The sequence below is a fragment of the Arachis stenosperma genome, chromosome 6 (assembly GCF_014773155.1).
Source record: "Arachis stenosperma cultivar V10309 chromosome 6, arast.V10309.gnm1.PFL2, whole genome shotgun sequence".
Taxonomy (NCBI): Eukaryota; Viridiplantae; Streptophyta; class Magnoliopsida; order Fabales; family Fabaceae; genus Arachis; species Arachis stenosperma.
In genome coordinates this window covers 138917496-138989584 of record NC_080382.1, presented here as the reverse complement: position 1 = coordinate 138989584, position 72089 = coordinate 138917496, and the positions used below count along the sequence as shown (strand labels likewise).

The 72089-nt window shown below is 34.4% G+C and overlaps 5 protein-coding genes, 3 long non-coding RNA genes and 1 pseudogene across 16 annotated transcripts; 5 read left to right on the top strand and 4 right to left on the bottom strand.

Moving 5' to 3' along the window:
- The first annotated feature begins 4083 nt into the window (after window positions 1-4083).
- LOC130934794 (putative F-box protein At1g67623) lies at window positions 4084-4806 on the top strand. Its single transcript, XM_057864328.1, has one exon. The coding sequence runs from the start codon at window positions 4084-4086 to the stop codon at window positions 4804-4806; it is 723 nt and encodes a 240-aa protein (XP_057720311.1).
- A 20520-nt stretch (window positions 4807-25326) lies between these two features.
- LOC130936246 (uncharacterized) lies at window positions 25327-27604 on the top strand. 2 transcript variants are annotated; one of them, XR_009068084.1, is made up of 3 exons: window positions 25327-25693; window positions 25840-26247; window positions 26800-27604. It is a non-coding gene; the product is annotated as an uncharacterized LOC130936246 (long non-coding RNA). The 2 variants fall into 2 exon arrangements; XR_009068083.1 differs by having other exon boundaries at window positions 25333-25693; window positions 25840-26159; window positions 26800-27598.
- Window positions 27605-28087: 483 nt separating this feature from the next.
- LOC130934793 (chloroplastic import inner membrane translocase subunit TIM22-2-like) lies at window positions 28088-29786 on the bottom strand (annotated as a pseudogene).
- A 151-nt stretch (window positions 29787-29937) lies between these two features.
- LOC130934792 (wall-associated receptor kinase 2-like) lies at window positions 29938-32080 on the top strand. Its single transcript, XM_057864326.1, has 3 exons — window positions 29938-30388; window positions 30485-30655; window positions 30927-32080. Exons 1-3 carry the CDS (start codon window positions 29938-29940, stop codon window positions 32078-32080), a joined length of 1776 nt encoding a protein of 591 aa, XP_057720309.1.
- Window positions 32081-33112: 1032 nt separating this feature from the next.
- Window positions 33113-36731, bottom strand: LOC130935235 (uncharacterized). 6 transcript variants are annotated; one of them, XR_009067843.1, is made up of 5 exons: window positions 36446-36731; window positions 36088-36142; window positions 35469-35820; window positions 33688-33820; window positions 33113-33350 (listed from the first exon to the last, which is right to left on the bottom strand). It is a non-coding gene; the product is annotated as an uncharacterized LOC130935235 (long non-coding RNA). The 6 variants fall into 6 exon arrangements; XR_009067842.1 differs by having other exon boundaries at window positions 33688-35820; XR_009067841.1 differs by having other exon boundaries at window positions 33113-33820.
- Window positions 36732-43617: 6886 nt separating this feature from the next.
- Window positions 43618-44391, top strand: LOC130934790 (uncharacterized). Its single transcript, XM_057864325.1, has one exon. It carries the CDS (start codon window positions 43618-43620, stop codon window positions 44389-44391), a length of 774 nt encoding a protein of 257 aa, XP_057720308.1.
- Window positions 44392-52284: 7893 nt separating this feature from the next.
- On the top strand, window positions 52285-55196 carry LOC130935234 (uncharacterized). 3 transcript variants are annotated; one of them, XR_009067836.1, is made up of 6 exons: window positions 52285-52507; window positions 52750-52828; window positions 52914-53473; window positions 53612-53725; window positions 54111-54520; window positions 54820-55196. It is a non-coding gene; the product is annotated as an uncharacterized LOC130935234 (long non-coding RNA). The 3 variants fall into 3 exon arrangements; XR_009067835.1 differs by having other exon boundaries at window positions 52729-52828; XR_009067837.1 differs by having other exon boundaries at window positions 52296-52507; window positions 52742-52828.
- Window positions 55197-56855: 1659 nt separating this feature from the next.
- LOC130934789 (uncharacterized) lies at window positions 56856-57461 on the bottom strand. The gene has a single exon (XM_057864324.1). The coding sequence runs from the start codon at window positions 57459-57461 to the stop codon at window positions 56856-56858; it is 606 nt and encodes a 201-aa protein (XP_057720307.1).
- A 6675-nt stretch (window positions 57462-64136) lies between these two features.
- LOC130934788 (uncharacterized) lies at window positions 64137-64745 on the bottom strand. The gene has a single exon (XM_057864323.1). The coding sequence runs from the start codon at window positions 64743-64745 to the stop codon at window positions 64137-64139; it is 609 nt and encodes a 202-aa protein (XP_057720306.1).
- Window positions 64746-72089: the final 7344 nt, after the last annotated feature.

Here is a 72089-nt window from a genome sequence, read left to right as displayed (position 1 = left end):
TTCAAAATCAACAAATTGGACCAACAGCTCCACCTCAGGTTGGGTACGGGAGATCTCAAAGACGGCCAGCTTAGGGACAGTTATGTTGCACTTCCTCAAGAAATCCCCCCACCCTTGACTAATGCTGCCACAATTGCGCCTTCTTTTGCCCACGTATCTTCTGTACACTGCCTGGACGGATATCTCCCCCGCTCTCAGATTTACAATGGCATCATCGTTGATGTCGTCTCCAAAGTGCGGCACATTTGGCTGACCAAACCATAATGGAGAATCATATGTAATTAAGGGGAATAAAACAGATAATGTGGTCCCCATACTTAAAGAAAGAAATAGGTGTATATAGAGTGTAGAGACAAAGCCATTACCAGGAAGTGGATGCCCAATAGCCTTTTTGTGATGTGCATGATGAAAAAGGGGTGCTCGGACTGAAATGTCTGCTCCACCTCAGCTGCAGTCGAGCTCCTGGGGACATTGATACATCCCATGCGACGCCGGGGCGCTTCAGTAGGGGTTGTGCGTTTCCTGGGCGCTTCAGTAGGGGTTGTGCGTTTCCTGGGCGCCTGGGGGGTTGTTTCGTCGCCGGAGTCATCACCGGACGTATCATACGTCCTTTCCACACCCGGCGACTGAAAGATGCGAACGCTGAAGTCGTCTCTGCCCTTGTGCTTGAACAGCAGAATGTTAGATGGATGTAGCTTGTATTCATGATAGAACCTCTGCCATCCCCTGCCGAGAGTGATCTCTTTCCACCCATTGGGGGTGCATGCAATCTTGTAAGAATGGTTTGACCCATCGGCGACCGTAATGTACAGATGGTTGCTATCTTTGGGGAGGAGCCCATTCGGTATAGGCAGACGCTGCATAAAAGGGAACATGAGGAGTGCGAGTAAGAGATAAAACAAAATCCGGCGATCAGAGTAACCAAAAATGGAAAATAAAAAAGAAGCGGAGTCGATAACCTACCATCGGCCGCGACATCTCTCCTGCCGCTTTGATAACCCTAAGGGCGTCGCCTTTGGCGTAAGCTTCGGCCATTTCTTCGTCGGGGAACCAACACAGTGGATGAAGGGGAAATCCTGAGTTAGAAGAACTTGATCAGAGTCGATGGCATATGAATCAGGCGGACATCAGGTCCAGATCTTATCTAAATCATTAGGGAGGTAATGTGTTGAGAATTGTAGTGCCTAGAAGAATGTGCCGTCAGCATATGATGAAGTCTTCCGCTAGAAGCCAATTGGTTGCGTGCCTCATGGGACAGAAGAAGTAATTAAGGTGTTGCGAGTTGCCACTAAAATTTATTAAAACCAAATATTTTAAATGGAAAATATTTATTTTCGGATATATGAAAAATTTGAATTTGAAATTACGATTTATTAGGTTATTAGGTTTAAAAATTAGTAATATGATTGATTTAAAAAAAATAATAATAAATTAAATCATTATGTTGGTAATTTGCAGTATTTATAAATTAGAATTTCGTTTTAGTCTTATTATGTTATAAATCATCATTTATTTAAACACGGGAGAAATTAACTAGAGTTATCTACGAAACAAAGTTCACATTATAACTACTATAGATTTAAACAAACGTAGCGATATGTATGTATTTTTTTTATCATTAACTACCCTATAATATATATTTAACTCTTTCAGTTTTCACAATCTCGATAATCACGGATTCGTTTACATTTTTTTTATTGCATCCATTTTTTTTTAACCACCTTATAGACAACAACATGTTAAAATTTATTTGCGTTAGTGGCTTAGGTTGTAACTGTTTTAAATTTTAAGTTACTTACAACTTATTGTTTTAATTTATAGACATTTTTTATTTAGGTTGGTATTTTTAAATTTTAGGTTTTATTCTTAGGTTGTTATTTTTGAAAATTGAGGTAATCTACATAAATCGTAACAGTTTAAATTTTAAAAATCAAAATATGCAACCCGATTTCGATATTTAATATTTAAGGTTCTTTAGGTTATTTTTTGCGTGTTATTTTTAATTATTTATTTCCATTGTTCTTTACCCGTTTTGCATCATAGTTATATTGTATTCTTACCACAATAAGAATCCTATTTCTGACTTTATTTATTTTATGGATAAAAAAATTCAACAATCGTTACTATCCATAATAAATACAGTAATTGTCAATAAACCGTTATCACAAACTTCCAGCAAACACTTTCTACCGTCTCGGCTTCCACATTTATGATAATAAGTTGCATGCTCTTCAATTTACTCCGTAATAAATGGAATACTTCGTTCCAAAACAACCTTTCAACCATGACTGGAATGACTTTAAATTTAACTTCATTTGAAAGCAATGCACTGTGATCTATAACAAAAGGAAATAACGCCTAGCTTCATGAGTATATATGGATTGAAAAAAATATATCACATAGATCGTAAGTATTACATAATATTGTAACAAGGAGATAAATGTTAGAGTCACGAACCAAAAACATGGATAATAAACCCTTGACGACAAACCCTAAATCCCTCACACACGAACCGTAACCAACAAACCCGAAACCCCAGAAACAGTTAAGGGTATGCGCAACACAAAACCAACGTTATCCACGGCCGTGCAAGGTCTCCCAATAAGCCAGGCGCTCCCTTAAGCGAGCGTTCTCAGCCTCCAGTTCAGCGACACGGGAGTCGACGGACAGACTACATATCCGCTCCAACTCCATAACACGTTCCCTGCAACTCTGAGCCACGTAGTAATGGTAGTCGAGGATCTCCTTCCCAGACTCTCCAACAACGGCTTGCAGGGATGACAAAGCGACATCTTGCCTGGCCATGCGTTCATCGCGGGAGAACCTGTCGTAGGCCACAAAGTTGACTCCGTCCGGTGGGTCCACCACATGAACCACAAACCCATAGTAGCGTACGCCCTGGACTGATACGCAATCGCAGGGCTGAAACACTGGAGGCTCTGTCTTAAGGGCATGGCATGCCATCCGCAGCATCTGCTCAAGGTCCTCCATGATGACAAACTGGTCAGGACTAACGGTGGGGACAACTTCTAGACTTCGAAATGACAAAAAACAATAACAATGAGTACACGTAAAGGAAAAGCGGGAAAGAAGATAATGTGAAAGCGCCTACCGTCGTCGCGGAGAGGGGCGCTAGGGCCAGTTCCTCCGGAAGAACAACCTGCATCACCAACGCTGGGGCTCCACATTGTTCCAACCCAATGAACACCTGCTCACTCACAGAAGGATGTATAACAACCTGCGATCTTATTAAGACGAAATTCCTCAACAACGAAGTAATCTCAAACATCAAACTTATTTATATTTATATATGACATGCCCCATCACATTCTCCAATCCAATTATGTATACACTCTTATCTCATTCGACAGTCACACCGCTTCCCCAGGGCTTTAAATTCGATAATAAATGCATTAACCTCACCCAACCGTTTTTCCCACCCTCCACCATATGTTGAACGCTTTTTTATCTCTCATTAAACGCGTCTCATCATCTCCTCTGTATGTGATACACAAAACAAATTTCACAGACACGAACTCCACCATACGTGATACTAAACTAACGTTAACTATGGAGATTACATAAATAATTAACTATTAACTATTCATATGTTAAACGGCTAAGTATCTGACCGAAACTTTAACATTCTACTAGTTGCACGTGGAATAATGTATACAATAACAGGTTAACAAAAATATACCCATATTTACAACTTTTGTTTAAGAACGACTTCCAATGTATTATAATAACATTAATAGAGTAAATTTAATTACGATAGTGCTACGGGAACATTGTTAAAAAATTTTCTGCTTCATCTATTCTTTTCCAATAATTAATACCATTCCCCATTCCCCATACAGTTTTCAGTTTTCACCAAACTACACTTACTATTACTCTAACGTTTAATATTACGAATGCGATACTCACAACGTATCTGCTACACTCAAGTTCAGGTTTCCAACAGGATAGGTGGACTTATAAATATGGAGCCTATCTACACTCCTATGCAACACTCCAAACACTATGCTCTAAAGACGCATCCCCATCCACATCGAAAAAGGAACCAACAGGAACAAACTGAAAATGACAAGCCAATGTTGTTCAAATATAGCTTTCATTCCGAACGACATCTGGGAAGCAATAACCATTAAAGTTGCGGCAGATTCCATCCAATCCCTGTGCAGTCTCAGAATGACTTGTAAGGCTGCACACGATGCGGGAGAGGCTGATATTGTTCACTGGAGTGTTTCCATTCCACCCCCGCATGCTACGCCCTGGTGGTGGTGCCTCAACCTGGAGGCAAAGAGATTCTTTGATCGCTGCATGGCAGCTGGCAACCCAGAGCTTCTGTTTCGGGAGGCACTTCGGGAACTCTTCATCAGACGCAACGAAAACGTTGGCATCCAGTTGCTGAACAGTGCAACAAGTACAGGCCATACAGCAGCCAAATACGCACTGAGCATGATGTTGATGCTTCGCACGTACGACACCGTAGAGACACAAAAAGGCCTGGAACTGTATCGGGAGCTTGATGCGGCTGGTTCACTGGCTGGCTGTAACGCGAGGTGCTTCTCAATTCTGACAGTATCGTGGCCAGGTGAGGTCCAAATGCCCCGTATAGAAGAACAACACACTGTCTGTGCCTCACCTAGGTGCTCCACCAGGGGCCACATGCCTCTTCTGTATGATTATCGCAGACGTGCGGCAGAGCGAAACTCCGTTCATGCTTTCGGCAGGGCCGCTCATATCCCCTGCATCCAGTGTCGCGCAGACTACGACCTGCAAGCCTTCGTCAATCTCCCATGACTTAATACAAATTAATTACAACCTGCATATTAAACATTAAATAAATGAGTTGCTACAATTGAATTTCCCACTTGTTTTATATTTAGTTTTGATAATTAAGTTTCGACGTTTATAGATTAGGTTTCCTATAGATTATTTCATAACATTTTATTTCAACCGAAACCCTGCCCATCATCGAACCAAAATTAGGCTACTTTATGCTCCTATCAGAACGACACATGTGAGCCCCACATTCGCTAACTTTCCTACCGTTGGAAATATTACAGTTGCAAATTGTTAATTTCTAGTTCAAATCACAGCCACAATCCTCGTTGCCTATAAAAACCACCAAAACCAACCTCCGATCTTAAACATAGTCCACCTCTTAAACCTCCCATCTATACTCTCCCTTGGAATCTCGACATGGTCCGTCCCGAGAAGAAATACTATGTTGTTTTCATAGGGAGGGTCCCTGGTATCTATAGTTCCTGGCCGGCCTGTCATAGGTAAGTTAACGAATTTAGCGGCAACCTCCATAAGTCGTACGAAACCTTCGATGAAGCTCGTTTGGCGTTCGAACAATTCGTATCTGGCAAACAATTACAGACTCAGCTCGCCAACAATGGTTCTCTAGTGCATCCAATGCATGCAACATCCATTCGCCACAACCCATCACAGATCCCTGACCAACTACTCCCTTTCGACGAAGGTATACAGGAGCAAGGTCAAATTGAAGGAGGGGACAGCCACTCAACTGTCCGTCAAAGCAACCGATCCGACCAGAGCCGCCGCCAACAAAATCCCTACCGCTTTATCCTGTTTATCTTCGTAACTATCCTCGTCCTATGCTTAACTCTGGTTAGCTGGTAGGCTCCTCTTAACCTTAGTTACAACAGCACCTAGAAGCATGTGTTACCCGATTTGTAGCAGTCTTAATTTCCACTGTCTTCCCTTGTTAACTTTTTAACGTATATTCTATTGTATTTATTAATTAGTCTAATGCTCACTTCACGCATAACATCAGCTTATTATTCGAGGTGAACTGTTATTAACTCAGCGAAGTCTAGTTTTTCATACGTGATTTTACCAAATTAAGCCATTAATCCATTTGCCCTCCTCCTCTGTTCAGGACATCTGAACACATACGGTATATGCAGGCTAAGATTTATAGAAATCGACAAATTTAAATTGAAAAGCGATGATTTTTTGTTCATTCTGATATTTTAAATTCCTAGTATGATATAACGTAACGTTATTGAGGTTAACTAAAACTTCTATTTTTTTACAATATGAAAAGACAAAACGTCGTTATTGAACAATTAAACATTGCTTCTAATTAAGAAAAGCGACTACGTCATACGCGTTTTGTTAAAAAGACTAATTTGTTATACCGAAAACAAAATAACTTACCCAATGTAAGTAACGACAAAAAGCCACAAGAATCATACCATCTGGTGCAATTGGGGATTGAGAATGACACACGTTTAATTAATGATAATAATTTGACGAATCACACAACTCTACAAAAAATCTTTATAAACTGAAAACTGCTATAGGAAATGCAAACTGCATAAAAGATTATTTCGTAGTACAACGCAACGATGCAAGTAAGTGAAAAAAATGACTACATTCTTTACCCACTCTCTGCCACCTACAACTGATACGCAGAGATTATTAGCTGCATAAAAACATGAAGACGGGAAAAATATAAGAAACTTCCATGACAAACACAACTCCTTCACTTGCTAGAAGCTGCGTGAAAATGTATAGCACAAAGTAGAGGTGTAATTCATCTTTCAACCCGACTGGGAAGTAGAAAACGAGACTTGATGAAATGGACGTGAGGAAAAGGAATGGCATGACATGAATTTTCCTAGTTAAAACAGAAGTCTAAGTACACTTAAATTCCGTACAACCCGGTTGAACCATGTATAGGAAACACACATTTCTTTTATATTTTCACCGTTCTGTAATGTATTGGAGAAGATCTTTCACCAACCCCCTGTCATGAAAGTGACACACTTGAGTTAAAAGTGTTGAAAATTTAAGGCATGTTTGGAAATCTAGAAAAATATCGACCGAAAAGAACAATACAGAACATAAAGTTGGCGAAAACTAATTCCAAAACAGCTAAAGTGGTTCATCATCTTTTCTATTTTCTTCATCAAATGAGAACAAAAGTATTTAAAGGGACAATAGAAATTAAAGCTAGCCTCTTTAAACGATTAAAAGAAAAAAATTAAAATTTGAATACAAGGGAAGAAGAAACAGTGAGAACAATGGGAAAAACAACAAACAAAAACACGAACAAAACAGAAGCATACCTGAACCGGATAAATAGAGAAGACAAACATGGGTTCCAGCCAAGAGAGCAAAGCGTGTCTTTTCCATCCACTAAACAAAACACAAATCCCATGATTTGTTTTCCATAGCAAAACGGAGAGAACCGAACTTGCACCTTCCAACAATGTAAAAGCACAGAACCCACCGAACATATCTTACATACTAAAACTGAAGAACCAAGACAAAACAATGGAGAAAGATGCAACATTACTCTTATGCTAATAAAGCTTTCAGTGCAAATAACACGGAAGAACAGAACAAAAAATCGCGCCAAAACAAGATACACAATCTAAAAAATGTAGAGTAACGTTAAATTCAATAAGTTTCTTTCCAACAAGGGAAAAATGCTGAATATATGCAGCCTCATGTGGCCAGCGAAGTCAAAAAACACAATCACGTCTTCCCCATGTCATGCTTCGAAATTTATAAGGTAGCAAAACTGAAACAACCTGTCAACAACATATATGTACCTCTCCAACAAAAGCCCCTTTTCATGTTGCGCAGAATGCGTCTCCCGTTTGTGAGATTTTGTCACTTTAAATTGCTTCACGTGCCCCTCCCTCCTGACAAAAACATGATTTCTAGCCAAGGACCAAGGTACATGTCGGCAATGTGCGCACGCAGCCTTTTCTTATCCCCCCTTCTGTGCCTCGACCTCAGGAAGTCAGCAACAAAGAAGTACACATTAAAAAAAAGTTACTGCATTTTTTATTTCTATTGCGTAATAATTCGACGCCAAAAGAGATCATAAATCATATCAGTTTCAATTTCATGCATTCCTATTGGTTATCGTGCTAACAACAATCATTATAGACCGTGTTACCACCTTCACGAGGTAGCATCGAATTGCTTAAAACAGAAATTTTCGAATAGCATGCGGAAACAAATATTGTTGGAGCTACCAACCGGGATAAAATAGAAGTAAAATGGAGCAAGAAAAAAAATGATAGTGTTTGAATGAACGAAGGCTGAGACAGAGTTGTAGAGTTATCGGAACTAAAGCAAGAGTTTCTCGTGGCATTTAAGTACAAAGGAGAATCTAAATTTAAATCCGCGGCGATTCATTTGACTGCTTCCGAAATTGATTACTCAAGTTTCAGAGGTTTCCATATTGATCACCATCGAATGAATAGGAAAATTGTTTCCCATACGGCGGTCATCTTCATGGAAACTTATCAAACTTGAATAATCAATATCGGAGTCACTCAAATAAATCAACGGGAATTTAAATTTAAATTCCCCGTTATACTCAAAAACAACGAAATAATCTTGCTTTAACGCCGATAAGTATACAACTCCGTAACAACCTTCATTCAAACAAACGCTAAAATCTTCTCTCTACCTCCATTTTACTTCTATTCCATCCCCAGCTGGTAGGTCCAACAATATTCAAGTTTTCAAATTACATTACAATGATTCTTTGATCTCTAACTGGCAGAATAAACCATAACCAAAAAACCAGCACCTTCTGATGCAACATGAAACACACCGAATCATCAACTTATTCACCATTTTCGGGCACCAAACATCTATTTTTTAAAACTTTTTTCTTTAAAAAAAATGGAAATTAATCACATATACTCCACATACATTTATTTCTCCACAAACTATAGCAGCAAATGCAGTGACCCATGGAACAACTGAAGAGGTCATGGAAAGGGAATCCTTATGCTCATGCCCACCAACAGTTTCCCCATCAAGCTTCCAAAATCTGTAAATTTATAATACGTTTGCATAAGCTTAACATGCAAAATATTAGACATAAAGAATGGCAGGACCAATTAAATTATGCATGTGTGTTAAAGGAAACCCTTTCTACCAATATGATGCATGCAGGCGGAACTTCTACATCTGCCAGGTATTATTAAGTTTCAATTGCAAATACTGTTAACCATAAATAATCAGCAATTTCAAACAGAAATAGACTCAATTACACAACAAAGAAAAGAAATTGGTCAAATTAATACCTAAGATTGAGGCTCCATACTTGGTGTCGGAGGGGTTGGGTCCACCGGTTTGACACTTTTCAAAGGGGATGGTCCGCGCTGCTTCGTCGCTGTCCGGTCAAACAAAAGATTTTCGCAAATTCAAACAAACGCAAGAAATCAAACAGAATGAAATCAATAACAATTACCAACAACTTCAAACAAAAATAGACTCAATTACACAACAAAGAAAAGAAATTGGTCAAATTAATACCTGCGATTGAGGCTCCATACTTGGTGTCGGAGGGGTTGGGTTCGCCGGTTTGACGCTCTTCAGAGGGGATGGTCCGCGCTGCTTCCTCACTGTCCGGCGCTACTGGGAGGCGCTCCTTCTGCGAGACCCGAAGGGGGTTAGGACGTGTAGGTTCGTCGCACTGCGAGTGGCTAGGAGGAGCTTGTTCGGCGCGACTGTGAGGGGCTGGGAGGCGCGGGATGGGCTGCCTGGGGTTGAGTTTCGCGTTGCGATACTGAGGCTTCTCCCCTCTTTTACAGTGGCTGCGCTAGGTTACGACTTAGGAGAATTAGGTTTTCTAATGGGGTGGGGTAACGGTGTTTTAAGCTGACCGGATCCAATAACAAAACCCGGCCCATAATATTTACATCCTGGCCCATTTACTTTCCAGCTAGCCGTTCCACACTTTAGCTGGCTATCTCTTTCTGGGTCAGCGCCATATATGGGCATGAATGACCCCTACTTCCCTATAACGGCAGACAACCGCATCATCAGGTCACCTCATACGCTACACTCACTTTTCCATGAATCACATTACATAAATCTACATCAATCATGACCCTACCTTTATTTAATTGTTAAATCTAATGGCTACTAGAACTGGATCATCAGAGATCCAGAAAAGTGGTCTGGAGCATTTGAAAAGTTTCCTAACTTTTAATTAAATCATCGATGCTACTATAAACATAATGATGGAATAAATTTAATTTCAATACTTATGAATATTTTAATCTTACATATATAATACATACAAAGTTATATCTTTATTATTTATGTTAAAGGTTGAAATTTAAAACTAATGATATTACCACTTTTTCATAGAATAAAATTACAGTCAAACACAAAAATAAGAAAATTATATGTCAATGAACATTGCAAAAATAAAAAATTTAATACCAAAAATTCTCTACGTTGATATTATGATGATATTTTGCTTCGTGGCAAATAAAGAAAAGTAAAAGAACGTGACAGCTAGCAGGAAATTGTTGGAATGTATTTTGTTATACTCTATATATTAAGATTTCATTACTTAGAAATGTGTGGGTAGTTGAAGTAACGATACCATGAAATTTTATTTATTTATTCAGTGTACTTGAATGTAAATGATAAAAAGAACTCCATCTTATAACTTCTCCTTGATGATTGATTATTCCTTCTAGGATGATGCCAGAAAGAATAAAGAATCGGTAAACCAAAACAACTATATATGCAGAACTAATTAATGCCATATCAACTCTTTGATTTTGTGGTTGCAGAGATTCGTCGAATTCATTCTATGACAATAGAAACATTTTTTTAAAGTAGAAAAATAAAATAAATTCTAATAATATTTAATAAATAAAAAATTTTAAAATTTATTATTTTTAAATTTGTAAATTATAATTTTTTTACAAAAACTATAAAAATAAAAAATTTTAAAAAATTTAATAAACAAAAAATTTAAAAATTTAAATTATTAAAATTAATTTATTTTTAATTTTTGAAAAAATTTATCAGGAGTATCATTATCTGGTGAATTAAAAAATAAAAAAATATTTTTTAAAAAATTAAATTTTTTATTTTTGAATCTATAAATTTTAAAATTATTTTTTTATTTAAAGTAATAAAATAAAATAAAATACAACAATATTTAGTAAACAAAAAAGTTAAAAATTTATTTTTTTATGTTTTTAAACTAATTAATAATTTTTTTATTAAAAGTAGAAAAATAAAAAATTTTAAAAATATAATAAACAAAAAATTTTAAAATTAATTTATTCTAAATTTGTGAAAATGTTCTGCAGGAGTATCGTTATCCGGTGAATTAAAAAAACAAAAAATATTTTAAAAAAAATTTAAAATTAAAAAAAATTAAATTTTTTATTTTTAAATTTAAAAATTAATTTTTTATTTAAAGTAGAAAAATAAAATAAAATACAGCAATATCTAACAAACAAAAAGGTTAAAATTTAGAATTTTTAAATTTTTTAACTAAAAAATAATTTTTTACTAAAACTAGAAAAATAAAAAATTCTAAAAAATCCATTGTTTAAGAAGTTTAAATTTTTAAAATTAATTTATTCTAAATTTGTGAAAAATTCAGCAGGAATATCATTATCCGATAAATTGAAACATGTTTTTCAGACAATTCAATGAAACATACAATATGCTGTAAGAATATTATGTAATGATTTACCCAAATTATTTTATGGAGTAGTTAAGCTTACAACAACAAAAGTGTTGGGTTTTTTGGGATCCCTTCTTATGTGGAGAAAAAGTTCAAATGTTAGTATCTAAACCCATGAATAGTTTAAGTGGTTGAGGTGAGTTAGGGTTGAGTGAGAGAGGTTTCAATTGCAAGGAGAACACCAAACACTAGATAGAAGAGAAGAGAGAAAGTTATTTTCGCACATACACAAAGTTGTCTCTGTAAATTGGTCGTTGCAGATTTTTTAACCGTTTGATCGAGCTCAAATTTGGACAGTGTGTTCTACACACCTGGTTTTTTGTTTTCACCGTTCGGATCTTCAATTTGATATTTTTAGTTGGAGATATTGACCACGCACAGTAGCTCTGTTTTTGTGGTATTTTCATCTTCTTGTTCTTGTTTTGTAAGCTTTGAAGCTTGTGTTGTTTGGTTTATTGTATGCATGTTTTGTGCAGTAATTTGTGACTCTCTTGTACCCTATTTTTCATCATAGTGAAGTATTTCCTGGTCTTGGTGACTCGTGATTTTTACTTCTCTTATTGAGGAGGTTTTCCACGCTAAAAATCTTGGTATGTTAGCTTGTCTCTAATTTCTGGTTTATATGATTTTTTTGCTGCTATTGGATATTATTGTGCTGGTGTTAATACTTGTTGTGAGTGGATATTGTTACTCCTCTAATTCTTGCAAGTAGGGAATTGTGTTTTATTTCTATCAATTGGTATCAGAGCTCAATTTTAGGTATTTGGTTATAACTTGTCTGAAAGATGGAGGAAAATAATTCCACTAGGATGATAAGTTTGAATAGCACTAATTACCATCTATGGAAGGAAAAAATGAAAGATTTGTTGTTTGTCAAAAATCTACATTTACCCGTATTTTCTACACAAAAACCATAATCTAAAACAGATGAAGAATGGGAGTTTGAACACCAACAAGTTTGTGGTTTTATTAGGCAATGGGTGGATGATAATATTTACAATCACATTACTAACGAGACTCATGCTAGAGTTTTGTAGAATCAAATTGAATCCTTGTATGCTTCCAAGTCTGGCAATAATAAATTGTACTTGTTGAATATGTTGATGAATTTGAGATACAAGGAGGGGTCATAAGTATTAGATCACTTGAATGAATTTCAAGGGGTTCTGGATCAGTTGTCAAGCATGGGAATTAAGTTTGAAGATGAGGTTCAAGGATTGTGGTTGCTAAATACTCTACCAGATTCTTGGGAGACATTTCGTATTGATGAGTTTGGAAAACTCCAAAGTAATTTTTGTGATGAACAAACATTATTAAAAATTGTTTAATTGCAAAATTATTAGTTCAATCTTCATAAATTATATGCTAACTAATAATTTTGTAATGCAGGTTATTAATTGGGCCGAAAATAAAAATATGCAGCAAGCCCTGTTTGATTAAAGAATATTCAGCATTAATACAAATGGTTTTTATTAAAGCTGATTTGATTTGGGCCAGTCTTATACTTGCAAGCCCAAAAAGATATTGTTGGTGTATAACCAACTTGTATGATCCGAATCCAATATGCATCAGGAAAGCAAATGCTTTTATTTGGGCCAAATTGAAACCTATAGCTACCAGGCCCAATGTTAATGAATGTTTCCATGTCTTATTTGAATCCATGAAGAAAAGGAAATAACAAAATGCTTCCAACGGATTCCACTTCATTATTTTGAAGGATTTCAAACTTAATTAATGCATTGGAAACATAAGAAAGAGAGAGAAGATTGATTTGATGGCTGCTATGATGATACACGCCACTCTAAGCTAGGGAAGTGGGACTTTTAATTTCATTTCATTATTACCCACTAGTTTGAGTTCAAACTTCTCTCTTCTCTCTCATCTCTTTCCTTCTTTCTTCGGTTATTACACAAGAAGCCATGGAAGCTACTTGGTGCTACCTAAAGGAAAGAGAAGCAAAACTGAAGACCATCGAGTTGATGGCACGAAAAAGAAAAAGAAAAGTATGCTGTGGCTGAGATTATCACCAAATGTGGTTAGATTTGGTGAGGTAATCTCGGATCCTCCATACCCAAAAAGAAAGAAGTAGATTCGTCCAGTAGAGAAGATCCTTGGAGGCATGGCTTGTCTTTGATTCTGCTCAACCACCACAGGGAGTAGCTAGAGTGGCGAAGTGATGGTTGAAGGCAGAGATCGAAGCAGATGAAGTCATCGTCATCATGAAGCATCAAGGGCCAGAAATCCATCTTGAAGAGGAAGTCAAGGATGGAGCGCTCGGATTGATGAAGAGTGATGAACAAGGAAGGACTAGAGGTATTTGCATGTTAGTTTTTGCATGAGTTTCCTCTTCTCTCTATGTGGCCGAACCGGTTTTTGTTGAAGGAAAAGAAGCTGAGCTCGGGTTTGTGTTTCAACTGTGAAGGCTTCACTTCTCTATAAAAGAGGTGAACAGTCATGGTTTGATTCAAGGAGTAAGATTTGAGAGTGCAAGGCACAGAGTTCTCAGAGCTACCTAAGCTAGCAGTTCTCTTCTCCTTCAATGTTTTCTGTTTTGTATTTTTCTGTTTAATTTTGTCATGTCTTGAGTCTCATGGAAAAAGGCAAACAGTGAGGTTTGTAAGAAAAAGCCATAGAGCGGAAAAAGGCAGAGAGTGCAAAATTAAAAGAAAAAGCCATAGATGTCTTAGAGTTCCTTTGTACATCTGTGTTGTGTTTCATGATTCTGTGGGAATCCCCTTGTAAGTTGGGTTAGCACTTTACAAGTTGTAATTTGGTTGATTATAGTGAAATTCCATCATTGTTGTGATGGAGACTGGATGTAGGCTGCACTGCACTTAGCAGCTGAACCAGGATATATCTGGGTGTTATCCTCTCTCTCTCTCTCCTACTTTACTTCTGTTTTTATTGTTCAAGATGCAACATCAAAAATATCTCATGCCAAGTGACGAGACAAAATGAAAATGTCTTGTGACTAGGGACGAGATAAAACAGAAAAGTCTCATCTAAAGTCCAGCGAGTGTCATCAAGCAAAAAGCGGGCTAAGATTCAACCCCCCCTTCTCTTAGCCACTGAAACCATCACGTATCTCTCTTACTAATTCTACTCCGAATGGTAAAGTGATCATGCAACTTGTTAAAGGTGGCATTTTAAATGAAGAGATGAGAAGAAAGACGCAAAATTCTTCGTCACACTCTGAAATGTTAGTCACTGAAACCAGAGGGAGAAATCAAAATAGAGGTCAAAAGTATAGAGGTAAAAGTAGGAGCAAATTCAAGTCAAGATACAAGAATGTTGAATGTCATTACTGTCACAAAATAGGCCACGTTAAAAAATATTGCTATCTTTGGAAAATGGAAAACAAATGTAAGCAAGAAAAGAAGGATGATAGTGGTAATGATCGTGTATCTTCTATTTTAGATGATCTTCTTACTGTTGATATTGTTGATTATGAGTACAAGGTCAATCTTGTTTCTGATGATGAGTTCAGCTGGATAATTGATAGTGGTGCCTCAATACATGTTACACCGAAGAAGGAGTTCTTCACTTTTTATACTCTAGGTAATTTTGGAGTGCTTAAGATGGGTAATGATGGCTTAGCCAAGGTTATTGGTGTAGGAGATGTTTGTCTTGAGACTAATATGGGAATGAAGCTGCTACTCAAAGATGTTAGACATGCTCCAGATGTTCGCTTGAATTTGGTTTCAGTTAAAAGGTTTGATAACGAAGGCTTTGTAAACACTTTCGGCTTTGGACAATGGAATCTTACTAAAGGTAACTTAGTGGTGGCTTGAGAAAAAGGTACTTCAAGTTTGTATGTGATGCATGCCATGATTGCAAAAGGAAGTGTGAATGCGATTGAAAGTAAAGAAGTGTGTAGCTTGGGGCACAGACGACTTGGTCATATTAGTGAAAAAGGACTTAATTATTTGGCTCGAAAGGATGCTCTTTCAGGTTTGAAGAATGCAGAGTTGGAGAAATGTTCTCATTGCATGGCTGGCAAACAAAGAAGATTATCCTTCAAGAAGCATCAACCTTCAAGAAAATCAGACTTCTTGGAATTAGTGCACTCCGATATTTGTGGTCCTTTGAAGGTACGGTCATTTAGTGGAGCTATTTACTTTATTACTTTTATTGATGATCATTCAAGAAAGCTTTGGACTTATGCTTTGAAAACAAAGAACCAAGCTTTGGAAAAGTTCAAACAATTCCAAGCTTTGGTTGAGAGGCAAACAGGTAAAAAGCTTAAATGTATTAGCACTGATAATGGTGGTGAGTATTGTGGACCATTTGATGAGTATTACAAGCAGCAAGGCATTAGGCATGAAAAGACACCTCCTAAAATACCTCAGTTGAATGGTTTGGCAGAAAAGATGAATAGAACGTTGATTGAAAGAGTTAGGTGTATGCTTACTGAAGTTAAGCTACCTAAAGTCTTTTGGGGTGAAGCGCTACTTACAGCGGCTCATGTGATTAATCTGAGTCCTACAATTGCTTTGGACAATGATGTTCAAGATCATGTTTGGTCGGGTAAAGATGTATCGTATGTCACTTGAGAGTCTTTGGATGCAAAGCATTTGTTCATGTTCCAAAGGATGAGAGGTCCAAGTTGGATGTGAAGACAAGGCAGTGCATTTTTATTTGGTATGGTCAAGATGGGTTTGGTTACAGGCTTTATGACCCAATTGAAAAGAAGCTTGTAAGAAGCCGTGATGTAGAGTTTATTGAAAACCAAACCATTGAAGACATTGATAAGACAGAGAAGAGTCAATCACAAGAGAGCAGTGACTTGACTGATGTAGATCCAGTTCAGCCTCTTCCTTTATCAGAACTAGCAGAGAATCAAGATCAGGAGCATATACAGCAAAATGAGCCTTTGGTTCTTAATGACCAAGAGATGGGAGATCAGATTGATGCTCCAGTTGATGATGATGCTGATAATCAACCTGAACTACCTGAAGATCTACCAGGTTTCCATCATAGAAGGTCTACTAGAAAGCGACAGCCTTCAACGAGGTATCCTTCTAGTGAGTATGTAACATTTACTGATGGATATGTGACCTTGACTGATGGGGAAGAACCTGAATGCTATGCGGAAGCTATGGAAAGAGGCTACAATAAGAAATGGTTTGATGCAATGCAAGATGAAATGAAATCCTTGTATGATAATCAAACATTTGAACTTGTGAAGTTGCCAAAAGGAAAGAAAGCTTTGCAAAATAGGTGGGTTTATAGGTTGAAGCATGAAGACAATTCTCAGTATCCAAGGTAGAAAGCTAGATTGGTGGTCAAGGGCTACAGGGAAAAAAAGGGAGTTGACTATAATGAAATCTTTTCACTGGTTGTGAGAAGATCTTCTATTAGAACTGTTTTGAGTTTGGCTTTAAGTCTTGATTTAGAGATAGAGCAGATGGATGTGAAAACTGCTTTTCTTCAGGGCGATCTTAAGGATGAAATTTACATGGAACAACCTGAAGGTTTCATGATAAAAGGTAAAGAGGATCATGTTTGAAAACTGAAGAAAAGCTTGTATGGCTTGAAGCAAGCTCCAAGACAATGGTACAAGAAGTTCGAGTCTGTTATGGCAGAACAATGCTACAAGAAGACTACTTCTGATCATTGTGTATTTGTTAAACAGTTTGCTAGTAATGATTTTATTATCCTTTTGATATATGTTGATGGCATGCTTATTGTTGGTCAGAATGCTTCTAGAATTGATATGTTGAAGAAGCAACTTGCAATGAAAGACCTTGGGCCGGCAAAGGAGATTCTTGGTATAAGAATCGAGCGTGATAGAAAGGAGAAGAAACTTTGGTTGTCACAGGAGAAATACATAGAAACAATGTTGCACAGGTTTCAAATGGAGAAAGTAAAGGCCGTTACTACTCCTCTTGCGACACACTTTAAATTGAGTTGCAAGCAAAGTCCATCAAGTGATGAAGAGAAGAAAGACATGGAAAAAGTTCCATATGCATCAACTGTGGGTAGTTTAATGTATGCTATGGTGTGCACAAGACCGGATATAGTTCATGCTGTTGGTTATTGATGGTTATTAGTGGTTAAGAGAAGGGAGGGGGGTTGAATCTTAGCCCTTTTTTGCTGAGTAAATCTTACTGCTCTTTTAAAACGCTTAAGGAGATATTTCTGCTTTTTGTCTCGTCACTAGTCAAGAGACTTTTTCTTTTTGCCTCGTAACCAATGAGGAGATATTTTTCAATTTTGTCTCCTACGAACAGAATCAGAATTTGAGTAGAGTAGAGAGAGAGAATCACACCCAGAAGTATCCTGGTTCAGCTGCTAAGTGCAGTGCAGCCTACATCCAGTTTCCATCACAATAATGATGAAATTTCACTATAATCAAGCAGATTATAGACACCAATTCTCCCTAGGAACTACCCTTCCTATCCGAGACAAGTCCAGAATCTATCCCCAATCCTGAACTTGACTTGGTCACCTACCAAGCTTTCAACTGCTAAGTGCTAACCCAACTTGCAAGGGGATTCCCACAGAATCATGAAACACAACACAGATGTACAAAGGACCTCTAGGACATCTATGGCTTTTTCTTTTAATTTTGTATACTCTGCCTTTTTTGGCTCTATGGATTTTTCATATAAACCTCACTGTTTGCCTTTTTCATGAGACTCAAGACAGACAAAACTAAACAGAAAAATACAACATGAAAAATATTGAAGGAGAAGAACTTCTGTTAGCTTGGGTAGCTATGAGAACTCTATGCTTTCCACTCTTTTCTCCTTGCCTCAAGCCTTGGCTGTTCACCCTTATTATAGAAGGAGAAGCCTCCAAGGTTGAAACGGTTGAACCGAGCTAATCTTCTTCTTCAACACTAAAATCGGTTTGGCCAGAGAGAGTAGAGAGAGAACCGAATGCAAAACCCAACATGCAATTACCTCACTCGTCATCCCAACTCACCAAAGTTCATCAATCTGGGCTTCCATCTTGACTTGCACCCCAAGAAGGACTTTTGACCCTTGATGAGTCCTTGATGCTTGACAACTCCATCTACTCTATCTTCTGCTTCTTCCCCATGTAGCTATAGTAGCTACCTCCTGTGATGGATGAACAAAAGTAGAGACGAGCCATACCCCAGGGATCTTCTTCTCTGACCGAGTTGGATCTCTTCCATTTTCGGGTATAGAGAGCTTGAGACTTCCTCACCACTTCTTACCATAAGTGGCAAAGATCTCAGCTACACCCTACTGTGGATCTTCTTTTTGCCAACGCCATCATCACAATGGCTTCTTGCTTGCACATAGCTTCTCTGCTTCTACCTCTGATGACTTGCTTCTTCATCCTTCTTCCTGACAAAGAAGTGACCGAAACTAGAGAGAGAAGAGAGAGAAAATTGAAAAGCTTTTAATGTAATTGAAGAAAGGAATTAAAATGAGTTAATTCTCCACTCCCCATGCCTAGTAACGTGTAATCAATTAATGCCATCATTTCACTTGCACTTTCTCTTTCATGTTACCTAGGCAATTAAAGCTAGTTAATAAAATTTGAATTCCATCAAAGAGGGGAGTGGGTAACTGAAACAAATATGCACTACCCTTCCTTCTTTTAATTCAATTCGGACCAAGCCTTGTTGGTCTAGTAATAAGGATTTTAATTGGGCTTATTCAATAATTTCCTGGCCCAACTAACACAGCAATGATTCAGCCACATATCATATAACAAATTTGGACAAAGTTGAATCTCTTTCAACATATTGGGCTTGTTTAATTTTCAACCCAAACACAAAATCTGCACACAAAAATAGAAATTATTAATCAAATAATTTGAAGCTGAAATCAAATTAGTAATTTCTTAAATAATAAATTTAATAATGTTTGATCATCATCATATTAAATTAGAGTTTTCCAAACTCATCAGTTATGTTAGCCGTTTTGTTTCAAACCCAGGAAGATAGCATTGGAATGCTGTAAAATGGATAATGAGATATCTTCGTGGTACTTCTAACATGAAGTTGTGTTATGGAAGTGATAAGCCTATTCTAGTTGGTTACACTGACTCAGACATGGCAGGAGATATTGATTCTAGAAGGTTCATTTCAGGCTTCTTGATCAACTTTGTGGGTGGAGCTATGTCTTGGCAGTCTAGATTACAAAAATGTGTTGCTTTGTCTACTACCGAGACCGAGTTTATTGCCATTACCGAAGCATGCAAGGAGATGCTTTGGATGAAAAAATTCTTGAAAGAACTCGGGTTTACTCAAGAGAGGTATGTGTTATTTTGTGATAGTCAAAGTGCTATACATCTTGGTAAAAACTCTACTTTTCATTCTTGATCCAAACATATTGATGTGAGGTATCATTGGATACGTGATGTTTTGGATGATGAGTTGTTGGAACTTGAAAAGGTTCATACTGATGAGAATGGTTCTGATATGATGACCAAAGCATTACCAAGATGGAAGTTTGAAGTTTGTTGCTTAATCGCCGGATTGGTGGTTACCTCCACATAGTCGTGAGGGGGAGATTTGTTGGGTTTTTTGGGCTCCCTTCCTATGTGGAGAAAAAGCCCAAATGTTAGTATCCAAGCTCATGAATAGTTGAAGTGGCTGAGGTGAGTTAGGGTTGAGTGAAAGAGGTCTCAATTGCAAGGAGAACACCAAACACTAGTGAGAAGAGAAGAGAGAGTTATTTTCGCACATACACAAAGCTGTCTCTGTAAATTGATCGCTGCAGATTCGTTAACCGTTGGATCAAGCTCAAATTTGGACAGTGTGTTCTACACACTTGGTTCTTTGGTTTTACCATTTGGATCTTTAATTCAATATCTGTAGTTGGAGATATTGACTACGCACAGCAGCTCTATTTTTGTGGTATTTTCATCTTCTTGTTCTTGTTTTGTAAGCTTTGAAACTTGTGTTGTTTGGCTTGTTGTATGCATATTTTGTGCAGTAATTTGTGACTCTCTTGTACTCTATTTTTCATCATAGTGAAGCTATTTTCTGGTCTTGGTGACTCGTGATTTTTACTTCTCTTATTGAGGAGGTTTTCCACGTTAAAAATCTTGGTGTGTTAGCTTGTCTCTAATTTCAGGTTTATGTGATTTTTCCGATGCTATTGGATATTATTGTGCTGGTGTTAATACTTGTTGTGAGTGAATATTGTTGCTCCTCTAATTCTTACAAGTAGGAAATTGTATTTTATTCCTATCAAAAAGCCACAGAAATAACTATGCTAACAAAGTTGGGCATCCTAATAAAAGCATGGCAAAACTGCTTAGATATTTTTTATTGTGCTTCTCAAAGATGAAAACTAGTGTTATCCCAAAAAAAAAAGTCTACGAATTCAGATATCAATTTTTTAAAAATAAAAATTATTGTTCAAAAGCTAAAGGCTAAATTGCCCTCATTATACTCATCAAATTTAACTGAAATAAATGACCATTAATTTGTTACCTTGATGGTTCTATTATTCCACTAATATCTTTGAGAATTTGAATTTTTTTCTTGGAAAATGTAAGGAGAAACAATCTCAGAGTGCTTTATAGTTCAAATGAAATGAATGAAAAGTGAAATATTCCAGAATCAGTCTTCTGCAATAATTGAAAAAAAAAACTAAAGCATTAAAAATTCACATAGACAACAAAATACCTTTTTAAATTTAGTTTCAAGCTCTTTCTCTTTGCTGGAGTCCTGTCAGTTGTTAATTTCGTAACAAAGAAAGGGGGCAGTGAATGGCTAACCAAAAATTATAATGATACCGTGTATGAAATTATAAATAAATACACAAAAATTCTCTGAAACTCGTATAAATAAAAATGTTAAATACAAAAAGACAACGCTCGGAAGGAAGAAGTGAATGGCAAATTTGCGGTAATTAGAGAAGATAAATCAAAGTGATGGTGAGAATGAGTGTGGTGGCTAACCAAAGAAGAGAGACAGTGAATGAGAGAATGGGACTCAAATTAGGGATCCGTTCTGGGGATTGCAGAAGGATTTTTCCCCTTCAAAACACTGTTATTTTAGCATATTTTCGAAAATCCAAAGGTATTGATTCGAATCAGCCAATCGATTCTTAACCGGTTTTACAGTTCAACTCTGGTATTTAAAATTTATACTTTTTACATATAGACCGAACCGTGTTAATCATCGGTTTTCGATCCAACCACTTCAACCGTGTTAGTACCAATATCTTTATCATAACTTCATAAATCGCTACAACTCATAGAGAATTACATACGGCCATAGCTCATCGGAATTTATTCTTTTGTTTCTCTTCTTTAGAAACTGCTGTGACTTGTAGCTGTTTCTACTTTGTTGTTTCTCTTCCTAGAGAACATGCATAATGCATACGATCAAAATCTTTGGATTAAAGTCGTGTAAATTCTCATAATAGTTTCTTAGATTCACGCAATTATTCGAAATGGTCATCGAGATTCAAATTTTCTTATAGTGGTCCTCCACATGGAGCTCCGGATATCATATTGGTCCCTTTGTAATTTTCGATGCTGAATCAGCTGTCGGAGTGATGATGTGGCCATATTTTGCCATGCTAGACAATCCTAACGGCTAGGTGACGTGGATTCATTCTAATTTGGACTTAATTTAGTCCCTCCCCCAATTTATAACCCTAGTCCCAAAATGTGCTGTTATGCAGATTTTTAGAAAATCTTCGTTGGTTCGATATCTAAATTCTGGGAGCGAAACCTACTCCTCTTTGAGAGTACCAATTTTAAAATGTGTACCAAAAATCTTATTCCTTGAATGAATAGAAAAAGAAATCTTGAAATATAAAGTGAGATTAAATAACTTGGAATTAAAAAATACAGAAAATAAAGTAAATGCCTTTAAAATTAAGGATAGCAGTAAAATGCCCTCAAAATAGTCGAAGGACTTTGAATCCAAGACAATACAGAATTTTAAAGGAAAAAAAAAAAGAACTTTGCTAAAAAACAAAATAAATTGCAGAAAGAGAAAATTACAAGAAATTTTAAACGAAAAGTAAAAATATGGAAGGAACCCTACAAATGAGAATGCGAAAATATTTTTTGACTAAGAATTTCAATTTTTATTCTTTTAAACCTTTTTCTATCTTTAGGTTAGTTTGACCAATCCTATTCTACTAAAAATATCTCTAAATAATCACAAAGTAACTGTTCCACCAAATACAGGCCCAAGTAACTACCATTTTCGCTCAGTTTGTCTTCGACCTCGATCTTTCAATCTATTGACTTCATCTTTTGTCAACTTCAAATGAATCGAAGCCCTTATCATCAATTTTCCTCTCCTCTCCTCAACCATTTGATCGATTCAGTCGGTCAAAAATATTCGACCAACATATGCATAACGTTTCTCCAATATTTTTTATCTTCTTCATTTCTTTCTTTTTTCTTTGTCTTGTTCAAAAATAGAATTATAGTGAATTATGATTTATTAGTACTTAAGTCCAACTCTATAGACTTGTTGTCCTTCCTTCCTTCCTTTTTTCTTTCTTTTTTTTTCAATCAACAAGGTGCCACTACGGCACTACCAACTCATACTGGAATTTATTCTAAAATTTTTTTATTTTATTAAAGCATTAAATAAATTATTGAAAAAAATTTTGTTTTCTCCATTAGAAGAAAATGATAAACTTTTATACTTTTGTTGTTATGGCCATTATTTTTTAAGTCATGATATGCAGCATTTTATGATTTTTTCACTTTTATCTATAGATTTTTGAATGTGCAAAATAATTTTTGAATTTATATATATATATATATATATATATATATATATATATATTTATTGTAATATAAATTTATATATTTTTAGTAATTATCGAGAATATCTATTCATAAAAATATAATATATATTAAATAATGGAATATTAATGATATTTAAAATTTTTTATGTTTTGTTATTTTTTTATATATATCGACTCAATTTATAATATAAAAGCTAAGAACTATTAATAATTTTATTTTTTTATTTATAAAAGTTGAATAGAGGATTTACATATTACTATTATAAAATAAAATATACATTTCTTTTAATAATAATAAATTTATGTGAATTATGATAGTTAATTTAAATTGAATACACCTAAAATTTAAGTTAAATTATACAGTTAGTCCCTACACTTTTAGTGAAATTGTAAATTGGTCCCTATAGTTTAAAAGTTTGTAATTGAGTTTCTGAAAAAAATTAAAATTTGTAATTGGGTCCCTACCGTTCAAACACCGTTTGATTTAACAGAATATTCCTCAGCATATTTGCTATTTTAGACATGTGAGTTGCACGTGTTTAGCAGTAAGGACTAATTTGTAATTTTAGTAAAAGTATAGGGACCAACACTATAATTTAACTATTTAAAAATGACCAAAAAATCCCTAACACACCCCACCCCCACCCCAGCCCTCTCATTTAGTAACTCTCCGCCCTTTCCACTCTCCACACTCGATCACTCCACAATCCACAACAGCGTCGGAAACTCCTCTTCCCACCGGACAGAACCCTCGCGGCGGCCCTTCCTCGTCGCTTTTCCCCTTCCTGGCGCGGTCCTTTCTTTTTCTTCTCCCTTCGTCGTCGTCCTCCACACACAGTAGCCGCCGCTCCTCCACTCCTTGTCTCTCCACGCACGAGGAGCTGTCGTCGTCCTCCATGCACAGTAGTCGCCGTGTCTACGTAGTCCCTGTTTTTGTTATCTGGGCCCGCCGTGTCGTCCTCCCTGCACTATTTGTCTGCGTCTAGAATGGAGTCCTAGGTGTTGGTTCTTGATTTTTTTCTGAACTTTTTTTCCTTCTAATTTCTAATTGGTACTGATTTTCTAATTCTTATTATGATGATTTTCAATTTGTTATGATTATTGGTTTTGATCTATTTTTGTTCTGAGCCAATGTGAACAAAGACAATAATTATCATTGGAATGAATGAAAGATTGGGTTAAGACCAACAATTTGATCAAATCGAAGAACTTCACTTTGTGTGAATCAAGTATAGTGGTGTTTTGCTTCTTTATTTTCTGATGGCTTCCTTTTATTCTTTATTTAGTACTCTTAGAAATTAGATTTGCTTTGATAAAAGAAGCTCAATTAATTGTCTGTAACCAATTAAAATGAGATCTATGTCAATGAGTGATCCTAATTGAAGAGGAACTGAATTCGCAAAGAGAAAGGGAGGGGAAGAAAAAGGGAACTACTGTGGTGGTTGATGCCATGGCCATGGCTGCCAGTGAAGAAGGGAGGGGAAGAGGGGAAGAGGGAAAGAGGGAAAGAGAAAGGATAATGGAAGAAAAGAAAAAAGAAGAAGTGGGCATTATAGTAAATATGTATTTTTTTGACAATAAACGTTGTTGAGGACCTAATTACAAATTTTAATTTTTTTCCGAGACTCAATTATAAGCTTTTAAACTATAGGGACCAATTTGCAATTTCACTAAAAGTGTAAAGACTAACTGTGTAATTTAACCTAAAATTTAATATAATTCTAATAATATAATATCTTAAGAATGTTTTTAAGCAACAGTAAAAAGATTAAAATATTATATTCTTCATTTAATTTTTATGCAATAATTTAGTTAATATATATAAAAAAATAATAAAAATAGAAAAAAAATCCTAACGACCCTAATAATTATTCCAGAATATAACGAGATCCTAACAAAAAAATATCTATCAATTCTAATTGACACTTAACAAAAAAAATCAATAATTTAATGTATTATATAGAGATATTTCGTAAACTAAGATAAAAAATATTAATAAAAAAATTAACTAGTCTGATGGAAATAAAAATAAAGTATTGAAAAAAAAAATTTTTGTCAGAAGTTTTATTATATTTTGGAATAAATTTCTCGCATCGTTTAAGATTTTCTGCTAGAATTTCAAAATTTCAAAATTAAGGCATCATTCAATTTACTTAGGACGAATGTTTGGAAAAAAAAATCCAATATCTAATGCATTTTTTTAATATTAGCAGAAGATTACTATGCACCAAAGATTTACTAAATACCCTTCTTTTTATCCTCCTTTTTTTTTCTCCTACGATTTGGAATAAGGCCATTTATAGCGTACAGATGTAGAGATACAGATATTCTCATTGATTGAGCGGCATGTTGACACCTGGTACTGTGCTAGTTGGGGCTTGACAGAAGTTGGCAGAGCTTGTTGCGGTATGTGTCAGGGCTGGCTTGGGATGGAGTCGGAGCTTAGTTGACGTGATCAATCGCCAAATCTGTAAGTGTAATTTTACTTGTTGGACTCCGTTTTGTGTGTGTGCGCTTTACTGGGTTTCTTAATAAATTTATGATACACAAATGTGGGTATGTTAATGGATTTGATTATATCTATATACTAATCGAAGACGCGGATTCATGTCGTAGCCTGGTGGGCGTTGCATTGCCTGTGTATGGCCGTTCACGCTTTCGCTGCCGGCGCGATCCGTAATTGCGGATGTTCTGGTTTGGTCCTGTACCAGGTTCTTGGTTGTCTCGATTGCTCCTTTCTTCAAGCTTGGCGAAGGGGAGGGGATCAATTGTTTTGATATGTTTTCGATTACCTTCGCCGCGTGCCACGGAATGGAAGGGGGCTCGATTTGCCGTCCCGGGGCGCTAAGGGGTTGAAGTTTTTGAAACAGACGGTAATGTTTTGCTGACATCTTGAATCAAGCTTTTGACTGAGACCCACGATTTCTTTCCTGCAGGTATGAATTTCATTGTTTTTGCTCAACTCTTCCTTCCATATTTAGTTGCTTCCACAAATTAAACTCTGAGGATTGTAATGTAAATCTAGTAAGTCTGTCAGTCTTAACCTTTCCCTAGTCTCTAATTCTGTCATTACCTACTTGTGCTCTTACATCTCGTATAATTCAATAGTTAAAATGTTATTGATGGACCTTAGTTTTCTAGATTTGTATATAGTAGTAGGGGGTGAACTTGATTTGGTTTGTTATAATATTCCATCATGTTAAAACCCTTTGGGCTTGAAGCTATTCATTTCAGAGTGCTTAATTTTGATATAAGATTGTGCCACAAGGGTTGACCTGTCGCTTTGTCGACAGTCTAATGTCATGTAATGGCTCTACTTTGTTTTAAATATTAAGTCCGCAATGCAAGTCAAGATTTGTTAAAGGCGAATTTTTTTTCTCTGTCTTATGTAACTCTAGATTTCTATACTTAAGTCTCAGGCTTTATGAATTCTTGCTGCATGTTTTGTTATTTAGAGGAAAAAATCTGTGGATCGTGACACTTTTCTATACCTAAGCCCGTTCTTGTTTGCTGTGAATTTACTTACATACCTATCAAAAGTAATTTGATGCTAAATCTACTGCTTATGAATTGCAGGAAACAAAGATAATATCGGCTTTGGAGTGAATATTTGGTTACCTTTGTAGAGTTCTGAATTTTTTTATGAATGGTTCTCATGTACCAGAAATAACACAAATAGTTGAATCAACTTCAAGGAAAAAATGTTTCATGGTTATAGGGATCAATATAGCTTTTAGTAGCAGAAAGCGAAGAGATTCTTTTCGTGCTAACAAGATTAATGCTAGTCGTATTAATCAAGGTTGCAAGAACTTTTTTCAATGGCTGAATTAACCACGGAAATGGAAGACCCCTTCTACTAATTTTTCAGTGTCTTTGATCTTCCAAACATCGCAGTGATAGTAGGTAGTTATAGAGTGTTATGACAATGGCGCAAACTGATGAGTAAGACAAAAATGGGAGTATGAAAAACATGAAGGTACCCTTTTATGGATTTGGCAAGATTGTTAGAACGACAATGAAATTAGAATTAAAAAGAACTTTATTGTGATAGGAAAGAGTGTATGCCTTGCATTGTATTATTGTTGTATTCATCGTCTATCTTTTCTTTTTTAATTTTTTTTTTGAAGACAATAATAAATAAAATAGAGGTTGTAGAAGGAAATACTTGATTAATCCCGAAACTGTAGGCTCCTACAAATCTACAGCGTATGTAAATTCCTGTATTGATCGGCAATTTTCTGAAAGATCGAGTGAAAACTACCTATGATTAGCCAACTAAGCATATTTAGTTTAACATCGAAGAAGTGGCGTTTATTTTTAATTTTTTATCCAAATTCAACATTTTTTTTATTTGCCCTATCAAATATATATAATTTGTCGTGATCCCATATATGAGACAACAATTTCGGGGTGGTGCATTTTTATTACATTCTTTTACCATTTGGCTTCTTGTAATATATGAATTCGATGCTTAGGATAGGGTAGCCACCTGCAACACTAAAAGACTTTATTAGATATAATCACTTGGCAAAGATGAGTTTATAGTTAGAAGCAAGAGTTTAACTAAATGTATAAATTTAATTGAGTTGTTACACTCATTTGTTTCGATATGCCACATGCATGAATCACAGCTGAATCATTCATCATATATTATGCTCTCCAACAACATACTCTACCAACAAGGTACAAGATAAAGTGCAATATTTAGAACTCGGTTAAGTAACATGTAAAGTCCTCGGAACAATGCCTTTCTGGAAAAAGAAATGCCAATAAAGCTACAAGGCTACAAGAAATCTAATACAAAAACGAAGGTAGGGGCATATCTAATCTACACGATGCTAGAAAAGTATGATACCGTGATTTCTTATTGCCAAGTACCATGAGCTCCCTTGTTGCGCTTCTTCAGTGACTCGCAGAAAAAGGGAAAAAGCACCTTTCATTTCATCTGGAAGAGGGAACTGAAGGGGGAGTACGAGGGGCGGGCGTGTATTGTGTTGCAAACTTGTTTTCCGGGAGATTGGAATCGCAAGTGCTGGTTGCTGCTTGTTTAGCCCTTCCATAATAAAGGAGAGGCAGCTCTGCAAGAGAGCTTCTGGCGCACCTGGAGAAAAGTAGAATATGAGTCCTAAAAAGAGAGAGCTCTCTTTCATTAAGGAATCAAGGAGCGAAACTTCTGAATTTTTTTAATGTATTCCAACGGATTGGAACATCTAAAGCTCATCTTTCAAGTGAAAAATAGCATTCTGAGAGCAATTGTTACCAAAACCCATTAAATAATACAATTCCAATTAGTCGAATAATGTGGGACTCAACTAACAGTAAATCCAAATAAAGGGAGAAAAAAATGATACCTGAAAAGCCTAGTGCAAGGCCAGTACAACATCCAGCTACTCCAGCATTAATAATTGCAGATATGAAGTTTAAAGTAATCAGAAGCAGAAGATTAGCAAAGCAAGAGTGGCATTTACAGCTGAAAAAGTTCCCACTCATACCATCATCCTTTTCTCCAAGTCTTTTCAAGATGCAAACAACCAAACTATGAACTCCAGACAAAACAGCAAATGTCTAACAACACAATAGAAAATAATGTACATTTATCAGCCAAATTGAACAATTAAGTAAACACAAGACACAAATACCAAATCATTAGTTTATTCTATGATAAGTATTTAAGTTATCTCCAACCATGGTGTCAATTCCAACCTCCGAATTCACCATAAGTTGCTGTGCTACCCCGCTCCCATCCGCGCTGCTGCTCGCTGTGACTGGCCCAATTTTTCATGTATTACTAATACATTCTCACAATGCTGTTCCAACTTGGATACAAGTTTTTGGAAGATTTCTCGTTGCATACCAGCCTGAACAAGACAAATTATCCAAGAAAGAGAATAGGAAACAAATAAGACATCATATCCAACAGGTCTGGATTCCAAGGCTCCTCCATCCCCACAACATAAAAAACACATCCTTGTAATTGACCCACATGCAGCAAAAGAGAGACAAATAAAAAACACACACCTCATTTAAATCCTTCGGCGCTCGATTACTAGTTGCCACAATAATGGTTCCACTGCTCAGTAATCTGCTTAGAATTCCAGATAAAGCCACAATAGCAAATACATCAACAGTCTGAAATAGAGCATCAAAAAGTCATTATAATTTGCGATTCTGAAAGGATCAGATCAGCAAAAGCTACAAGTAGCATAGTGCAGAGAGTGCTCACAGAATGAATCAAATAGGCAGGACAAAACAATGGAAGAAAATCAACCCTACAAGCTAAAACAGTGATGCCTTAAAGCCTGCTTCCAGACAGTGTGATCTGGAGGCTGGAGCTAATGTGTACATAGGGGTGCAAAAAACTTATTTGCACAAAAGAAATCCAAGCACCTTATGCATAAAGAAATAGACAAGGGGTAGGGAAAGTGGAAAACCACACCGTAAAGAATCCTTTCAAATGGATCACCAAAAACTTCTAAAAGTGGAAAGGAACAGTACATGCCCATTGTTAAGCAAGAAAACCAAACAGAATTATAATACATATGAAAATACCCGATTACATCCATTTTACTTTCCAAATAATTAAATCAGTCATGATGGCTTCTGAAAACTATAACCTACAAAACAAATAATGAGAATCTATCCCCTATTTTGACCCCTCCCTTGGGAATCACAAATAGTTTTTCTTTCATCATTTCAAGCAAAGACAACAAGTTCATGGCTGTTGGCTGCAGTACTTTTGCCTATCTTACTATCTACAGCAACACCAGCGGTTCTATAGTGGGGTGCGTAACACAATGTGTTAACATGAGTATGGCAATCGATGAGGGACATTGTTCCGGCAAAGGGTGCTGTGAGGTGGATATTCCTACCGGAATGACAACGGCCACAATTCAAGTAGCAACCTATCTCTACTGTAGCTATGCCTTTGTCGTCAGGAATGGCTACTACTTGTTTTCGAAGGACCACTTGGAGAAGCTACCATATCAGATGTTCCCTGTGGTTTTTGATTGGAGTGTTGGAAACGAGACGTGTAAAGAATCTTTGAGCAGAGGTACCAACGCTTGCAAGGGAAATAGTACTTGTGTGGAGGCAGAGAGCGGATATGGTTACCGGTGTCAATACAACCAAGGTTTTGAAGGAAATCCATACCTTCATGCTTGCACAGGTAATTAATTACCTAATTCTATTAAATATTCATCTATTTTTATATAGTTTGTTATCTTTTTTTGACAACTTCAATTTGTTTTCTCTGTTACTGCAGACATTAATGAATGTGATACGCAGATTCATACATGTCTAAGTAAGGATAACTGTCTCAATTCAATTGGATCCTATTCATGCTTTTGTCCTAATGGGCAATCAGGAAATGGATCAATAATAGGAGGTTGCCATGAGAAAATTCACAAAAATATTCTTCCAGAAATTGTCACTGGTAAGCAATTTCACCACGGTTACATTTATTGTGCAAGCTAGAGATATTAATATAATACAAAAAAATTGTGTATACATCCAATTTTAGTTACAAGTTAGAAATATTATGGGATCTGTAGGTATCTAATTGGTAGATATTTAGTATACATGTAATATCATTGTAAGATAAGATAAAATATGATATGATAATATAAGACAACATAGTTAATTATTACATTTTGAAAAGGAAAATTATTGAAGAATTGTAATTGTATACAAAACATTACATGCAGGTGCAGGATTGATAGCTGTTTTCGTGGGAACTTGTTTGTTATACCTCAGATACCAAAAGAGAAAACTCACCAAACTAAAAGAGAAGTTTTTTAAGCAAAACGGTGGTCTTATTTTGCTACAACAACTCTCTACAAGAGAAGAGTCCTCTCGTACTACTCAAATTTTCACTGCCGAACAATTGAAGAAGGCCACCAACAACTATGACGACAACTTGGTCGTTGGCAGGGGAGGTTTTGGCACAGTGTACAAAGGACTTCTAGAGAATGACAAAGCTGTTGCCATCAAGAAGTCCAAAACAGTTAATCCTACACAAGTTGAGCAATTCATCAATGAGGTTATTGTTTTGTCCCAAATTAACCACAGAAATGTGGTGAAGCTTTTGGGTTGCTGTTTAGAAACAGAAGTCCCTCTTCTCGTCTATGAGTTTGTAAGGAATGGCACACTCTTCGATTTTATCCATAATGAAAACAAGAGAAATAATTTCAATTGGGAAAATCGTCTGAGAGTTGCAGCAGAGGCAGCCGGAGCTTTATCATATCTTCACTCAGCTGCTTCCATACCAATTGTCCACAGAGATGTTAAGAGTGCCAACATTCTCTTAGACGAAGATTTCACTGCCAAAGTCTCTGACTTTGGAACTTCAAGATTCATTCCACGGGATCAAGTTGCATTGGCTACAATGGTCCAAGGAACTTTTGGTTATTTGGATCCAGAATACATGCAAACCAGCCAACTCACAGAGAAAAGCGATGTGTATAGCTTTGGCGTTGTGCTGGCAGAGCTTCTTACAGGACAGAAAGCTCTTTCATTTGAGAGGCCGGAAGGGAACGAAAATCTTGCTATTTACTTTCTATCTTGCCTGAAGGAGAATCGCTTGTTTGAAGCTCTTCAAGTTGGAATCTTGAATGTAGATAACAAGCAGCAGATTGTGGAAGTTGCTAATGTTACTGCAAAGTGTTTGAGACTCAAAGGAGAAGAGAGACCATACATAAAGGAAGTGGCAGTGGAATTGGAACGAATAAGGCAACACTTACTTCTTATGTCACCATCGTCAAAAAGATATGAGCATGGAAGTAGTAGTCATCAAAATACAAAATGTGGTAGTATTGGGAATGATGAAGAAGCGCTACTTTCTTTAGCATATGGAAGGTGATAATGGTGGCAACAATTATATATACTTATTATTATTTTGTCCAATGTAAAAAAAATTAAAATACCAATAGTCTAAAATAGCACACACTTACATTAAAAAAGCTTGTAATTATATTCAATTAGTTTTTCTTTTCATCAAAATAGCGGGTAATAATGAGATTGTGTTAATATTAAATGTGGGTTTATTAAGTTGTTAGATAATTGTGGCTGGAAGAACATGATACTAACCAATTGAGCTAATTTTATTTTTTATCTACATGTTACTAATGCTTTTATAAAATATTTGGGGCAATATAAAATAATACTAAATTTAATAGATAAAAGGTTATCCAATTTATTAAAGACTTGCAAATTTTCTATTAGTTTATACAAATACAATTAAACTAATATTTATTCATTTATTTTTATATTTTGTTTAATGTAAAAAACATTAAAAACCAATAAAGTCTAAAATAGTACAAACTTACATAAAAAAAAAAAGCTTGTAGTTATACTCAGTTAGTTTTCTTTTCATCAAAATAGCGAGTAATAATGAGATTGTGTTAATATTAAATATGGGTTTATGAAGTTGTTAGATAATTGTGGCTGGAAGAACATGATACTAACTAATTGAGCTAATTTCATTTTTTATCTACATGCTACTAATGTTTTTATAAAATATTTGGGGCAATATAAAATAATACTAAATTTGATAGATTAAGGTTATCCAATTTATTAAAAACTTGCAAATTTTTTATTAGTTTATACAAATACAATTAAACTAATTTTTATATTTTGTCTAATGTAAAAAAATTAAAAAACCAATAAAGTCTAAAATAGAACAAACATACATTAAAAAAAAGCTTGCAGTTATATTCAATTAGTTTTTCTTTTCATCAAAATAGCGGGTAATAATAAGATTGTTTTAATATTAAATATGGATTTATTAAGTTGTTAGATACTTATATTCATTTATTTATTCTTTTTTAATCTTCGTAATAAAACCTTACAAAATTCATTGATAATTTTAAAATTTCGATAATAACCAGTAATTTTAAATAAATTAATCTAACCTTCATAAAGTTGTCACAGAAAAAAGTATATTTAATCACATGACATGTTCTAACCAAATACCAAAAATCAAAGTTATAACAACTACCCATGAAGAAATTCATGAATTACAATTCTAACAATTATTACATTATCTACACATTACATATTCTTCATTACAAAATATGAAACTTCATGACCACTAATCGTCCATTATGAGCAAAATTATTTTCACCACTGCCCTGCATAATAATATTATTGTGTTAGTCCATCTTATATTTTACCAAAAAATGAGAGGGCATATATTGAAAACCACGTATTCACTATATTTATCATTTTGCCATGTATCAACAGTACACAACCAGAAAATTCAATAGTACACAACCAGAAAAATTAAAACATTATTAATCAGTCATAAGATAATATAAAAAATTCTCATCATTGATTGGAATCTCAGTACCATGGGAACTTGTAAAAAGCATCAGACTACCAACAGAAGAAAAAAAAATTAATAACGATAGTAAAAAAATGTTCATTCATTGATTGAAAGAGTTGACTAGTTTGTAGGGATCGCCAAACCTTTCCTTGCTCCTTTTCTTCTACATTACATATTTTTTTAGGTTCAGAATAATTGTTAAGATGAAGAAGCGACTGTTTCAGCCTTAGGAGGGTATATATCTTCAATGGGCAAACGCCTTGGACCATGCCTTCACTATACAAGATATTCAATTGAATTGTGGGTCATAAAATTAGATATTTTCTTTGTAAAATAAGTATATTTTTTTATACCTAAACAAATATCTTAAATAGTGTATGTAGATATTGAAAGAGTCAAGCTAAGGCTTCAAACATGTTTTATATCAATGAAATCACTAAAACACACTAATGCAGGAACGCCAAAGATAGTCAAATGGAACCTCAAATAATACCCATAGTCACTTGATCAATAAGCTACCAGCAAGCAATACTTATTATTTGAGCAAGATATTTAACAAGCAAAAATAGAATAAAATAACAATTATTATATAAAGGAAGCGGCAGCAACTAGCAAGAGATACTAAACCCCAGAAAAGGTTCCCACAGAAAAGAGCTCAAAGACCATGTAATTTAATAAGGCAGTGGAATAACAAAGCAAAAAACAATGATGGGATAAAAAATAAAAAATAAAAATTGAAACTTTTATGAGTAAGAGACAGCAAGAGTAATAATAAGGTTATGGTTTAGTTGGTGAAAGAAGATTATTATGATATCAAAGTTTGAGACTTTGAGACAAAACAAAACGATGTACACAATGAATTGCAGCAGAACAAGGCCTGCAATGTTGGAATCTCCAAAAACAAACACACCCCAGAAAAATAGAACATTCTAGAAAGCACAGTAGAAGAACCAAAGAAGCTTCTTTTTACAACAATCAGATCTCACACTTCAGTTTCTGGTTTCAAAGAGTGAAGATTCAGAAGATACAAAGTTCAATGGCAGGAAGAAAGAGAGTATGAAAATGGTGAAAAGAGAGAATATGGAAAATGAAAATGGAAGCATAGAAATTTTGCCAGGAAGCTCAAAGAGTAAGAAATGGGGAAGGTTTGATCAATGGCAATGACTCAAGTCTCTCTCTTTCTCTCTCTCTCTCTCTATTTTCTTGTTATCCAATAAACACTAAACATTAAGAACACTAATCAACAAAAGAAAAACATGAACAAATTTTCAAATAATAATAATGATAATAATAATAATGTAGTCTAATCAGAACTACTGTAAACCAAACAGTAAAAACAGGTCACAAAGTGAGAAAAATAAAATAGTTCTGTTTGATCTCGCGCTACCTGAACCTATTGAGCTACATTCCATCTAAAAATATATAGCATAAATCTGAAAATTTGAGTAAGATAGCCTAAAATAATAGCCTATTGAGCTACATTCCATCTAAAAATATATAGCTTAAATCCTTCTTAATGCTAACATGAAAATTACTTGTACTAGTGGTAGAGCAGGCACAGAGCTTTAGCTTTTTGGAAATTACTTTTTGAAAGAAAAAACTGCATAATTACTTGGTATGGGACAAGAATCCAATTGGTATGGGACAACAATTGGTGCACTGATAAACTAAATTACTTCAAGGCATATGTCAATCTTCATCAATTGAAATATGTGTGAATCCAATACAACTACTATAAATGAAAAACCAGACTAGTCTCTACCATGAAATACCGAACTTTAAAATCTGAATTCCACAAGTTGCTGCATTTCAGGTACGAGGTTTATACAATGTATGCACAAAGAAAATGGGTAACATAAATGGCTAATATTAAATGGTGCCCCAAAAGGATACACTAATATCTAGCCAAAGAGGATAGGTATACCTGAGATTGAATAAATTCAATCATCTCGAGCAGCCTTGCTGATTGCTGAGAGTTAATCCCACCAGAATTTCTTTCTATTGTTGGTAGTCTTTCTAAAATGATTTCAAGATAACTCAACCAAAATAATGAACAAGAATAATAGTAAGTTGACCACCATCCAGATATATTCAGGCCCCAGCATTATGCACAAAAGGGGAAAAGGAACTAAAATAAAACAAGTTGAACCTTAGTTGTATATGAGCCATCCAATTCAAGCATTGAACCGCTGCTGCCACTGCATCTTTATTAACACCCTTGATCTGAATATATATGGGCCAGGGACATCTCGTAGATGATCAACCTCAATTAGAATCTACGGGACAAAATGAGACAAGAATTTTAACAGCAAGTTAAACTAATTAACAGATATAAGCCTGGAGATGATCTTGACAAGTGAACATCCTTCTGTGCAATAATATAATGATATATCTTACTGCACAGAAGTACTCCAATCAGGAGAGTTTTACATTCATGGAAGAAGGAAGTCAAGAACAAACTCCTTTCAGCCTTGTAACTCATATAAATAAATTAAAAGTTATTATTTTGGGTCAACTTTAAGCCATAAGATATAGCTTGTGACCTTTCGACCCTGATAGATGAATGCAGAGGCTTCAATGTAAGCAACTGTCTGATACCTGATAGAAAAGTGGTACCAATTAATAGATGAATACCTTCAATGTCAGCAACAGTTTGTTCATGCTAATTGACAAAGCATAGTGGGCAAAACAAAAGCCATGGCTGGTTTATCTGCTAAATTTATCTAATTTCTTCCCTCTTAGTATTTCATTCCCAGTTTAGTTTATTAGATGCACAATAATGTGAAATGCATGCTTGAGAAACACATTTTAACTTCAAATTTTCGAAAAGGTAGGCAACAAATATTAGTGATAAATCATTTAATTCAAGATAAATACGGAGGACATCCACAAAGGAGTTACCAGTTACAACCATACAATTGTTAGTTATTCTAGAACCAAGTGCAGCTCTAACACCATAACGAACTCCTCAAGACATAGTTATAGTACAGTCTTGTACAGTCTTGCAGCATTGCGAGCGCCGGCGACGTTCTTCGCGGAGTGCTGGGGTTCTTCGATGTTCTTCGGAGTGCTGTGGTGGCGGAGTTCACAATGAAGAGAGCCATATCTGAACGAGTTAGGGTTTACGGTTTAAGAAGGAGAAAAATAAAGATCAAGTTTCGAAGAGAGGGTGTGCAATTGTAACTCAAGTCATTTCCAAGGGAGTTTCTTTGAAACGGTTTTTTTTTTTATTATTATGGGTCAATAGTCAAATCCGTATTTGAATTAGTTTTTTAAATAATTTATTTTAGTTATATTAGCCTTTAAAAAATAGAATACACTTATGCTATATATCTATATAATTTTTTATTCAAATCTATTCAAGCTGGTTCAATACTAATAAAATTCAATACTATTAAATAAGCGCGTATACATGCATTTAGAACATATTCATTAGCACCTTGAATATAAAATAATGTTCCTTCTTTAACATTAAAATTGTTATGGGAGAATTTCGAATCTCTCTCAAAATCTCTCAAATTTTATTTGTGTTCTTTGCGAATAATACTACTAGAAAAGAATTTGCAAAAAGATTTCGAGTGGAAGAAGAAAAAACTAACAGAGACTACGAAAGGTATGATAAAAATTACTATTTATTTAAAATCTTGTAATTTCGCATTTCTTTTAGTTGCATTTTAAGTTTATTGAATTGAGTTATTTTGTTTAGTTTATTTTTTTATATTATTGTAGAATAAATTTATAAATGAGCACATCATATATTATTGAGTGTGGTCGGATTAATGGTCATTATTGTACGTAATTTAAAAAAATCTATATAATATAATACTACCTTTTAGTATGTAAAATAATTGGTTATACAATTTTGATGTGATTGAATTAGAAGCAAACTATAAAATAAGACAAATTATGAACTATGAACACTATATAAAATTAAAAATTAAGATTAGGATTGACAATGATGTGTTAGCTGCCAGAGTAAAAAAAAAAGTGGTGATGTTAACAATGAACATCATGTAAAAATAAACTAAAAGGACATTTTAGCATTTTAAAATCAAATTCAAATTTTCTCTTTCTCATACAATCAAACAATATAAATTAATTTCATAATAATTTTTTTAAGTCTCTTTCAAATTAACGTTCAAAAGGTTATCATGTTCTTTTAAATTAATAATTTCTAATATAGTTAAACGACTTTTTTATAAAATAGTTTTTTAGCCTTTTATAGATTAATATTTAAAAGTTATCTTATTTTTTTTAAAAAATAGGTATAAGAGTACTTGAATCTTTTTAATATTAAATTAAAGTTTTTAATTTTTAATATAATCAAACAATCTTAACTAATCTTTTATGGGTAATTTAGTCTTTTTGAAAAATTAATGATTAAAAGATATTTTAGTACTTCAAATATAAACTATAAGATTTGTCTTTTTAAAATTAATGTTAAAAAAGTCTTTTAATCTCTTGAAATGAACTATACAAAAATTTTAGTCTTTTTATAATTAAATTTAATTTTAATTTTTGATACAATTAAACATCTTTAAATTTAAAGAGAATTTTAGTCTTTTTAAAATTAATCCTAATTTTTTTATTTTAGTTTTAAAGAGAGTACTTTAGTCATTAATTAGCAAAAAGAATATTTTATCCTTTAACATATTTTAATTGTTTTAAAAGATCAAATCTATAATTTATAATGCAATTAATCAATTTTTTATTTTAATTATTTTAAGATTAATTCTAAAAATTTATTTTGGTATTTTAAAAATTAACTATAGATAATTTAGTATTTTAATATTGAATTAAATTTCCTTACTGCTAACAAATAAAAAAATTAATTAATCTGACAAAGATATTTTAGTAATTTTAAAATTATTATTTAAAGGATACTTTAATCTTTCTAAAATTAATAATAAAAAATTATTTAATTTTTTAAAATAAACTCTATGATATTTTAATATTTTTAAATAAAAATTAAATTTAATTTGTAATATAATTAAACATTTTTAAATATAAAAGAGTATTGACAACTAAAAAAATATAAATAAAAGAATATTTTTTTAAAAAATACTTGATTGTTAGATTAGTTCTCATATTACTTGAGGTCAAATAGTTAGTTAAGTAACTTTTTTTTAGGGATAAATCCGGATCGAATCGGATCTAATATCCGCAGTTTTTAAACTTGGATACGATCTGATTCGATTCGCACATTTGCGAATCAGATCGGATATCGGATATCGGATATATCTGCAAAACTCAAAATTATTTTTAAAAGCTTATTTTATTAAAAAAATAAAAATAAAATTAATTTTTTTATTTTTTAAATACATTCTTAAAATAATATTAAACATATTTTTTTAAATAATAAATTAAAATAATACAACATATATGATAATTATTAGTTGAAATAAAACATAAAAAAAATATTTACTTATTTATTTCTTTATTTTCGCGGATAGGTAGATATGCGGATACCAACACAAAATCTGCAATCCAATCCGAATAGTGTGCGGGTTTGATCCGATATGATAGCCTTGCGAATCGGATCTTTATCCGTAATTTTCGAATCGAAAGATTGAATCCGATCTTTTAACACCTCTAACTTTTTTTCACTTTTTTTAAGCCAATAACTAGTAATTAGTATATATCTTTTTCAGCAGGTCATTTACGACAAATTCCTTATTAACATAGGAATAATATGATCAATTAGTACCTCACTACATGACAAAATAACACTAGATAAACCGATTGTATAAGGTAGCGTTTGGTAGAGAGACAGAGACTGAAAGATTGAGACTGAGAGACAGAGACTAAGAAACAGAGATCGAAATAAATTTCAGTATTCTGTTTGGTGCAAAGTGAGAGACATAAATTAAAACAAGAATAAAACTCTAATTTAATTTGCACAAAGGATAAAATTAGAGTTAATTAATTGAAATGAAGATATTTTAGGTATAAAATGTTATTAAAATTTTAGTCTCCGTCTCTAAAAATTTTTGTGTCCCTACTTTTTGGAGGTACTGAAATACTGAAATTTTGGGGAGAAAGACAAAAATTTTAATAGCAATTTCTGAGCCAACAAACATGATACTGTGTCTCAGCCTCCGGTCTCTGTCTCACTACCTCAAAACAAACGCTACCTAAGGCTGCGTTTGTTTACAGAGACAGGACACTGAGACATGGACACAGATACACAAAATCATGTTTGGCAGAGGAGACATGGATAGAGACAGTGTGTCCAGAGACACTAAATTAGTGTATTTTGTGTCCATCCTGACAGGAAGGACACAGAGACACTAACAAAGGACACAACTTATTTTTCATTCTTTTTTTCATTATTTTTGTTAGTTTTTCATAATTGTATTTTTTTATTACTATATTTTTCATCTCAAATTTTTTGAATGAAAAAGATGAGAATAAATTAGATTCTCATAGTTTGTTCTAGTTTATCACCAAACAGAATATAAGAACACAAAATTTTGTGTCTCTATCCATCACTTGTCCTGTCCTCAATGTATTGTCCTGCCCTGTTCTCAAAAACAAACGCAGCCTAATAGAACATCAAAGTTCCAGCACGGGATAATTTTCCAAAATTATTATCTTAATATAATAATAGATATCAATATATCTTAGCAAGACCAAATGCTTACATGGACATTTTATTACTCTTATTAGGTCACGTTTTTTTTTTTTTTTGTTAGAGTGACTATGAGAAGTTAATATTTGACCAATAAATAAAGAAATAATATTAACGTGATTAAGACTTAACCAATAAATAAGAAAATGATATCTAACAAATTAAATAGTAGTTTCTTTTATGACTAATTAAATAGCAGTTTGATTTACTTAATTTTAGTTATAAATTTTATGATAATATTTGAGAGACAATAAAAAATTAATTAAATTAGTTAAAATTAAATAAATAATAAATAAAATAGCATTCATTCATTAAAAAAATATTAAATAAAATAAATTTGGAATGATTTTTTATTGTCTACTTAATGTTACCATAAATTTTAAGTCAGATGATAAAATTATAAGTTACTGTAATAAAAAATTATCAATTTCAAATTAGATCTCTTTTTTTGTTTTTCTCTTGGATAAATGGGCTACGACCAGTAAATTTTGATGGCCACATTCTAAAAGCTCACAATGTTAGTAAATAAAAAAAACTTTTTAATAGAATAAAAACCTTTTTGATAACTTTTTATCGAGTTCTATTATATAATTTAAATTGTGTAAAAAACGTGACATAATATGTATCGTATTCTACGTAACCTAAATTTAAATTCATCACATTTTTGTAATCTAATATTAAATGTCACATTTTTTAAGGTTTGAATGATTTTTCTTATATTGAAAAAAAATTTCGAAGTTCTTATTTTAATATGATAATAGGTAAAGTCCTTATCTGATATATACCAATGATCTTAGCAACAAAAAATATTTACATAGAAAGTTATTACTCTGACCTTTATTATGGTAGTAATACATAAAGTACTATATATTATTAGTCAACTAATAATTTTTGAATCAGTAATTAGCTAGATATGGCCGTATGTCCGTAATTATATGAAGAACTTTGAATATTTTATCAGTGTATTGCAGCGATGAATCTTTAAAATCAGTAGTGAAATGGTGAGAAGATGTTGATAATTGATTAATAATTTATCTATCTAATAATATATTGGTTAATAGATTTAGTTATTAGTTCAATTTTGTTAATTTAGTAATTTAATAATATATTTTTAATTTATATTTTTAAATATGATTAATTAACTGTTGGCTAATAAAATAATATTTTTAGTCCTTTAACATCTTTAAAATATTAAAAAGTAATACTTTTTATTAATATTAGTTAATATTTTAAATTAATATTTTATTTTTATATTATTAAAATTTATATTTTAAAATTTAGTCTTTAATATTTAAAATTAATCAAAGATTTAAAGTTAGCAATTTATATTTGATATTCTGTTAGAGGCTAGAGATGCATTAAGAACGTGTCCAATAGTGATAAAATGAAGGCCCTATTTACTATTTGTCTGATAAAAAGTGAAAATCGACCATTGAAAGAAAATAAAGGTGAGTTTCATCACAATTTTTAAAGCAAACGAAGACCTATTTAGAGGAGTTTAACTTCTTTTAATTATAACCAATGATAAACAAACATGTATTAACAACTCTTAATAGATTCAGTTAAAACAATGATCACTAGTAACTTGCTATTTAAGTTATTGATTTTTTTCGTTAACAAATATGAAGAGTATGATGAATTTTAGAGAGTTAATAAAAATCTAAAAAATTCTTGCCCTGTGAATAATAAAACTTGTGAATGAGAGATTTAATCTTTTAAATTTATTTTGTTCTTCCAAAATTATTCAAAAAATTGTAAAAGTATTCTAAATTTGGATTGCATGTAAGATTCTCTAAAATAAAAAAGTTAGTAAAATTTTATAATGAGGCATACATTCCATAAAAATTATAAAATTAATGGTGATAAACTCATCATCACTTTACTATTTTACCAAATTTCTTACTCTAAAAAATCTAATTTTGGATTGAATTATTGCTACTTTATTTTTTTTGTTTAATTAATTTATTGGTCTTGTAATTTTACTAACTTTTTAATTTGATAAAGTTTAAAAATTTATAATCAAATCCTTATAATAACTAGATGAATTTGCACCTATTCTTATTTCTTTAGTGATCAGTCTGCTAGTTTCTTTGGTCTTATTGGGTCTGATTGCTGCTTGGCATCATAAATCTTTTACGCACGGATTTTAACTAACTCTTACTACTTTCTTTCTGCAGGAGGGCCTTTTTTTAGGAGGATTCGGTCAGCAAAGTGACCTTCCACTCATGCATAAACACAGCTTTGTAAACTCTTCATTTTGCTATTGACTTATGGTGTAGAGTTCGGTTAATAATAATCGAATAAGACTAAATACCTTCACGCTCTTTATTTCATCTCGGTAGAACTTAATTAGGTTCTCTTTAATAATTACATCTTCTGGGGAAAAAAAATCTTTAATATTTATTTTAATTTTTTTGCACAATTCATATTACATTAAACACAAAAATGTATACTATAAGAATATGTTCCGGCCCGGCCCAGTCAGAGCATGCCCCGCCCCAGGCGGCCGATCCAACGGATAACCCGAGCCGGAAAAACCACCCGACACCTCCGCCCCTCCAGCAAAGCACCTGACAGCTGGGGGGAAGGAAACTTCCTGGAAGATGGGTCTGCTCTTGTAGGACCCGCCCTAGATGCAGAGTATATAGGGGGAGAGCCCTACCCCTCTCCAAGGTACGTCACTATCTCCTCACTCTTACTGCCATCTGTACAGATCTCTGACTTGAGCGTCGGATTCCTTTTTGCAGGTGGCTCCCTCCCTTCGTACCGTTACAACTTGGGAAGTCGCGAAGCCTCAGTTCTCACACGCCAGAGACCCAGATCCAAGCCGGTTCCCACCACCTCACCCTCAAAGTATCACCGACCCGTCCGGGACCCGAAGCCCCGAGCATTGGTGCCGTCTGTGGGGACTCGATTGAATGGATTTTCTGTTGGGTCCTGTGGAAGGAGAGGATGGAGGCGAGTCATGTGGGGAGGAAGTGATTCACCGAACCAATAGGGTAGCCTCCTTGGCTTTCTCCCGCGAACGCACGAGGTCCCCCCCCCCCCCGGGCGAGGTGAGCTTCCCTCCCGCTCCCAGGAAAGACGTCCCTTCGGAGGGATGGGGAACGACAGTGCTAGAATAATGCAGGAGCTGCGTCACAGGGTGCAGAACCTGGAGAGGGAGCTAGCGAGCAGGGAGTGCTACCAGCCCGCCCCGAGGCAATATCGCTCCCGGTCTCCTCAAAGGAGGGGGGAAACCAAAGGGAGAAGCCCCCGAAGAGACCGCTCCAAACGCACATCGACCCCCCGGTCCGAGCCATAAAGTCAAGGGGAAAGTAGGGAGGTGCCAAGGAGACGGCAAGACCCTATAATCCACACTTGACCTCCTGCGAGACGGGCAGAGGAGGAAAACCAGAAAGATAGCAGAGAAAGACAAAGGAGACGACGACATCCTGTAATCATGGGGGCAACCCCTTTTCACCATTCCATTCTCGAGGTCCGGCTACCGAAGTACTTCGATAAGCCAACAGACATGAGATACGATGGAACCCAGGACCCCCAGGAACATCTAACGGCCTTCGAGGCCAGGATGAATCTGGAGGGTGTGGGTGATGAAGTAAGGTGTCGCGCCTTTCCCATGACTTTAGCAGGTCCGGCAATCCGCTGGTTCAATGCTCTCCCCCAAGGCTCCGTGATAACCTTTACGGACATAACACGCGCTTTTCTAGCCCAGTTCACCACGTGTATTGCCAAAGCTAAGCACCCGATTAACTTGTTAGGGGTGACGCAAAGAAGCGGGGAACCGACCAGGAAGTATCCGGACAGGTTCAATGATGAATCCCTAGAGATTGACAGCTTAACCGACTCGGTGGCCAGCTTGTGTCTGACAAACGGGCTGTTGAACGAAGATTTCAGGAAGCACCTTACCACCAAGCCCGTGTGGACAATGCAAGAAATCCAAAATGTGGCTAGGGAGTACATCAACGATGAGGAGGTCAGCCAAGTCGTGGCAGCCAACAAACGACAGCCTGTCTACCATCCTGCCCATCAACCCGGTAACGTGGAAAGGCCTAAGGAGCACTCAAAGGACGAAGGGCCACCGAAAGCCTTCAAGCCATTCCCCCGGGTAGGGAAGTTCACTAACTACACTCCCCTGGCGGCCCCAATCGTCGAGGTGTACCAGCAGATAGCCGACAAAGGCATCTTGTCGAAAGCCCCGCCAGCTCAAGGATAGAACCAGAGAGAACAAGAACCTCTACTGCGACTACCACAAGGGCTTCGGCCATAAAACCCAAGATTGTTTCGACCTAAAGGACGCTCTGGAGCAGGCAATCCGGGAAGGTAAGCTGGAGGAGTTCTCTCACCTCATAAGAGAACCCAGGAGGCGAGATCGCGACCGATCTGGTGACGACAAGAGCCATGCCGTGAGACCAAGGCAAGAGCCCGAGGAGGACAGTGAACGCGGCCACACCATCGTGAACGTCGTGGTCGGGAGAGACGTTGCACCTAGGTCAAAGTTGTCGTGCAAGAAAGACGCCAAAATTTTGGCGGTGTCTTCATCTAGTCCTACGCCTTCCTCCAGGAGAGTCCCGACAATATCATTCGGACCAGAGGACCAATGGTTCCACGACTTGCCGGAGAACCCTCCAATGGTGATCACAGCGAGAGTGGGAACTGGCTTGGTCAAGTGAATCCTCGTTGACGCCAGAGCCGACTCAAACATCATGTTCCGAAATGTGTTTGACGCTCTGGGCCTCCGAGAAGCCGACCTGAAGACCCACCATCACAGGGTGGTCGGCTTAGGGGATAACTTTATCAAGCCTAATGGAATAGTCTCCCTGCCGGTCTCCATAGGAGGAGGACAAGGAAAGAGGTCGTTAATGGCGGAGTTCATTGTTCTAAGGGACTCCACGGCCTACAACCTTATCTTAGGAAGGAAAACAATCAATGAGTTCGGAGCAGTAATATGTACCAAGCTACTAATGATGAAGTTTGTGGCTGACGATGGGTCGGTGGGATCCATCAGGGGAGATCTAGAAACGGCCTCTCCCTAAGTAAGAAGTCAAAAGAGGCATCCGGGGTCTTCCTAGCTGATCTGGATGCTAGGGTCGACGACAAGCTAAGACCAGAACCTGAAGCAGACCTCGAGAAGTTCAGGGTCGGCGACTCGAAAGAAAAGTTCACCTTTGTGAACAAAAATCTCCCCCATAACTTGAAAGAGCCATTGGTAGAGATGATCCGGGCAAACAACGATCTGTTCACCTGGACACCAGCCGACATGCCGGGGATTGACCCCCAGTTCATGTCACACCTCCTGACTGTTAAGGCAAAGGCCAAGCCCATAGTGTAAAGAAGAAGAAAGATGTTCCAGGAAAGAGCCGATGAGGTGGCCAAGCAAACGGCCAGTCTGCTAGAAGCAGGGTTCACATGAGAACTGGACTACTCGACTTGGCTGTCAAACGTAGTCCTGGTTAAGAAAGCCAATGGGAAGTGGAAGATGTGTGTAGACTACTCCGACCTCAACAAGGCATGCCCCAAGGACTCCTTCCCCCTCCCTAACATTGACGCCCTAGTGGACACGGCTGGAGGGTGTCTTTTTTGAGTTTCATGGATGCATACTCCGGTTACAACTAGATTCTGATGCACAAGTCGGATGAGGAGAAAACAGTGTTCATAACGCCAGGGAGCACATATTGCTACAGGGTAATGCCGTTCGGACTAAAGAATGCGGGAGCTACTTATCAAAGACTGATGAATAAGGTGTTCAGTACCCTCATCGGGAGGTCGGTGGAAGTGTACGTTGATGACATCCTAGTGAAAATCACCCGATCTGAAGACCTCGTGGGTGACCTGGAGACCGTGTTTGCGTCCCTCCGACAACACAACATGAGACTTAACCCTCTCAAGTGTGCATTCGCCATAGAGGCCGAGAAGTTCTTGGGATTCATGATAACTCAAAGAGGAGTGGATGCCAACCCTGAGAAGTGCGAAGCAATCCTGCAAATGAAGAGCCTAAGATGCATCAAGGACGTACAGAGACTAGCCGGAAGGCTTACTGCTCTATCCCGTTTCCTCGGCGCGTCAGCGGCTAAGGCCCTTCCATTCTTTAACTTGATGAATAAAGGAATTGCATTCGAGTAGACCCCAGCATGCGAAAAAGCATTCCACCACTTCAAAAGAATCCTGTCAACACCCCCAGTTCTCAGCAAACCCAAGGACTCTGAGACGCTGTACCTATACCTGGCTGTAACTGATGAAGCCCTGGTAGCCGTCTTGATACGGGAAGAAGGAAAAACTCAATAGCTGATGTATTTTGTTAGCAAAGCACTACAAAGGGCTGACTTGAGATACAGAAAGTTGGAAAAATTAGCGTATGTGCTGTTAACCTCATCCAAAATGCTACGACAATACTTCCAAGGTCATCGCGTCGTTGTGAGAACGGATCAGGCGATACGTCAAGTCTTGCAAAAACCCGATTTGGCAGGACGGATGATGACCTGGACAATAGAGCTATCTCAATACGACCTACAGTATGAGTCCAGACATGCAATCAAGGCCCAGGCCATGGCCGACTTCCTCGTGGAGGTCACAGGAGACCCTCACGAAAACCCGGGCACACGGTGGAAGCTCTATGTTGATGGAGCCTCCAACCAAGCGTCTGAAGGGGGGAGGGATAATACTCGAGAGCCCGACAGGGGTGGTATACGAACAATCCAGCAAGTTCGAGTTCCCGATCTCCAACAACTAGGCGGAATACGAGGCCCTTATCGGCGGCCTGCTATTGTCAAAAGAGGTGGGGGTAACAAGGGTAGAGGTGAACAGCGACTCTCAGGTTGTCACCTCGCAAATCAATGGAATGTACCAGGCCAAGGATCTCCTGCTACAAAAATACCTAGAAAAAGTTAATGGCTTAAGCAAGGACTTTGAAGGGGTCGTGGTACAGCATGTCCCAAGGGAAAGGAACACACGAGCTGACCACCTATCCAAACTGGCCAGCACAAAGCCAGGAACGGGAAACCATTCCTTGATTCAAGGCTTAGTGAAAGAACCAATAGTCGCCCTGTGCGCGTCCTGAGCATCCGTCGATCCCTTATGGATCGACCCAATCATGGACTTCTTAAAAAGCGGCAGGCTCCCTGACGACCACAAAGCCGCAAAGGCATTGAGGATGGAGGCGGCCAAGTACGTAATAGTGCAAGGCCAACTATTTAAGAGACGACTGAATCAACCCCTGCTGAAGTACCTACGACCCAACCAGACGGACTACGTCCTTAGGAAAGTCCACGAGGGTTATTGCGGCCATCATATTGGTGGAAAGGTTTTTGTCCGGAAGCTCGTAAGAGCCGGTTACTTTTGGCTCTCAATGATGACGGACTCCCAAGAATTCGTCAGGATATGCAAGAAGTGCCAGGAAAACGCTCACTTCCATAAGACCCCGGCATCCGAGCTCAGCCTGCTTATGGCCTCCCGACCTTTCAGCCAGTGGGGGATTGACCTCCTAGGGCCTTTCCTAGTCGGCCCTGGACAGGTCAAATACCTGTTCGTGGTCATTTATTATTACACAAAGTGGGTTGACGCAGAGCCACTGACCAGTATTTCATCAGCCAACTGCCGTAAGTTCGTATGGAGACAGATCATTTCCAGGTTTGGAATCCCGGAGTCCATGATATCGGACAACGAGACACAGTTTGTGGACAAGAAGTTTAGGGAGTTCCTCGCGGGCCTAGGGATAAAACAAAGGTTCTCATCGGTAGAACACCCCCAAACCAATGGCCAAGTCGAAGCTATGAACAAAGTCATCCTACAGGGCCTGAAAAAGCGACTCGACCAGAGGAAGGGAGTATGGGCAGACAAACTAGCGTCGGTCCTGTGGTCGTATAGAACGACACCTCAGTCCTCCACCGGAGAAACACCTTTCTGACTCACCTATGGGGTTGACACAGTAATCCCTGTAGAGATCGGGGAGCCAAGTCCGCGGCTACTCCTGGGCGGCGTAGAAGAGGCCGTGGAAAAGGACCTGGACGGCACACTTGTCATAAATGGTGCTGAAGCAAAGAATAACACTTCACTACAACGCCAGAGTGCTGAAAAGAAACTTTGAGCCAGACAACCTAGTCCTACGTCGCAACGGCGTAGGTCTCCCCACCCCTGGGAAAGGGAAGCTAGCGGCTAATTGGGAAGGCCCATACAGGATGAAGAAAGTGGTCGGCAACGGAGCGTACAAGCTGGAATGGTTAGATGGAAAAGAGGTATCCCGAACATGGAACGTGGCAAACCTGACGAGGTTCTACCCTTAGAAGCCGGGGCGACCACTCGCCCCACCCACTTAGTAACACCCGCATTACTTTGTGTTGAATTATTGTTTATCCTTAAATTTTGTCATTATTTAGTATGCTACTGTTCCACTTCATTCCATTTCTATTTCTAATTTTACTATTATTTTTCTTCTATTGTTATTACTTAGCATCTACAGCGATTACGGCTTCATAGGACTGATTATCTCGGAAGCCCACAACACCGTTAACAACACGGCTACAAAGAAGCCAAATTTTGAATTTTAACACAAAGCCAACAAGACAGCTTTCTCGATTACCAATAACAAGACAGAACGATAGACAAATAAAAACTGTTAACAAACCAGAAATTACCACAACGGCAGCCAAGTCAACAATTACCAATAGCTAAATGGTAAACCAATTAAGAAAATTACATGAGTTCAGGAGATCTACACAAACTATTACAGTTCAAAATAACAAAGTAAAATTACATCATTTCTTCAGGATGTCCACAATTTGACCATCCCGGATAGTCTTGAAGGCTCCAATCGCAGAAATGTCAAAATCGGGAGATAGCAGCTTGACCTGGGCCTTAATCGCCTCCTCGGTTCCATTAATCACCTCCCTTGCCTTCTTCACTGTGTCTTTGTTTTTCTTCTTCAAACCGGCAACCTCTCCCTTCAGCCCAGCAACCTCATCCTTAGTGCTTTTTACCGACTTCTCGGCCTCCTCAAGCTTGGCCTCCAAAGCAGTAATCTTGGTATGGGCTGCAGAAGTTTCGCCACGAGCAGAGTTGAGCTCAGACTCCAACTTCATTTCCCGCTCGGTAAGTCGGGCAACGGCCTCGTCGGAAGTCTTTAGCTTCCCTTCCGAGTCGGCTAACTTCTCCTTTAAGATCCCGACCTCCAACTTCAGCTTTTCAACTTCTCGAAGTGACTGACGATACTTCCCGTCCAAGGCCCCGGACTGAGTCAAGATGGGTTCTGCCCTCCTGGCAATAGTTGCGGCCCTCAGCATGCATCGGCAGATCCACCTGGCCTGAGCGCCCATATCCCCATCATGAAAGAATTCATCAGTGCCGGGCATGAGCTGCGAATCAATGAAACCCCAAGTGTCAAAATTCTTTTCCATAATAGTGAGGGACCCCTCAGGACTAGAGGTCGGTTTCCTCTTGCGAGGATTATCTACAATCGCGACATCGGAACCCTCTCTGGCCGGCTCTACCTCCGGAGGCACCACCCCACTACCACTTGGACCACTAGTTATGATGGGACCAACAGGCCCTGGAGGGGGAGGGGGAGGAGCTGATTGTGCTTCGGCGTTTGGGGAGGACGGATGCTCGGCAGACTGGGTTGCATAGCTATCCTCGCTATGACCAGGAAGAAAGTGGGACATCAAATCCTCAAGTCTAGTGTGCCCGGTAGCCATGTCCACTACAATACACAACAACCCGTTAGCTTGGTAATATATAGAGAGAAAGAAAGGAGAGAGGAGAGGGAGTAGAGAAGAAACGGCAACACGGCAACACAACCAGCCGACCACTCACCTATATAACCTCTAACCATCTCCCGATCACCCATTAAAAGATGAGGATTAATATTGTTTTTGTTAAAAGTGGCCAGCAACACATCAACAATGTTCTTATCCCGCTGAGTAAGGCCCTTATACGTAACTTTCGTAAAAGCATTGGACCCGACCCTGAAACTCCAGTAAGTCAGAATCTGCCGCTCGTCTTCCAGAGTTAACCTGAAAGGATGCTGACCTTCGGTAGGTCGGACCTTAAAGAACTTATCTTTAAAGCCATGAAATGAGTCTTCAAACACCGCAAAAATTCATCTGCTCTGAGCGGCCCGGAATGACATAAATCCTTTCTTGTGTCTTCCCTCATTGGAAGGGTTAGTAAAGACAAACAGCCATAAGAACACCTCCATGGAGGCCAGCAGATCTAGGTACTCGTAGACCATCTCAAAACACCAGGTGGCTGCCCAACTGTTCGGATGCAGCTGCAACGGGGCCACGTCGCACCGGTTAAGAAGCGACATTTGAAAGGGGGAGAAGGGGATACGACATCCAAATCCAGTCGGCAATCCGGGGAGTGTTAAGGTTAAGCTGGTATATCCGCTCGTGGGCAGCGGTCACGAACACCTCATAACGCCCCTCCTCGTCACCTCCCCCACATAGCTGGTCGCGAAGGCGGAACTCCGTGAGCTCCTCTAAGGTTATTTGTAAAGGTGTATCCTTCACGTCAGAGGTGACCCAGGCCTATCTATCAACACGGGTTCCCGGAAGAGGAAGTTGCCCCATACCTACAGTGGGGGCACCACTCAAGGTCAGACCATAAGGCCGGTAGGTCGGGAAAATAGGAACTAACACTAAACGCTACAGTGATGAGCCTATATACAGTTAAGCCAAGGCTAAATTTACAGCTAAGTGAAGATAAAAAATTAGGAACCTAAATAGCAACCCCCCTAATATCTACCTAGTGTTGTTAAACATGCAAACCCAACACCTAATCCAAATAGGCATGAACAGGAAAAATCACACAGGCAACATAAATACGCAGTAAAGTTAAGAAACATGAAAGGAAGGAACAACTTACCAGGAAAATGATGATGATCGAAAGGAGTTACGAAATTTTGAAGAAATTTTACTGAATCAATTTCAAATGAAGAGCTTCAAAGAATGTAGAAGGAAAATGAGAAGTTTGTGGTAGTAGTTAGGAAACAAGGAAAGGAAGCGCGAGGGAAAGAAAAGGAAACCAAAGCGAAAGAGTAACTGCCATGGGGAAGCGCGAAGGTCAGGGGTAAAATGGACTTTTCCCCTTGCCTTCAAATCAGTCATAAATACACTTAATTGCAGGCGCAAAGAACGAGGCGACAAATAGCGCTTCCTTAAAACGGAGAAGCTGGTTCCTGCGTAGGGGGCACGCTCCAATAATGAGCGGTCGACTCGACGATGATACAACTGATCAGAACGCGCCAACAACGGTGCTCACGGCCATAGCTGGCGCGTTGGGGGCACTGTTCCGGCCCGGCCCAGCCAGAGCATGCCCCGGCCCAGGCGGCCGACCCAACGGATAACCCGAGCCGGGAAAAAGCACCCGACACCTCCGCCCCTCCAGCAAAGCACCTGACAGCTGGGGGAGGGGGGAGAAGGAAACTTCCTGGAAGGTGGGTCTGCTCTTGTGGGACCGCCCTAGATGTAGAGTATATAGGGGGAGGGCCCTACCCCTCCCCGAGGTACGTCACTATCTGCTCACTCTTACTGCCATCTGTACGGATCTCTAACTTGAGCGTCGGAGTCCTTTTTGCAGGTGGCTCCCCCCCTTTGTATCGTTACAGCTCAGGAAGTTGCGAAACCTCCGTCCTCACACGCCAGAGACCCAAATCCAAGCCGGTTCCACTACAAGGAATAACGTAATTATCGACGCCAAAAATCGACGGCCAAAATATTCGTCGATATTTTTCGACAGTTGGTCGTCGATAAAATGAAAAAAAATAAATTAGAAATAAAATATTAAAATCGACGACCGGATCGTCGATTATTTTAGCAACTTAGATCATTTTATTACTACCGTCGCATTGTTGACAAAGAATAGGTTAAGATTTTTTCCTCTCTAAAATCGACGAAAATATCGTCTATTTTAATATTTATTATATCGACGGCTTTTGCCGTCGATAAATTTAAACGGTAAAAATCTCTTTTTAAAATTAGATAAGTAGCTTAGATTTATTATATAAAATAAACAGTCAAAATGTCAATTTTTTTTCTAAATAAAATCGACAAAATTGGTGTCGATTTTTATCAACAAAAAATTTTAAAGATGTTTACTCCCCACGTCCTTGATTTCGCCCCAATTCACTTCAATTTACTTCAGAAGTTAACCCCAATTCGCGCCTTTTCCATTTCACCTCTACCATCTCACCAACCCTCTCTCTCGATATCGTCGCGCCTCTTCGCTCTGCTGCCACCGTGTCGTTGCTCTGCTGCTCCAACACCCGTCGTCGCCTCGTCGCACTCGCGCCGCCGTCCCTCAGTCCCCTGTTTCAAATCAAAACATGTCGTATCAATAAGGTTCGGTTTTCCTTTTCTCTTTGCTTTTCTATGTTGTTTTCCTTGTTTTGTGAAATGTGATCCGGAATTTCTGATTTTCGAATGGAGTTCTCTTCGGTTCATAATTTAAGCTTACACGTGAGCTTCGCCTTCTTCTCTGCTCTGCGAATTGTTGATTTCTGTCTTTTTTTTTCGTTCTCTGATTTTTTTGTTAACTATAACTTATGAGTATGCGGTTTCAGTTAATATCTTCAGCGTTTCAGAGATGTCAATTATCGGAGAAGATATGCAGACTCTCGGTGATTCTCGCTCGATCTACGTCTTCCTCTCTTCGAGTCTCAAGTAATGAGCACATACCTTTACATTAGCATGATTTTTAATTTCTAATTGTTCCTCTCTTTAATTTCTATTGATGCTTGTAAAACAGATGGAATTCTTTCTATCAAAACCACGAGTAAGTTTTTGATGTTCTTGTTATGGTTAGTTTTGCTTTGATTTCACTGAATATATGCACACACGTCAAGCGAAAATTGGGAAAGAGATAGCTATTTTCTTATCTGCGTCATTATCAGAGGTAATATGCAAGCCTTCTGTATAAGCCTCCGAGCAAAATTGTTTTACTCTTAGGTACGTGTTGTTTGAACTCCTCAATTTTCATCAACCACGTGGATAAGGTGCTATTTTAATTGTTCTACATCGTGGCTTAACATTGAAATAGATTCCAATTATTTAATAGCGTCATTGTGTTGAATATATTTGTGCTATTTTTAGTTTATGCTGCTGTGTACCGGTGCTGCCATCTTGGTTTATGTAGTTTTTCTTAAAGAAATTTGATTTCTGTCAAATGTTCTTAAAGAAATTTGAGTCCTTGAAAATCCATTTTTGCTTGTCCTTGGGAACTTCAGGTCTAATGTATACAGCTTTGGAGTAATATTATGGGAACCTGCAACCGAAAAGATCCCTTGGGATAATCTCAACTCAATGCAGGTATTTCTTTCATGCTTATGTAAACCTTGAAAGTATCTAGAAAAAAAATAGATACTCAAACTAGAATGATAGACACCACATGAATTGTGTATCCCTTTGGGTGCATATAGATTAATTGTTCGTCTAGGAACATTGCAGGTGATTGGAGTCGTGGGGTTCATGGATCAGCGACTTGAAATTCCAAAAGATGTTGATCCACGATGGGCTTTTATAATTTAGAGCTGCAGGCATCGGTGTGCATGCTCAAAGATGGTATGCCATTCAGTTCCTTTTTGTACCGGTGCTGCCATCTTGTGACTCTTTTACTTCAAATTGATCTTTTTGTAGGAAATGTTCAATCCTTTAATCAACAAAACCAAAATTTTCTGAAAGGGAGCTCTAGCTATGTAAGATATATATATATATATATATATATATATATATATATATATATATATATATTTGAAAAGAGGAAGTGAAACATCATTAGCAAAAGTATGAAATATGCTCTTAAAATATATGTGGGAGCATAATTTGGAAAACTTTTAGCTTCACAACAATCAACAGTGACAGGGGAGCTGAATTTGAAGGTGTTGTTACAGAACTAATCCATGTTCTTATTACTAGCCCATGTTAAATAATGTTTTGACTTTTGTAGAAACACCAAGTGACGATGAATGGACAGAGGAACTCAAACATGGGAAGGGAACTGAATCTCTATATAGTTACTGCTGCAGTTTATGGTGGAATGTGCATGGGGTATTAACTGTGCTTGGAGACTTGATGATGGGTCCATTTGACACAGGAGCTGAGATCATGCTTGCTGCTACCATCTTTTATGAGTTGTCTGAGGCATTAGAGAACGAACATGACCTCTGAACTTGGCTTTTAGGAACTAGTTTCTTTCTTGATTGGCCACTAGCTTACAGTTAGTTTAGTTAGTTGTCCTTCTTGTAAAATAACAATTGATTTCACTAGTTTATATATTTAGATATTTGGATTTGGTTTGCAGGTTTTGATGCCTATACCGAAGCCAACAGGTTATGCAGGAGACGATCCTTATAAAATGTAAGTATTTTCGATTATTATTATTATTAGGGATCTTGTGTTTTCTGTTTTGTAATAATTAAAATTTTGAAAAATACCGAGAGATTGTATAATTGAGGAGGCATTGGAATTTTATTGATGTATGAACTGAGCTGATGTGAAGTAGGAGTAGTGAACAATGTTTAGTGAGTGGACTTAAAAACCTTGTGAACTATGAATATAATGCCATTGATATTGTGATGGGTGAGTTATTATTATTATTATTATTATTGTTGTTGTTGTTGTTATTATTATTAGAGTTCCTTTTCTCTACTTGGCAGTTGGCAATGGCTTCCGAGTTTGCAAGCATGTTGTGTGGTGTTTCCTCCTCAGAATGACGGTGGCAGATGCTATCACAATACTCAAGTCCTTTGTTCCCATGCCCATGAGCTTCAATGACCTTTCTTCTCTCTCTCTTCTTCTACGAGAAAGAAGAGCCTTCAATTCATATTCCCAGGTCAAATATACCAGCATTCACAATTTCTTCTTCTTGTTTTTCCAATTGTTTTGAATATGGTAGAAATATTTTTGAATATAATGAATGGGTTGTTAGATAGGAGACCGTGTTTGAATTTGTAGCTACACTGTTACTGATGCGTGCGCATGTTTGATCAAAGTTCTTAGTGAGTACTAGAAAATATGCTGCTTTTCTATTTTATTTATTTATTTGTTCATATGTATATATAAAATTAGTAATTAAATAGATTTGAATTACTGTGTGCTTATTGGTTATAGCATTAATCGTTTACTATTTTTCAAATAAAAAAAATAATTAAAACATATCTATTAAAACCGACGGAATAGTTATCGTTTTTTAATTTTAAAATAGACAAGAAAACCCAAATATAGACATAGGATTTGTCGGTATATGAATAATAAAATCGACGGCAACTGTGTCGATTTTATTGGATCCAATATTGACGGCAACGTTGTCGATTTTAGTAAGCATATTATAGATGAAAATATTGTTGATTTTATTGGATCAAATATCGACAGAAATGGCGTCGATTTTATATAATAATATCGATGGCGATGTCAATTTTAGTAAGAGTGTAAAATTCTCAAACTCATATTATGGACAGAAGTGCTGTCGATTTTATTAAATTATTATCGACGGCTAGGCAAGCCGTCAATTTTATTAGCATTTTGAAAAATCGACAAACTTAATAGCGACCAATTCCGCCGTCCATTTTGCCGTCGAATTTTAATATTATCGACGGCTTAGCCGTTGTTTTGGCCGTCGATTTTAACGATGTTTCTTGTAGTGTTCCCACCACCACAATCTCAAAATATCACCTACCCATCCGGGACCCGAAGCCCCGAACAGAATATTTAAAAAAAATTTCTATAAAAATATCTAATTTAAAAGAGACTAAATATATAATTAAGTATATAAATTATATAAAAATATTTATATTCAAATTAAAAGCGTCGATTCTTTGTTTTTCAATAATTATAAATTCACAATTATAGGATTGTAGTAAAGTCTAAAAAAAAATATAATTAACATAATAGCATCTAAAATTATAATAAATAGATATTTTTGTTTGTCCAAATCAATTTTTTTCAAAAAAATATTGAAGATCAATAGGAAAAATATAAAATGATAAACTTAAAATCTAATAATTTATTTGTATTTATTGATTTTAGGATACTACTTAATTAGTTTATTGTGCAACAAATTTTGAAATTAGTTTATCTGTTTTATAGTTTAGTTGAAAAATTGAACCTAGTATCGTGGCATTGTTAAAGACTTATATAAAGAATTAAGGCCAATCTAACAATTTTTATACATAAGAAACAAGTGGTATCAAGATTTTTTATGAGATATTTAGGGCATGGCCTCCCGTTGTGCTAATGAAACTCTGTCACTGTCTACAAAGACCAAAAAAACGATTAATTTAAAAAAAAAAAAGATAAGTTCTCTCCTTTCTTTATCCTCCTAGTTAAGGGCGAGTAATTTAATTTTTGTTTTCCGTAAAAGGAAAATTTTGATTGAAGTTCTCAATTTTATTTACGCCTTATTCACTATCTTTCGTTAAAATATCGTTCGAACAATAATAATACAATATACAGTGTCATTTCAGTATTTCACAATAACATACTTTGACACATTGCATGCAAATATATAAAAGAGACAGAATTTTAAAATATGAGAAATCAATAAAATTATTGTAGACCAAATCAACATGGATGATTCTATCTCACAGCTAGTGTAGTAGAATTATATTACAATATATTAGTGATTTGTTTATTAGACTTTATTCATAGAATATATAGCCAACCTTTGAATACCAAAAGCACTACTATCTATATACTAAGGGAACAAATAAACAGACATGGCTTCAAGTATACCAATAACTTTCTGGATATCACCAGTATATTGTGGAAGCAGTGATGGATCATGGAACTCTCGATTTGGGGTTCCATGATCTACAGACATACAATTTTGAAGGTAGATAAGCGTATCGGTAAGACCAGATATGAATAGAGAGTAAATATGTTCCTTCAAACCATTTTTTATTCTTTCAATTTCAGCTAGTGCACCCTGGCCACGACCACCAATATCATCAAGGTTGTTCAAACAAATATGGTAGACATCTAGCAAGTCAGGGCTAGTACTAGAATTTGCAATCAAAGAGTTGAGAAGGTTCACTGTATTTGTAAGATTGGACTGAAGAACTTCAAGTGTGTATTGTGCTAAGGAATCAACGTTTGCTTCTTTAGTACCACCGGGAATTGAATTTAGAAGATTTGAACAATAAGCAAACGTTAACGCAAATGCAGGATTAGGGTTTTTGCAAATTTCTTCAACTGTCACAATTTTTGCTGCGTAAGGGGTTGCATCAAGGAAAAGAAAAGCTAGTACTAGTGACCAGATCAAGGGATAAGGTCTAACATTATTCACAAAGAAATGAACCATGGTTTTGATATAATTGCTGGTTTGGTTGCTTTTTATATATATATATATATATATGAAAAGTATGAGGAGCCAATGTATGTTTTATACAATGTGTACAATGGGGTTAAATTAAAGTTAGAATTAAATTAGAGACAATTAATTAATTTTGAGTAGTTTTCAATTTAAAATTTGAATCAAATCATGATTCCCATCGGTTATGACAATTAATTAATTTTGAATAGTTTCCAATTTAAAATTTGAATCAAATCATGAATTCCGCCATTTATGGAATCAAATTAAAATTCCTTACTGTATAGATATCTTATTATTTCCCTAGCGAGACTCATATATATAACATAAAAATTATTATCTTAATGTAATAATATGATAATAGATAAAATCCATCCTTTGATATATACCAATGATCTTAGTAAGACCAAATGTTTAGGTGGACATTTTATTACTCTTATTAGGTCACGCTTTTTTTATCTTTTTTGTTTATGAGGGGGTTAATATTTGACCAATAAATAAGGAAGTAATATTAACGTGATTAAGACTTGACCAATATAAATAAGGAAATGATATCTAACAAATTAAATAGCAGTTTTTTTTTTTACTAATTAAATAGCAGTTTGATTTACTTAATTTTAGTTATAAATTTTAAGATAATATTTGAAAAATAATAAAAAATCAGTTAAAACAGTCAAAATTAAATAAATGTTAAATAAAATAAAAGATATTTTAGATTATTTTAGCTAATTTTTTTATCTTTAAAAAATTATTATTATAAAATAAGAAATACATTATAAAAATAACTATATAATGTGTATACAAAAAATTAATTACTAAATTAATTATTTATATAAAATATAAATCTAATCACTCTGTATAAATTTATTAAGAGCATATATACATACATAAATTGAAATAAAATGATTAAATTTATTAGGATAGCATGCATGCATAAATCGAACAGGTAATTAGATTTATATAAAAAGTTAAATTTAGTCCGACTTACTCGATTTATATAAAAAAGTAATTGAAAAATTTATGTAATATTTTTTTATTTAAATAAATTCTGTAATATTGAGTTAGATTTAGTTTAATTGTGTGTTTTATCCTATATTTTATAAATATACTAAAAAAATAAAAATATAAAATAAAGTCTATTTTAAAATTAAAAATAATAAAATCATAATAAAACCTATATTAAAATTATAAAATAAAAAAGATATAAATTTAATATCCACAATTTTATTATATATGTATAATAATTTTTAATTATATATTATAATATATCAAAAATACAAATAAAAAAAAAAGGATTAGACCAAGATTCGTATCGACTCTATAGTCAGCTGAAAAGGATCCCCATGAGCCCGTTATGTCATTTCATACTTAACATGACATGTGTCTGGAAGGGAATTTTCAATATACTTTGTATTTGACTTGCTAAAAGCTATGAAATAAGGTTAGGTTTAATTAAGGTTTTTATAGTTTTATTAAATTTTTAATTAGATTTTTATATTTTTTTTAATTGAATTTTATATATATATTTTTTTTCAATTTAGTCTCTATTGTAATAAAATTATGAGATTATAGAATATTCTATTCGAAAATCAAATATTCTCAAATTTGAATTAAAAAAATCATAGTTGTCAGAATCGAACTGGTAATCAAACCGATCAAGTTATTAGGTCACTGGTTCAATCGGTGAGTCACTAGTTGAACCAGTTGACTCGGTCCTATGTAAATAAAATAAAAAATAATTAAAAATTTTAAATTAAAATATAAAATACATATTTTTACTAACATTTTAAGAATTTTAAGCTATTTTAAAATAATATGGAACAAGAATAATAAATATTTTATTATTTTTACTCTATTATAGATATTTTTATTTTGTTTTTATATAAAATAACTATTATTTTTAATTTTCAATAATTTATTAATTAATTTATATTTATTATACTATTATATACTACAAGTATTTATTAAAAAATAATATTAATAGATATTATATAATTATAAAAAAAATAAATGAGTTTATAATTGTTGTTAAATAAAAATATAATTAATTTAAGAATGAGTGAGTTTATAACTAAAACTAAAATAAACTAAATGAAAGTAAATTATTTGATGAAACTCATGAAAGATATTTATATATATTTAAATTTGCATATATAATGGTAAGGGCAACGGCAGCCTAGTGGTTGTGCAAGGCACTTCCATTTATGAGGGTGAGGTTCGAACCCTGCCTCAAGAATTTTGCATAAATTTTCAATACCAAGTGGTTCAATCGGATTGGTCTTCACCGAGTTTGACCGGTTTTTAACAGTTCATTTTAGATTTGACCGGTTTGTATTGGTTTTCTTTCTTACACGGTCCAATAGCGGATCAGACCAGTATAGATTTCGGTTCATCAGTTTTTCGATCGAACCAACCGATTCGATTCGATTTTGATAACACTGAAAAAACTAATTAAACCCACTTCTATTTTTTTAAAATGTCAAAACAACCCCTGACATTTTGTCCCAAAATTAAAGAACTGTAGGTAGCACTTACTCTTTGAATCCAGTGACATTTCTCCACCGTTCATCTGCGTCGTTGTCATTTTCCTTGGCGGCGTGAGCGTTGTTTTGGTCTGCGCTGCACTACTTTGCTTTGTTCATCTTTGATCTGTACTGCGATGCACTGTGTCTGCTCTGTTCGTCGCGTTCTGTCGCCACACCTCTTGGCGCCGTGCCTCACCTGGCAATAAAAGTAATAACGGAAGAGTGACGTGGGAAGGATGCAGCGTCTTGCTTGACATCAACGACGGTGATCGTCTCGTCTTCGATTGCCTCTCCCCCGCTGTCTAAGTTCTTCTTCTTCTTCTTTAATTAATTAACTAACTTAACAATAATAACAATAATGTTTTCGTTACGTAAGAAATTAAAGATTGGGAATAAGAACTGCTCTCTCCAACCGTTAATCGGCACTCACTTCAGTTCTCTCTTTCAACTCGATAGCACTTCCTTCTCTCCTTTTATATCTTCCCTTCAAGGTATCTATACTTATGCATCATTGCATATTATAATAGCTTAGTGCTGATGTAAGTTCTAGTTTCTAGTTTCAATTCAGAAACTATTCCTAAGTTATAATAACCTCCAGAAGTAATTTTATTAATCACATGGATGAAATAAACTTACAGCTGATGCTACTAACAATGAGAAAATAAAAGATAATGGTCAACCGAATCTTGAATCCAAGGATAATCGTGAATTGGTTGACAATAACACTGCACAAACCCTCACTAGTGAAGATATTGAAGCCATGCGAAGGTAATATTTTATGCAATCCTTATTTAGATGTAAAAAAGAAAATGTTTATTAAAGCATTATTAACTGCTCGTGATATATTACTTGAAGAACTTCAAAGACTTAGTAAAATAATTGATCAAACTCTTGATATTTCAGAATTTGAATTTCTGTTAAATATGAACAAGATGAACTCATTAAATTCCATACTTCCAGCAAATTAAATTTTTCCACAAGGAAAATCACAAAATGGCCAAGAGGTTATTTTTTTTCTTTCATTTTCAACCTATATATGAATTACTATTTCCGTTTTAAAATAACTACAGTTAATTCGTCCAAATTGGTACCAAATTTGTACAGGGATTTAGTGTTGATTTGTTGAATGCTGGAAACCTCAAATTTCTTATTCAAAAAGAACTTTTGAAGTGTTTAAATTTATTAGGACATCAATTGTTCAACTTGTGAAACGAATTTTTGAAATTTCACAAGTTTGCTTTCTCATCTTGTATTATTATTAATTTGATGGTTGATTGTTAAATAAACATACATGATTATATTTGGTCCAATGATATTCACTTGGTGATATTGTTTGACATGGTTTAATCCATAAATGTGCGGAAAAATTTTTGGACTATTGCCATATGTCTTGTTTGAGAAAATTATGTAAAGAGAAAATTAGTTCTCTTGTTTGAAAAATTATATAGAAATTATTTTGTTAAACAATTTTAGTTATTACTCTTTCACAAAGATGATCCTGCTCCGACTTCTTTTGTTCCGAAAGCAGGCTAGCTACTATGCTTTGATTGAAGCTTTTGGTGGAAAGGGCTATTTTGTTGGGACACCTGATGAACTTAAGTATGCTCTTTCAGAAGCTTTCTCGGCTCGGATATCGGCCGTTATAAATATTATTGTTGATCCCTTTGCTGGTTCAAAGAGTGGGAGGCTGCAACACAAGAATTGATTTTCATATTATTTGTATTATACTGAAATTATATTTTTTATGGTTTTCGTTTTTAGATTTTAAATTTCAATAACACATACATAGCCTTGTGGTTTTCTATGGTTTACCATGATATGATAAAGACACAAACTATATTTCATGAATCTACACAGATGTAAAATGTTACATGATCATAATGAATACTTGAATGATAAAAGCTGAATTTTATATATACTTACTACTATTATTTCTGTTTCATTTTATCCAATTATTTTTTTTGTATGTTTTTAAGATAAGGTATTTTAAAAGTCAAGAAAAAAGAGAAGGTATTTTTGGTATAATTTGTATATATATCAATAAGCAAAAGAATAATAGTGACAAAATAAAAGGAATTATAGGAATATTTCTCATGTCGTAAAATTATTGAATAGGGATTATAGTAATATCTTTCATTGAATATTTATAGTTTTACTGAATTTTTAATTAGGTCCTTATACTTTTTTCTTTTCAATTAGGTCTCTAAGGGTACACAAATAATTTCACAATTCACTAATGTTTTTTTGACGTTTAACGTTAATAGAGACTAAATTGAAAAAAAAAATAATGTATAGAGACCCAATTAAAAAGAAAAAAATATAGAGATCTAATTAAAAATTCGGTAAAACTATAAAAACCTACAAAGTAATTAAACCATAAGGTTAAATTAGCACATTGACCCGTGCGTTGTACGGACATAACACAAAAATAATGAAAAACCGGTTAAGTATATTATACATGTTAACTAAAATAGTAAGATATATAATTAGTATTTAATTAACTTAAATAATAAAATAATTATTAACTAATATATATAATATATAATAATAAATTTTTAGAATACAAAATATTTTTTTATAATAATTTAATTTACAAAATTTTACAATAATAGATAAATTATTAGGAAAAAAAAAGCGCGCTCTCCGGTATAGATCAATTATCATACAGATATATAGATATTTTCTCTAGTTATATATCTTGCTAATACATTTACCTGACTTTTGCAGAATAAGACAGGAGGTCAACAGTTTATGGACGTTCATAGAGAGAGAATTTTTGAGCCAAGTCTATTGTGTAAACAACAAATGGGATGACATTGTGTTGGATTCCATTCGTCCAACTTCAGGCGTTGGGCCTTATTGGTTGTTGGAACTGGTTTTGACGAAACAAAAAATAAAGATGAAACTAGGGCTGGAAATGAGCCGAGCTAGACCAAGCTCAAGTTCGGCTCACGAAAATTGAGCTTGGCTTACGGTTCGACTCATTAACAATCGAGCTTATTTCTTAAACTCAAGCTCGGTTCACCAAAAGCTCACGAGCTGGCTCGAGCTCACGAGCTGGCTCAAATAAGAGAAACATAGATACATAATCTATAATTTTATATCAATAAATTATAACTTATATATTTTTAAAAATATTTGAAAAGATCAATTTTATATATTGTTTATCTATCAATAAATTATAAATTTTTTATTTATATCCTATATTAAAACTATATGTAAAAAATAAATATAAATATTAAATAATTAATATTGTTAATATACATATATATATATATATATATATACTCATTTAATTTATGAGTTCAATTTCAGGCTCAAGCTTGGCTTACTAGCTCACGAGTTTAGCTTATTGAGCTGTTAACGAGTCGAGTTCGAGCTGGCTCATGAGCTGACTTGACTCACTTCCAACCCTAGATGAAACGCAGTTCTTCGGTCCCTCTATTCCTCCTCTGATCGTACCAAATTTCTAACAAAATAACAATCTTTCCTCTCAAAAGAAACGAATTTTTTATTTTAATAAATAAAATAATTATATTAATTACTGAAATAAATAATTTAAAAAATATTTACTAAAATAAATTTATTTTTCTTATTTCGTTTACACGATAAATGAGATAATTTTACACGTGATAAACAAGATATATATATTCATAAATAATTAAATATAATTTTTAAAAATAATAAAAAATATTAATAATTTAAATTAAACCAAACTCTTACAAATAAAATATTTTAAAAAGATGAACGATTTTAAATAATAAAAAAAATAAATATTTACCATGAGGTATAACACCAAATTCATGACGTTGTTATTTTGTATAAGTAGCAAGGTGATAATGTATAAATGTTTATAGATTTATTTATTTTGTCAGTCTTATTTAACTTCAAGCACTTATAAAAAATTAAAGTTACAGGTATAACACCAATATATAGTGTCATTTCAGTATTTCATAATAACCTACTTGGACACACACATTGCATGCAAATATATAAAAGAGACAGAATTTTAAAATATGAGAAATCAATAAAATTATTGTAGACCAAATCAACATGGATGATTCTATCTCACAAGTAATGTAGTTGAATTATATTACAATATATTAGTGATTTGTTTATTAGGCTTTATTCATAGAATATACTAAGAGAACAAATAACCAGAGATGGCATCAAGTATACCAATAACTTTCAGGATATCACCAGTATATTGTGGAAGCAGTGATGGATCATGGAACTCTCGATTTGGGGTTCCATGATCTACAGACGTACAACTACGAAGGTAAAAAAATGTATCGTGAAGACCAGATATGACAAGACCGTAAGCATGTTGCTTCAAACCATTTTTTATGGCTTTAATTTCAGCTAGTGCACCTTGCTGGCCACGACCACCAATATCATCAAGGTTGTTCAAACAAATATGGTAGACATCTAGCAAGTCAGGGCTAGTACTAGAATTTGCAATCAAAGATTTGAGAAGGTTCACTGTGTTTGTAAGATTGGACTGAAGAACTTCAAGTGTATATTGTGCTAAGGAATCAACGTTTGCTCCTTTAGCACCACCGGGAATTGAATTTAGAAGATTTGAACAATAAGCAAACGTTAACGCATATGCAGGATTAGGGTTTTTGCAAATTTCTTCAACTGTCACAATTTTTGCTGCGTAGGGGGTTGCATCAAGGAAAAGAAAAGCTAGTACTAGTGACCAGATCAAGGGATAAGGTCTAACATTATTCACAAAGAAATGAACCATGGTTTTGATATAATTGCTGGTTTGGTTGCTTTATATATATAACATAAAAATTATTATCTTAATGTAATAATATGATAACAGATAAAGTCCATCCTTGATATATACCAATGATCTTAGTAAGACCAAATGCTTACATGGACATTTTATTACTCTTATTAGGTCACCCTTTTTTTTTGTTAGAGTCACTATGAGGGGTTAATATTTGACCAATAAATAAGGAAATGATATTAACGTGATTAAGACTTGACCAATATAAATAAGAAAATGATATCTAACAAATTAAATAGCAGTTTGATTTACTTAATTTTAGTTATAAATTTTAAGATAATATTTGAGAAACAATAAAGAATTACCTAAAACAGTCAAAATTAAATGAATGTTAAAAGATATTTTAGATTATTTTAGCTAATTTTTTTATTTTTAAAAAATTAATTCTATTATATAAAAATCGAATTTCTGCACTTAATGATGGAGTTGACATGACATATTTCTGAGAGTATTTTTCGATTTATTTCTTTTAACTCATTAAATACAAGTTACTATGGTGAATTAATTATAGCAACTAATTGATTTGATTATATATTTAAATATCACATAATTTATTATAATTTGTATCAAACAATTAATGATTAAAAGTGTTTTTTAATTTATTTCTTTTAATTCATTAAATATAATTCATTACAGTAAATTAATTATATCAACTAATTGATTTGATTAGATATTTAAATATCACACAATTTATTATAATTTATATCACTTAATTAATTATAATTCATTATATCGATTATTTTAATTTATTAATTTATAAGGTACATATTAAAATGGATAATTTGTTATTTATTCGAATTGAATATAATAAACACAGATTAATTTAGTTAAAAAAATCACTGTCTCTTAACAGAGTGTTTCTCTATTTATCTTTTTAATTCATTAAATTTAATAAATTAATTTTTGATTTATTTTTTTGAATTTAATAAATTAAATCAAATCAAATGATCAATTATACTAATTGATTTGATTAATTTTTAAAAATATTTTTATTTGATTTATTTTATTTATTTAAATATATTAATTATAACTAGTCCATTATTTAATTTTATTAGGATAAATATTAAATTCTATTTCTAATATAAAAATATAAAATTTTATTCTTTCTATTTTTATTTTATCATTATAAAAGGTCATTGGATCTCATTTTTTTTTATCAATTACTCTTTTATTTGGTAGTTTTTACAACAATTTTTTTTCTATGAGACGTCGTGGCAAGAAGGCAACTATCGACTTATCTTAAAAACAAGCCACCAGACCCTCCAACTCTCACTCGGAACTATATATAATATGTTAACCATGAAGTATTCATGGACCATGGTTGACGAATTCCTAAGTTGAAGTTTATGAAAAGTCTGTCCCTGACAATTTTAACATGGACTATGAACACTGAAAATGTATTCGGATAGAAATTCAATGGCCAAATATTCAAAATGTTACGGATATAAGATCAATTTACATAGGGTAAGAAAAATCACTTTTGAAATGTTAATTCGAATTATATAAATATCTATCGTTGTCACTAACTTTGTTTTATAATTATTTTTTGGTGTCCAAATTTGCTGTAGCTATAAAAAATTTGAATATTTAGGTCATGAATATGGTTTGAGAGCATGGTGAAGTCTATGAATTGGGAGGTTTGTATGACTTACACTAAAGAAAATGAGGATTTTTTAGGTGTTCGAAAGTCTACGTAGCGGCCTACAGAGATTGTGACGCTTGAATATGTTGTTTAATTGATAGAATAGATAGGTGAATTTTGAATTATGGCTCAGAAAAATTCTTGTGTAATTGTACTTCCACATTTATCTATGTATCATAGTAGCTAGACATTCATGTATTTGATTTTTTTTTTCATTTGGTTATTGATTTTTCATTTAGAGATTGGTATATTTTGCTATAAGACGGTGATATAGATAAAGAAATTTTATCATATTCTTGAAAATATAGAGGTCCTCACCTTATAAGCCAAATAATTAAGATTCTGGACTGTTGTATAACGAAATAGATAGTATTTATGTAATTGAATATTTCTAAAGGAACAATATATTAGGAAACATAGACTAAAAAAATTAGAAGAATTAATATTATTAGTATAGAAATTGAAAAAAATTGTTAAATTATACCATTTAAAAATAAGGCCATTTAAATTTATAGTTAAATTTTTTCAATTTATATTTATAATTCAAACTTATCTATAGTTTATAATATGATTTCACAAGTTATAAAATGTGATATTAGTTATTGTTATATATATGAAAAATATGACTCATTTAGTATTTAAATATTTTATTTTTTATTAATATTATTATAATAAGATACATGTAATTTTATGAGAATGATATAACCTGGACTTTGGTTATCTAAGAATTGACTAAGTGACTGGTATAATTTCACGTTACGAATCGACGAATGCTAGCAATTGAAATGATAAAAAAAAACAAATAGATATTCGTAGAGACTAATCGCGATTTGGAACTTAATAGAAATCTATTCTATCTATTCTATTGGAAATGGATCCTCTCCAGTTTTTTCAACACTTGACAAAATACAGTGCAATCTCTCACCTTTAATTTTAATGGTGGGACCAAAAATAAATAAGAGAGAGAGTGTGATGAATGGTTAGATTAAACACTGCACACCATCCAGTTTTTTATTCACTGGAGAGGATCCTCTCCCCTATTCTATTATATAAAAATCGAATTTCTGCACTTAATGATGGAGCTGACGTGGCATGCTTGAGAGTATTTTCCGATTTATTTCTTTTAACTCATTAAATATAAATTACTACGATGAATTAATTATAACAACTAATTAATTTGATTATATATTTAAATATCACATAATTTATTATAATTTGTATCAAACAATTAATTATTAAAAGTATTTTTTTAATTTATTTCTTTTAACTCATTAAATACAATTCATTACAGTAAATTAATTATATCAACTAATTAATTTGATTAGATATTTAAATATCACACAATTTATTATAATTTATATCAATTAATTAATTATGATTCATTATATCAATTATTTTAATTTATTAATTTATAAGGTACATATTAAAATGGATAATTTGTTATTTATTTTAATTGAATATAATAAACAAAGATTAATTTAATTAAGAAAATCATTGTCTCCTAAAAGAGTGTTTCTCTATTTGTCTTTTTAATTCATTAAATTTAATAAATTAATTTTTGATTGAATTTAATAAATTAAATCAAATCAAATCAATTATACTAATTATTTTGTATTAACTAATTGATTTGATTAATTCTTAAAAATATTTTTATTTGATTTGTGTTATTTATTTAAATATATTAATTATAACTAATTCATTATTTAATTTTATTAGGATAAATATTAAATTCTATTTCTAATATAAAAATATAAAATTTTATTCTTTTTATTTTATATATTAGAAGAGGATCTCATTTTTTTATCTATTACTTTTTTATTTGGTTGTTTTTATAATATTTTTTTTCTTCTTATGAGACGTTGTGTCAAGAAGGCAACTATCGACTTATCGTGAATACTGTAACACCCTACCACACTAAACTTTACGCTTAAGCCGTAAAACAGAGGTAGTGTGGTATTACGACCTCTAAAATAAAATGAGTACATTTAATAGCAGAAGAATTATAATATGCTAGGAGCCTTGAAGAAAAGAGGAAACAAAATCGCCAAATAAAAGCGCAACACTCAAGGAACGGGTTAACCTGCGTGCTAAGGAAACCATAACTATTAAACATATGATAACAGAAGTAGGAATAGAGTGCCAAAGATACAAAATAACAAGCTCCTAACTCAGCCTGCGAAATCAAGAATGGCCGAAAAATATTTACATATATATACATACATATCCAAAACCCAAAAGTACATATACACAATCCTGCCTCTCCATAAACCTCTAGGAGGATCAAAAGAACAAGTTATGCGAAGAGAAAACCAAGTACATATATACACAACATAGCATAACAAAATAACCCTGTAACCACTCTGCTTCAAGGGTCCAAACGCCTAACGAGATGCCTCTCGACCTGCATCTGAAAAATAACAACATAGTATGGAATGAGAACCGGAGGTTCTCAGTATGGTAAAGGTGCCACACACATAATATATAAGGTCCTGGAAATGCCAGAGGCAATCCTAGAACGTCGACACTCAGATTATAGAGCTTAAAGTATTAAACAGAAGCCATAAAAAGTGGTTTACTAAGGATATTTAAACCTAACTTAACTTAACCTTAAATCTAAATTCCATTCTGTCATTCCTCCTTACCTCCAACTCCATCATGCATTTTCACAGACAACTAAACAGACAAAGGCAAGCACAAGAAGGTTACAAGTATTGCAGATAACAAATATACATTTAACATGGCAAGTACATTTAGGCACACCCAGTTAATACACAAGCAAGTAATTCAAGTAATATGCATATGATGCATGCCTGTCCTATGGCTGATGAGGCTCATCTGTCGGTTATCCAGCCAACCCGACAAGTCTGAATTGTCCTTAGACTGTCCCCCGACGTGCATCCCCAAGAGTCTATGCATAACTTTTTCTCAAATAATCAATATTGCTCAATGGGGGTAACATTCTCGGAAATTTATATAGTGCCCGGTCACACTTACGTCGTAGGGTCAACAGAGTATCGAATTTTCAACCTGGTATACGTGGTGGCAAGCCACGACATTTGATCCAGGAAATCTCGTATCTCAGATTATTCAAATTCTAAAGCCATATAAATAATTCAATTATAATTCATCAACATCCACATCATTCTCAATCGCATTTCATTCATCATTATACGTCAATCATATTCAATCCTTATCCTTCATTATCACGCCTCCCATTTCGTCCATCAATAGTTCCAATTCAAAACATAATTCATTCTTTTCTAAATAAATCAAACTTAAAACATGCTCATTTTCTTAATAACTCTAAATCAAATCATATAACCCTTGAATCTAAATCTTTTTAAATAATCATATAAACAAAATCTCTAATTTTTTATAAAATTTTGACAGCATCTCCTCTAAAACTCAGACTTTGCCACCCTTTTCGGGTCCAAACCTACTTTCTTTTCAATTCAACATACCCTTCCTCATCATCATAACAGTCACCACAATAAATCTATCTCAAATCAATAATTATACTCATACAATATTTAAATCCAACAACCAAAATTCAACTAAGGATCATAGTTCACTAATCATAGGCTTCTAATACAAAATATCTCAAATCAATAATTCACCAAATTATTAGTTAATCAACAAATACCTAACCAATTATGTTCATCAATAATAATATTCAACCATGATTCTCTCCAAATAATATCACATCATATAACAAGTTCTCAATTTTATTTCTTCTTATTCACTATCCTTCGTTAAAATATTGTTTGAACAATAATAATACAATATATAGTGTCATTTCAGTATTTCATAATAACCTACTTGGACACATACATTGCATGCAAATATATAAGAGACAGAATTTTAAAATATGAGAAATCAATAAAATTATTGTAGACCAAATCAACATGGATGATTCTATCTCACAACTAGTGTAGTAGAATTATATTACAATATATTAGTGATTTGTTTATTAGGCTTTATTCATAGAATATATAGCCGACCTTTGAATACCAAAAGCACTACTACCTATATACTAAGAGAACAAATAACCAGACATGGCATCAAGTATACCAATAACTTTCAGGATATCACCAGTATATTATTGTTAGGAAATTATTTTAATTTTTTAATTTATTTGTGTATAATACATATATTAATTATAATTATAAATTATATTATTTTAAATTAAATGACTTATATAACGGTAATTTTATTTATTATTATAAATGTTAAATTGAATAAGTTATTATTACTTTTGATTTGGAATTAAATGAGAATAAAATTAGATATTATCTTTTGTTCCTTAGATAATTATTTTTTGGATTTTAGAAACTATTTTATTTGGGTTTTAGAGTTTAATGGATGCCATGCTCAAATATAAATAGGCATTTAAGATTTCAGTTCCCAATACCAAAGTCGCCTTTGTTGCTCATTCTCCATCAAAAGAGTTGCAGTTCAGCCACCTCGAAATACAGAAGACTTAGATGAAAGAAGATCAAAAGAACCACAAAATTCAAATCTTCCTGTCAATTTCTTATTTCTATGAATAAAAGTACGTTTTCGCATTATGATATATTTTTGGTAATTTAATATGGATGATTTAGATTAATAAAAATAAAATTATTTATTCCAACAAATAGAATCAAAACCATTCATAATTTAGTCATAAAAAATACCTCATTTTTTTAAATCAATATAAATATACATATGCGTTTTTTCATTATATATGAAATTGTTGCATGAAATTGTTCTTATTTATGTGCGTGCATCAATAGTATATATTCGCATTATATATAAAAGAATTCCCTCCAGTTTTTGTTGCTTTTATATATATATATATATATATATATATTACATTATGTACACTGTTGGTCATTTATTATATATCACTGCAAGAATTTGATAAATTAACGATGAATTTTTGCGAAAAATATTTTTTTGTCATTAATCCGTCAATTACTTGCGAGGAATTAGTGACGCACTAACGACAAAATTAATAAGCGATCACAAAATATCCGAACTTGAAAAAAGTAATTGATTAGCGAGAGAATTACGAGTAATTTTATCGCTAAAAAAATGCATGAGTTTTGCTATCGACAAAAGTTCTGGCGAATAATTTTAAAACGCGACAAAAATATTCAACATTAAATATGTATTTATCAGAAAAATACTTTTGAGATTGTGCTTTTAATGCGATATTTTGCAAGTATAATTAAAAAAATGTGGTATTTTTTTTCTTAAAATTTGCAAATTTTTTTGTTAAGCATATAGTTTTTTGTGATTTGTGAAAAGTATTATTGATTGTTGACAAAAAAAATAAAAAATATATAAAAAATAACGAAAAATCACCAAATTTTACGGATAAAAATAACTCATTTTTTCTAATCATATTTGCAAAAATTTTCATTAAAATTCAATCTGTAAAGCATTTTTTAAAATATACGTATTTAATGTTAGACAATTTTATCAATATATTAAATTATTTAAAAACATTTTTGTTGATAATGAAATTCGAATGCATTTTGGTCAACGGTTCAATTATTCGAGTATATTTTTAGTAGTATAATAATAATAATAATAATAATAATAATAATAATAATAATTCATCTTTTTTTTCCACTTTTTCCTAAAAAAGAAATCATTTTACCAATTTG

Coding starts and splice junctions, on each gene's coding strand:
- LOC130934790 (XM_057864325.1), top strand. CDS start 43,618: ATGGGGGCAACCCCTTTTCACCATTCCATTCTCGAGGTCCGGCTACCG.
- LOC130934788 (XM_057864323.1), bottom strand. CDS start 64,745: ATGGTTCATTTCTTTGTGAATAATGTTAGACCTTATCCCTTGATCTGG.
- LOC130934789 (XM_057864324.1), bottom strand. CDS start 57,461: ATGGTTCATTTCTTTGTGAATAATGTTAGACCTTATCCCTTGATCTGG.
- LOC130934792 (XM_057864326.1), top strand. CDS start 29,938: ATGGCTGTTGGCTGCAGTACTTTTGCCTATCTTACTATCTACAGCAAC. Junction 30,389..30,484: donor ATACCTTCATGCTTGCACAG/GTAATTAATTAC, acceptor CTGTTACTGCAG/ACATTAATGAATGTGATACG. Junction 30,656..30,926: donor TCTTCCAGAAATTGTCACTG/GTAAGCAATTTC, acceptor CATTACATGCAG/GTGCAGGATTGATAGCTGTT.
- LOC130934794 (XM_057864328.1), top strand. CDS start 4,084: ATGACAAGCCAATGTTGTTCAAATATAGCTTTCATTCCGAACGACATC.